Source organism: Lactuca virosa, chromosome 3, assembly GCF_052849685.1.
Source record: "Lactuca virosa cultivar CGN04683 chromosome 3, Lactuca_virosa_CGN04683_v6, whole genome shotgun sequence".
NCBI lineage: Eukaryota > Viridiplantae > Streptophyta > Magnoliopsida > Asterales > Asteraceae > Lactuca > Lactuca virosa.
In genome coordinates, this window is record NC_136428.1 from 111,419,163 (window position 1) to 111,491,251 (window position 72,089).

At 36.7% G+C, this 72,089-nt stretch overlaps 2 protein-coding genes, 1 long non-coding RNA gene and 1 pseudogene across 4 annotated transcripts; 2 read left to right on the plus strand and 2 right to left on the minus strand.

Moving 5' to 3' along the window:
* Window positions 1–3,578: 3,578 nt before the first annotated feature.
* Window positions 3,579–5,263, minus strand: LOC145162537 (uncharacterized). The gene is made up of 3 exons (XR_013739163.1): window positions 5,113–5,263; window positions 4,310–4,488; window positions 3,579–4,193 (listed from the first exon to the last, which is right to left on the minus strand). It is a non-coding gene; the product is annotated as an uncharacterized LOC145162537 (long non-coding RNA).
* A 2,750-nt stretch (window positions 5,264–8,013) lies between these two features.
* LOC145166384 (uncharacterized protein At5g01610-like) lies at window positions 8,014–9,105 on the plus strand. Of its 2 annotated transcripts, XM_079085341.1 has the most exons (4): window positions 8,014–8,170; window positions 8,278–8,421; window positions 8,542–8,596; window positions 8,686–9,105. In XM_079085341.1, exons 2-4 carry the CDS (start codon window positions 8,314–8,316, stop codon window positions 9,063–9,065), a joined length of 543 nt encoding a protein of 180 aa, XP_078941467.1. In that variant the 5' UTR covers window positions 8,014–8,170; window positions 8,278–8,313; the 3' UTR covers window positions 9,066–9,105. The 2 variants fall into 2 exon arrangements, with proteins under 2 accessions (XP_078941467.1, XP_078941468.1); XM_079085342.1 differs by lacking the exon at window positions 8,014–8,170 and having other exon boundaries at window positions 8,177–8,421.
* Window positions 9,106–9,194: 89 nt separating this feature from the next.
* RRG (sporulation protein (DUF155)) lies at window positions 9,195–11,635 on the minus strand. The gene is made up of 7 exons (XM_079085340.1): window positions 10,952–11,635; window positions 10,611–10,722; window positions 10,368–10,527; window positions 10,126–10,274; window positions 9,880–10,031; window positions 9,619–9,733; window positions 9,195–9,542 (listed from the first exon to the last, which is right to left on the minus strand). Exons 1-7 carry the CDS (start codon window positions 11,278–11,280, stop codon window positions 9,402–9,404), a joined length of 1,158 nt encoding a protein of 385 aa, XP_078941466.1. The 5' UTR covers window positions 11,281–11,635; the 3' UTR covers window positions 9,195–9,401.
* A 3,957-nt stretch (window positions 11,636–15,592) lies between these two features.
* Window positions 15,593–46,827, plus strand: LOC145163927 (inositol-pentakisphosphate 2-kinase-like; annotated as a pseudogene).
* The last annotated feature ends 25,262 nt before the right edge of the window (window positions 46,828–72,089 follow it).

Sequence of the window (72,089 nt, forward strand, 5' to 3'; positions counted from 1 at the left end):
ACAACTTCTCATTAATATTATGTCATGTGTCATGTAGATATATTAGGCAACTTATTTCAAAATTCAAATTTATATTTTCTAATTATATATTAATTTTGAAGTTATAATAACTTTAAAAATTTGATATATCTCTTAATTAATAATTTATTTAAAATAATTGATTAATAATTATAAATTTTTATTATGAAAGTTTAATTAATTTTATAACCCGTGGTTCTCACGGGTTATAACATAGTAATAATATATAACATATTCTAACGATTCTATTAGATTATTAGATTATTAGAATATTTTAACACTTCTATTTAAATATTTACGGTATAGAATATTAAAATATTCAAAAAAATCTAATTTTTTTCATACAATGTAAAAAGAAAGACTAAACTGCACAAATGGTTCTTGTGGTTTGCTCAAAATTCTCACTTTGGTTCAAAAATGTTTGGACTAGCACCACAGGTCCAAAGTTTTTATTTTGTTTCGAGTTTGGTCCAACTTTGAAATTTTTATTAATGACGATTTTGCCCTTACTTTTTATTTTTTAGTTGTTTTTTTATTTATTTAAAAACATTTCAGAATTTTCGTAATTAAAAATAAAACAAAAAAGAAAATATTACCCCTATCCCTACCCCACCCTCCCCCTACTCTTTCTCATCCCACTACCAGTTATGCTATCACCACCACCATCACTGTCAGTCACCACCACCACCACTGTCAGTCACCACCACCACCGCTACCACCACTGTTGGTCACCAACAACTGCCACTGCCACCTCCGGTCACCACCAACATAATAACAACATAATTTTTCCATATCTGAATACCAAAACACTCATATAATTCCAGATCTATAATTTCAAATTAAAACTCAAGAACTACCACCACTATCTGATGAATCCAAACATATTTTTTCCAGATCTGAAAACTCAAACATTACATTTCCCTTATCTGTAACCTCAAAATCAAGAACAATCTTTGTAAACCTATTTGTGGATGTCATCTTCTTCCTCCAAGAAACCCTTATTTCAGCGTAGATGCACCTTCTTTTTCTATGGTGGTCGTCTGGCGAGAAGAAGATAATAGAGAGAGATGGAGAACGACTCTAGGGCGGAGAAGACGTGCAAAACCTGATCGTCATCGAAGGTTGCTTCAACCTTCAGTAGGTCCGATCTGAAAACCCCAATAAACATCAAATCGTTCGTAAGCGCCTCCTCCAACCACTATTCCTTCTTCATTTGATCTATTCCGATTCTTTGTAAGTCACTGTTACAGTCAGATGATTCGAGGAGCTTCACAAATTAGGGTTTCAGCCGCCACCCTTCTAGTTTCTAGGGTTTTAGACGTCGTTTAGGGTTTCAGACAAAAATCTCATGAAGAACAGATCTGGGTAACACCTTACATCGATGCTTGAACACAATCTCTGTCACCGCTTCTTTTTTCGACCTTCCTCGATCTGTTGATACCCTATGTTTCCTTCTTCTTCGAGCTTCATCTCTGAAAATCGAGCTACTACTGTGGGATGAGTTTTTAGATATGAAGAGGAGGAGGGTTTTCAGATTGATATATCTGAAGAAAGTTTTCAGACTTCACCGACGTAGATCTGTGCTCGTCTGAGGACATCGGAGACCTGAGCTGACCTGAGCTTGTGACTGAAGACTACTGTTGGAGAGATGAGGCAAAGAGGCGGAGAAGAAACATATCTTAGATCTGGTTTTGGTTTGACGAGAGAGAGAGAGAGAGAGAGAGAGTATTTTATTTTTGTTTTATTTTTAAATGTTTTCTAATTACTGTAATAAAAGAAAAATATAAAATAAAATAATAAATGGCAAATCCGTCATTATAAAATGTTTCAAAAATTTTGGACCAAACTCGCAACAAAATGAAAAGTTTGGACCTGTGGTGCTAGTCAAAACTTTTTTGGACCAAAATGGCAATTTTGAGCTAACCACAGGGACCATTTGTGCAGTTTTGTCAAAAAGAAAAGGTAAGTTTTGAATCTATTGATGACAAACAACGACAGACAAACGGCGAATGCATTTTCAAACGTCTTTAACATAAGTAAGAAACTCTTTGTCCTTCTGAAGAATGATCATTTCTTCTTCTGGCAGTTGCACATGTGCCATAATACCATCTCCAGATGCAGTATCCATCAAAACGATAACATTATTATTCACCTTTGGAAATCGTATTCTTACTTCTACTGGTTTACCCCATCCGAAATCCACTTCATAAAATGGAACCCTACACACACTTGTAATATAATACAGATCACCATGTAAGGTTGATATTGCGTTTGCAAACTTTTGAACTAATTCTTGCTAATCTTTTATTCCTTCAAGTTCCATTTTTGCTTTCCTTATCCTAGCAATCACCTCACCCAATTTGATTTTACCGGAATCGTCCATTTTTGCTACCCCATACATAGATAAGTTACCTGCTGCTGTTTCAGGATAGTTTTCAACAAATTTGTTCCTCATGTTCACTGTTATAGTCAAGTTTGATGGCTTTAAAGAACCTGAACTTGTTGTAGCTGCACTAACTGCGTGTTTAAATAGTAGAGATGTCACCACTTCGATCAAGTAAAGAAAAGTTATGAGTTTTGACTTTTGAGGTGTAGAGGTGTTGGGGAAGATGGTTTAATGGTTTCTTGAGATATGATTGTGTGAAATTGCCTAATCCTTCCAAATCTTTGGAGCTTTGTCATCATCTTGTTTATTATTAATAATCGACAAGATTGCTAAGTAATATGGAGATGTAAACATGTATACGTCGTTATATATATATAGGGCCCTAATTAACTGAATGGCGGCAAAATGAGAAATAATGGCCATGAAAAAAGTCAAATGTTGCGTCTTGCACCACTTAATTGTTAATGCTAATTGATTTGGCTTACATAATTTCTTATATAGTTATGGGCTATATTACGTAGGATTATTAAATATTAATGACTGTTTGAATGTTTCTAAGTGATATCTTGATTCATTATTTTTATTTCATTTTGGTTATTGTTATGGTCCGAGTGATCATTAATTCAATTCTTTAGGGTTCATCATTCAAATCATCACCTGTATTAATTTGTTGAGTTTTCATTTGTTGCTATATATTTGAACGATTGATGATTTCTTAATTTGTTAACTTCTTTTTTATGCATTTAGTGGATGATTTAGGATTATATTGTTATATGATTATTTCTTTAGTGTGTAAATTGTAGTTGTAATTGTAAGCTTATAATATAATTTATCACTTTTATGTTTTCGTATTAGTAGATTGCAGGGGAGAAAAATAAAAAATTATACTTGCTGCTAGCTATAGGACTATATATATATATATATATATATATATATATATATATATATATATATATATATATATATACACACCACATTTTAATTGGGTTTTCTCCATCCAATAAGGAATGGGTTGTTCTATATTTAATTAACTAGAGAATTACAAAAACATGTCAATTGATTCATTTACTCACTTGTGATCTGAACACTAATATATTGTTGAAACAAAATTATTATAAATTAAAAAACTATAATCTAAATAAATAAATAAACTTAATTAAAAATTAAAAAATGATTAATAAATATAACCGGAATCTCTTTTAGTATAAAAAATTATGTTACTAAGGTTAACCATTACAGATCCTCTAACATCAAAGTCATCTTCCTCTCATATTCTTTAATTGCGTTTCAAAAAAGTTATACACAGTCAATACCACCCTATCACTATTCACCTTCATTCTTCTAAACATCATATATGATATAACTAAAAATATAGTATATATTTATATAGAAAGTTAGAAACCACTCTACTCTTGTTCAATACACCAAACATTCAATACCTTCTTGGAGCAAATCCCTCTTTGGGTCTAGCCCTTTTAGCTTTCTCAACTTCCTTAAGAACAGCAGCATGCTTTGTACCCCTAAGATGAGCTGCCATTACAATACCACTGGAGCAAGATGCATGACAAATCTCACATAAAAATGGAGTGGCAACATTTTCCCCCCTTTTCTGCAATTGTTGTATATTGTTTTTGTGTCTCCCACTATTCGCATGATCCTTCAATTGAACAACTGTACAAAATGTTATCTGACAAATCTTGCAAACAAGTCCGATTGTCGGTTTTTTCGGTTTTATGCCACTTGTAGATGGCTCTTTTCTCTTTAAGATTGTTTGACTCGTGGGATGAACCTATATGTATATTTGTACTTGTTAGTGTCTGATGTGACACACTCCTTTTTTTTTTTTTGTATGTAAATGTTAATCGATAAAAGAAAATGAAAAAAATTAGGCTTATAAGATCTCACTTGGGAAGGTGGCAAAGAATTAGATGTGACTCGGGATTGGGAAGGTAGCAAAGGATTTAAGTTATTGAGTTGCTGGTTTTTCAAGGCCTCCATTTTATGTCGATATTCCATTTCTCTTTTTAGAGCAAGATCCACAGGCATTACATTATGCAGTGTAACCATCTCGTCATCCATTTTTGCTACACATTTCAACATATACATATAAATTAACTACAGGTTTTTACTGGTTTATTTACAACCGGTTCCCAGTTGACTCGTTTTCAAAACACTGTGAAAACTATGTCCATCACAATATTATAATAACTTTAGCACAAACTCCAAATGAAACCAAATTAGCACCAAAAACATAAAATTCAAACAGAAACAGAAAAGCCATTGTCAAATAATCAGCATACTTGGTTTCGAAACAAAAACTGAAATAAAGCCATTTGTAGTTTTCATCGCCAAGTTATCATAATTCTATCATCAGTAGACCACAACAGAATGTAGTTTTCGTCTCTAACTTTGATCAATAAATTCATTATACAATGTATGCTTATTTTCTACGTAAAATCATATGACATTTAACCATTTGGTTGACAAAATCCTTTTAAAAGAGCAGTAGAGGTGTATCTGTGTTAAATGTGTATGAGAGTGTGATACAGGGATGTTCTGTAATGCGTAATGAACAATAATTTTAGCTCTGAAACAAAATCCACTGGAAGATTTAGAAGTTCTGAAACAAAATCATGATCGGCTAAGTTCACAAAAGAGTGGAGAAGGAGGAACCGAGTAAGGGATTTAGGGAGGATCGAGGATATTACCTGCACAGAGTCAATGAGAAGGATGAACGGAAGAGAGGCAGCAGTCGACGCGACGGTCGGACAGCTACGATGTGCGAAGAAGAAAGAACTGAATCGGGGAGCCAAGCCAAGGGGAGAGGAGAGTGTGAGATTACTAATTAGATTTAGGGATTTGGGCTAGAAGGTTCTAGAGGGCAATAACGTAATTTCATATATGAGTGATACTGACAATCACTGTATTTTTTTAAGCAAGAACCAATTCTAGTTTTTTTAATTTCAAATAACTGACTACTACATCCATCGGTCCACCATTTTGAAACCGGCTTTGAGATAGTTCCTCACGGGGATTGGATTTGTGGGTATTGTGAGTCGAAGAAATCTGGGAAGAAATTAGCATTACCACTTTACCAGCTAAAAAAAGGGAACAAGACGGTGTATAGCTACTTTCTTTCCGACTAAAGTTGTTAAAATTGAAATTTCATCTTAGATCGTTTTACGTTTTGTAAGATCGTAACCATAACATTAGATTTAACTTTTAAAGCATTAAACATAACTGTTGTTGCTACAAATTGCAAAAAATATGAAGAATTATCAAAAGCATAAAAAGAAACACGACAGTCTTGATCACATACAACTAAATAAGACCATATAAAGAATAATTCAAGATGAATAGACTTAATTGATGAAGTGATAATACTCAATGATACCTTTTACCTTTAACAATATGTGATGCTTAATTTCAAGTTGCATGGACGACTTTTTGAAGTTCGTCTATATAATAAACATTAAAGAGGTATGATTGGATTAGGTTAAGATCTTAAGATCCTAGTATCTAAGTATAAATCTTGCTTTAAATATAGATCCTACATGATTGTTTCACTTGAATGCAAAATCTAAACCAGAATGTCAAAAAAACAAAAAAACAAAAAAAAAAAAAAAATCTTTTTTATAATTAAATTGTTTCAACAAGAAATTTCTAATTAGTTAAAACTAATAATAGTCATCAATAACATAAAATCGACAAAAATAATATGTTTGCTTTGATAAAAAGTTATTGTGTGAATAACGATGGTGACAATTTTTATATAAAAAAATGTCCAAATAAGTTATTTTAAAATTAATTAATCATATATTAAAACACCCGTAAGCCGAATGTTTTAACCAACTTAAAATCATTTTTTTTAATAATCAAAACCATGGTTATGGGAAATAGGTCCCAACCAACGTCAAAGTTTAAAGTAAATTTTTTAAAGGTAAAGAGTGTAACAATCTAAAGGCCAAACATAAATTTAAAAGCAAGCCACTACATGACATTCTAAATGTCCAAGTATCATCCTTCATCCTCATCCTCAAATGATCATGAATACATATCAAAATACATAATTTAAGCTTGAAAATTCTAGCGAGTAATAACGATAGGTCAACATCTTTAAAGTTGAAGATGCCACTTAGATATTATAGATGAAATATTTAGAAATCGTCATATAGATATTATTCTCATAATAGGGAAAAACAAGAGAAAAAGTAGCATTTTGCACAACGTCATAGTCATCATCGGTGGTTCGTCGTATGTCATCATTTGTTGGTTAAGGGTATTTGTCATTCATCATTAAAGAGAAATTGTCATTCCTCATGAAGAGGGAATCATTATTTTTCATTTGTAAAACATGATTAAAACACCAACACGTCATATAATAAGTGCAATGCTTATGCTTCTAAATCTCAACCCAGATTATCTCAACTCCAACCTCACATGCAGATCAATGAAAGGAGAATTTGTCCAAACATTGATGTCACATTTGTCAAACATCACTCGTAATGAAGGCATGTTGCCAAACATCACATAAGTGGACCGTTATAACTAGGATAATGTGCCCAACCATTACACAAGATCCACATACAAGGTAGCTAGCCTCATATACAAGTGGAGGACATCTAGAACACAGCCACAACATCATTTTCTTTATTGGTTCTTGTGATCGTCGTTAATGATCCCTCAGGTCATAAACACATCCTAGATGCACACAAGTTTATAAGTGAAAATCAGGTGCAAAAGAAATTATAGTTGTCCCTTTTTATCATAACACATTTTTCAAAAATATATATACTTTTCATGCAATGCAAAGCCAATACATATAGTATTACATATTTACATGTAGTACATAAGGAACACAATGTATTACATGTAATACATAAGGAACACAACATTTAAAAATCATAAAGAAAATATGGACATGTATTTTGGTATGTACTCACCTCTAGTTTTGGTAAATATATAGCACATGACTTGTGCGCCTACTATTCACCTATAAGTAAACATAGGTCTTACTATTTACTCCCTAACCTACTTCATGGTCTAAAAGCCTTCAAGATATCATTCCATACCATACTCATAATCATCACCAACAATGGTGATGTTTATATACATCCTTACCATTCAACAACATCTTTTATCAATTTATGTGATTAATTAGGTTTTGTTGGTTATCATTCAACTTAATTTGGAAATTCCCATGAAAATACATCAAGGACAATCCCTAGATAAGTTAGAAACTCCGATGAAACTAACCTGTAGGTTGATCGTACATCAGCAAGAACAAGTTTTCCCCTTTTCTTTCTTCTCGGCATCGCACACTCCCGTCTCTCCGATCTCCCGCTCCTCTTCACTTTCTCTCTCTTGGCGGCTTAGATACTCTAGGGTTAAGATAGTGTACGTATGTATTGCGCAAAACGCGATTGCATATGGAGGCAAAGAAGGCAAACCAGAAGCTGCAAGTATGGGTTTGCGTCGCATATTGTTAAAAAAAAAAAAAAAAAAAAAAAATTACACTTATGGCCCCTGTACTATTCCCTTAGTTGCCCTACAATCGCTTTATGAAAAAAAAAATCCTTTTAAATAAAGAAACACCATTGAACATTTGATCTGAATCCAAACAAACCTACAGAACAAAGCGGCGGTTCCAAGCCAAAATTACCAAAACAACCTCACCCGTTTTGTTAAACTACACTCTCGAGAACAGTGAGCTCAAATTCTCCCCACTCATTTGAAGTACAGCTGCATGTCACTCGCATCAAATCGGTATGTTTGTCTTCACACTTCCCCTCATTTACCCTTTCTATCTACCCACTTGCAGGACGCAGAAACCCCATCTTCTTAACAGAAATTTTACACAATTTTACGTATAGTGATTGTGCGAAGGTGTGCAAGAGCATAGGGCGGAAATGGAGAAAGCATTGGTGAAAGTCGGAAGCATCAAAGCTAAAGCAGGAAGCTATTGGATTTCAAAAAAAGCTAAACAGGAGTTGTCCAACATCTCCGATGACCTAACTGTATGTTTGATTTTCCCTGTTTTCTCTTAATTTTATGTCTGATTATCGATTATCGTTAAAATGTAGCTCGATTATCAGGTTTTGTTGTTAACCTAGAGCTACAATGTTTAAATCTCGCAGACTTTATCAAGTACTGTTGAAGAGAAGGCAAAATGGATTTTTAACAAGCTCAAAGGTACAAAGTCAAAATCAAAATCCAGATTCAGATTATCAGTATTATTCGCGATTAACACCATTGACGAGATTATTCATGTTAAATCACAGGAAAACCGGAGAAGTCCTTGCCGGAGCTCCTCCGTGAGTTCAACTTACCACCGGGTCTTTTCCCTGACAACATAGTATCTTATGAATTTGATGAATCAAAGGGAAAACTAGTGGTGCATTTGCCCTCAGCTTGTGAGGTAAGCTTCAAGGACTCATCTGTCATAAGGTACGCCACTCGAGTGAAAGCCATTTTGTTGAGGGGAAAGTTGAGTAACATTGAAGGAATGAAAACGAAGGTGTTGGTATGGGTCAAAATCACAAATATTGCAGTTGAAGGTTATCGATCAGATAAGGTCTGGTTTACTGCAGGAGTTAAAAGATCTAAGCCTAAAGATGCTTATGAAATTCCTAGCGTTGCCATTCGATGTCAAGAATTTTGAAAACTGGATCAATTTGACCTTAAATTTTCTACTTTCTGTTTGGATTTGTGTTGCTTCTTACAAGTTTCATTTTATACATATTGATATTATTATTAGTAAAGAAATATAAATACATAGTTATCATTATCATGGGTAAATAATGCAAGTATGTTGTCATTTGGGATAGGGAAATATAACAACATATTGTATCAGTTTTGTCAAACATTTGCAATTCTAAATGAGCAAAATATAGACATTCTTTGGGTTTTAAATCAATACTTTCCTACTTTCCTATGTTCTAACCACAAAAACAAAACCTGTAAAATAAATAAATCTTTATCAATATATATAACTCCATCATATTGGGACTATGTTTGTTTCCCGGATGATTTCATATATTCCTATAAAGTTCTCTATGCTCAACAACACAATGATGCACCATTCCAAAAGATCCGACTTGCGGTTTTGCAGTGCTTCTTGTAGAAAATGAATATTATGCTGCAAAACAAGCAAACAAGAAAAATAAGATTCATATTCAAGATTTAATAAAACAAATTCTGATGTGAAAAGTTACCTCAACAAACTTCAATTTATAATCAAGATTTCCAAACCGTTGTGTTACTTCATATTCCTCACGAAGGTACTCGTATATTTGAGCATACTTTGCCTCTCTCCAAGCAATCTCTGATCTGAAAAATAACAACAAATCCATTCATTTTACATCACTTTCCATTTTTTAACTTCCTAGCCATTTGTATAATCTAGAATTGGACAGCACAAAACAAAACAGGTTGCACAAAAGACAAAAATACCCTCATGGAAAATTGCAATTTACCTGTCGAAAATTCCTACTCTAAGAATTACATCAGCTAGATTTGAATTAGCCTTTCCAACAAGTTGGAAGAGCTTCTTCCTATCCATGGTAAATGTGCCCGTTTTCTCCATTACCCGATTAATATATGTAAATTCTTCAATCATGCCATCAACCTTTTTAAAAACATAACATGTAAAATTGTAAGATAAAGTGCATAATTTCATATTCACACCTAAATAGAAAAAAAGTGATTGTTAGATTTGATACCTGTGAAACAAAATAATCCAATGCAATACTTTGGCCAAGAACACTACTAATAGTACGTATACTGTCAATATCAAAGTTTCTCAGAACAATGTAATCAGGACCTCCCTGCATATCCTCCATCAACAATGGCTTCTCCTTCACCACATAATCTGTTTACATAATCACACATGCTTTATTAAGGCAGGGGTATTATGGACCAAAGTGTTTGAAAAAAAAAAGATGTTAAAGTCAAGTTAACTAACCATCTTTTCTTGTTTCTTGAAGCAATCCAGAAGCATGTCTTCTTATAATGTCAAGGTAAGACTCGACCTCATGATCTTCAACATTAAACAATACAGCAGATCCGTATTGGAACACGACCATATAACTATGGGAGCTAGGGTTTTCTTCAACATCGATGTCCTGAAGTAAAAACCTTTTCTAAATTAGGCTTTTGTAAGAGATATGGTTTGTTCTAGAATGAAAAAGTGTGACAAAACCCAAACCATATGATCTGAACTGAAATTGGAAAATCTGAGAGCGATATGGTTTGTTGAGCGTGAAGTAGGAGGAACAAAATGGCTTGATATCTCAACTTGCAAGCTCTTCAAATCAACACTGCCAAAACCATATATCCGACTCTGAGAAACCAAAGCATAAAGAAGAAAACAACAAAAAGCAAATATGAGAATAGGGATTAGGATCCCAAAAGCATGGCATACAAGTTTTCAAATGATCGCCTGTTTGCGTTAGGATTCATTGGCATTTCAACAAACACTACACAGGCATGGTAATCAATAGCCTTAAAACAACAACTGCATCATAGACATGATGAAGAAAAAGGAACCTGGTGCAGAGAAAGATAGCTCTGACGGAGATTTTTCTGAGCTCATCATCATCTTCATCGTGCAAAAATAATTCTTCTGAATATTTCTGTTCGTCGTCATAACTACCAAGATCAAAAATGGGGCGTGCCACAGTCGGATAAGAAGAGAAGGCCCTAAAGCTACCATAACTATTCGAGGGAATTAAAGAATTAAGAGAGGGATCGGGATCGGGATTTAGAGGTCTAACAAGACGGCGGAAAACAAAATTAGGTCGAAAAACATGGGCTTTTCGAGAAAATGAATTGGTGGCGAATCTTGAGACAAGAAGGGAGGTTCTCCATCTCCCCATTCACTGGAACTACTACCGATAAGTAGTTCTACGATTGGATATTAATGTGAACTACTGATTAGTAGTGCTACGATTGGATATTAATGTTCTTCTGTTGCAGTTGCAGTGGTGGCGTTGATTGAATGTTTGGATATTGGATGATTTCTTCATGTCTGTTCTTGGGGGAAGGAGGCGGCTTGCGTTAGAAGAGCCACCGGACTCGGTAAAAGCTCATGGATGTATGATGAATCGACGGAGAGAGATCATCCTTTGGAAAGCAAGATCGATGGTTAGCAGGGTAATGTTGAAATGCTACGGGGAATGGGTACGAGAGCAACACGTCCAAGAAATCTTTTTCAATAGAACAGATACTTCTAAAATAAACACATTAGTGCCTTTTGCTTTTAGTTTTTGGATTTTAGAAAGAAAAAAAAAATTGAGTTAAAAAAAAAATGTTCGTCAAAACTTTTAGCTTTGAGATATTTTGATTCAATGTCCGAAAAAACAAAACATATCTCACACTATAACCACCTTTAACGAAACTATCGAAATATAACCATGGATTTCGAAATGCACATTTTTGAAAAGTGATTTACGACAAAAAGGTATTTCACTATTTCGGATATGAACTTTAACGAATATGTCGTCCTGTAAAATTCAAATATGGTTCTGGAAATAAGTTGTTGAAATGGTTTTGGTTTCGAAATATGATTTTACGACGTAAAATTATTTCGAAAATAACTTCATCAAAATTTTCGAACTTGTCTCATGGTTTTTGAATTCACCAAAGATTTCAATAATATATTTTTCTGACATAAAGTATTTTTAATAATTATTTTTTCTCACATTTTTTAACACCATTATTGTTTTCCGAATACTTTTTCTGGAAAAAGTATACCAGAAAATTCTTAAGACATAAAAATATCTAAATTGTAGGTTTTTTCAATATGTCTAAGGACGTATCAGTTTGTTTACACCTTGTATACAGTTTGTCTACACCTTGTATATTTCCAATATGAGTGAGTGGTCATAAAATTATTTTTGATATGGCTTGTGACGTACACATAAACATTTTTACAGTAATCAACTGAGGAATTGTCAAAATAAGAGAAGCCATTCGATCGAGCAGAGAGCATGGAACCTTTGGAAGCCAATGCTACTCAACATAGTTTCCTGAATAACTTCCTCACAAGCAGGTGAAACTCAGTTTTGATGAGTGAGTTGTCTGACAAACACTGAACTTTCAGGTTTCACTCGGAGCTCATTAAACTGTAACATATGGTCTGTAATGTTGAATCACAAACTTCATTGCCTGATTCATGTATTGCATAAACTCAATCATAATGAAGGAGTTATGCATAAAATATGATTTCAGGGTCATTCCTTACATATGAGTTGGGATTTGGCAAAGGCCAAGATACAACTTTTACAAAGTTGGTTGATCTAGACAGATGGTAGAGATAACAAGAAATTGTAGGGGCAATTCTTGCCTATAGTTTGGCCAACAGTTGGAATCTAGCATAAATGCCAAATATTTAGGAATTATTGTTTACTCATTAGCTCAATGGCAACTATGTGTCGAAAGTTAATCTTTCACGCGAGTTGTCATTGTCAAAGAAGTAGCTATTTATTTTCAGATTTTTGTAATAAAATGTTTCAGGATACTCTTAAGATCTACATGTTTGTTTCGATTTTGTGATATGCATGTGTGACTTATTAATTTATTATGTACACATAACTTTTATTTGAGGTATATTATTATTATTATTATTACTAAAATAAAATAACATTAGTGAGAGGAATACAATCATCATGTAATCGTGATTCACATTATAGACGATTTTTATTTATGAGAAAGTTTTCATTACATATTACATAATATTTTCGCATACAATCCATTATTGTGTACCAAAAAAACAAGTAATGAATTTTATATCTTGTTCGATAATTCTTTATGTAAAGTATTAGTCTCTGACACACATTGACCCGATGAATTATTAAAACAAGAGATAGCAAAGCATTACTTGTTTTTCAAGGGTCTTCAGGATCCTACGTATGAGTAGCCATATCTTCGTGGATGACGGTTGTAGGTCGGATAGGACGATCTCTTACCAAATGACATATAAGACCTCTAAAATCTCGTTGTTGGTGGAAGGCTGGAAGCTCGTTCGCCCATGTCTATGACCTGCTAGACATGAATACATCATATGTTGGTTTAATTTATCTTGTTTTGACAATTTCTTTAATAGAAAGAACTTGTAATTAAATTACAAAATTATAGAAGATTAGTGAAAGAAAAAGAGATTTTCAAATAAACCTAATTTTTTGAAAATACATACTATCTGCCTCCAATATTTATTGTCCACTTTTAACTCTTGAAGTCTTTATTCTTCAACTTTAACCTTAAATATATTTATTTTTGTTATATTTTACTTGATGAAACCTATAACAATGAAAATACATTTAAAACACAATTAATTCATATATTTTTCATCAAGTATTATATATGAAAAATAAAAATATTTAAGGCCAAAGTTAAAGAATAAAGACTTCAACAGTCAAAAGTGGACAACAAATATGGGACAGATGGAGTATAATTTTACGGATGATTGTATTAAACTATAAATGGTGTATGCATGATTTTTCCTTTATGCATCCCTTTAATATTTTGAAGGGGAAGCAATTTCTCTAATGACTTGGAAATGGATCGACTGAGTGCTACTAGCTTTCCAGCTAAGTCCTGGACGTATTTTAATTCAATCGAGCTAGATGTCTCTTGGATATTTTTTACTTTGATTGGCCTTGGTATTCGAAATTTGAGGAGGCTATGCAATGTTGATGTGATGGATCTGAGTTTAAGCAATATTCCTAGTCGCCCTAAGATGATATTGTATGGTAAGGGGCCATTCCCAAAAATTATCCTCTCATTTGAGAAAAGACAAGCATTTAACCCATGCTTTTGTTTGTACTTTTATAAACTTATCAAAATAGAATGATACAGTTTGATCTTATTTAACTTGTATCCTAATAGGCATAAACAATATTCACTTTGATTTTTTTTACTAGTGCTATCAATCTGACCATTGACTACTTGGTACCACTGACTATTTGGTATACCACCAACGCCAAGGGTGAGGTGATGACGTGGTGGGCATGTAGGAAAGTGAACATCACCCTTAGGGGAGTGGAAGGGACTTGGTGTGGTGTGGGTAGATGCACAACTTTCCATAAATCTTATTCATCTTCCTATATGTCTCTGGACAATTAATAGATAAGTGGTGATATCGGGTTATGAGTATTTTCTAAATATGTGATGTGGAAGTGAAGATGATGCGACATTAATGTGACAATACTTTTTGGTGTGGGTACACCTAAAAGCCTAAAAGCAAAGAAACAATGAAAACTTTATTCCTCTATTAGTTTCACACGTTAACAAACACGGATACAACATTTATTATAACGACATTTCCCATCAAATTTATTATTGCAAGATCAATTTTCTTTATTACACATATCAACGAATGGGCCACTTTACTAGTAGTCATTTTCCAAAAAAATATATATTTTTATTCGATCTAAATCATGGATGTGATCAGAGTAAATTGGTTTATAATTACTGTTCTAACTTAATTTAATTGAGAGATGCACACAACTTTTTTCCGTGTGATATTTTGTAATGGACTTGAATAAATTTGACAATGGGCTGCTATGACTTGGGCTTTAAAGCTTGGCTTCGATGAAGGACTGATTCTGTAAAGGCTTTACACGGAAGGACTAGAACTGGCATAGATAGAATCTTGAGGACTGAATTCCGCTCTATATACTACTCCCTCCGTCTCAATATTATTGTCCACAGAGAAAAAAACATACATATTAAGAAAAACATTAATTACCACTAACTTTATTTAATAAAATGACAGTTTTGTCATTACTTTGCATTTAATGTTCCATTAAATGCTTAGTTGGTTAAGTAATAATGAGGGGGTATTTTGGTAAAAATGTTATTTATTTTTAGAAGTAGACTATTATTTTGGGACAAACGAAAAAGGAAAGATGAACTATAATTTTGGGACGGAGGGAGTATATAGCGCTTAATGAAATCCCAATTTAGTTTTCTTGTGATAGATTGGAATCATTGGATTATATTTAAGAGCATACAATTCAACCACAGTACCACTTTGTCATCATATCTATAAGGCTAGCAAAAGGTGGACACAAAGTTACGATGATATGAAAAAACCCATCCATTTTAGATAAGTTTATTGGATTCTAGACAAGGATTTTGAGTTTTGAACCTAATTTTTCCAGTTTATTACCCAAGTTATGTAGGAAAATGAATAAGGTAGCCATTACTATTCGCAACACTACAATTTCTAAATTTGAGTTATTTTTTTATTCAAAATGAGTGTCTGGAATGCTATTTCAAGGGACCACTTGCCCAAATGGACAAATCGATAATGTGTCTAGAATGTCCTGTTTGGATTGCTTGTTCCTTTTTCAGTTTTTCTTCAAATGCAAGATAAATTTGTATTATTTATTACTTCATTAGTGATTACTCATTTTTGGAAGTATCACTTTATTCTATTTAAGAGATATATTAGTTAGATTAGATATTTTGATCCAAATATATTTATTGATAAGTATATTGACGCAGTCTGTTGAAATAGGGTTGTATGAAAGTTTATATGACATTCCTTGTGTGTTGCAACTGGCAACACTTGTGGCGAAGATAGGGTTTTAAGCTCTCTAGACTCCTTAGTTGTGAGTTTTTCTTTATTGTGACATTAGAATTTTTCACAATAAACGGAGAAAGAACTCGTGTATGTGATCTTATGTTTTTTGTATTTTTACATGTTTAGTAAATTGCATGTGCATGATGGTGATTGTGAATTTATGCACTGCAGTTGAGTTTGGATGCGAAACATGCGTGTGATTGGATTAAGATTAACAGAGGAGATGGAATAGCGGATCCACTTCTGATTTTGTATGCTTTATGTTTATGTTATTCATAAACAAGTATAAATCGTAGACTTAGGTGATTTTTTTTAATTTTGTTTTTTTGAAACAGATATTTTCACCACTTATGTCTGCATGCTTCTGGCAGAGGCAACATTTGTGAAAATACTATTTTTCAGGGAAAAAAAACATTTGTTTGTCCTTTTTTTTAGAAAATGAAAAAAATAGATTGTAAAGTTAGAAGAAATTCCTAGCTTTTACATTTTGTCATATTTTTTTATTTGATTTTTTTATGTAGGTTGGAAAAATGGTAAGGGTACAAAAAGTTAAAAGAAATGCAACAAACTATAAGGAAGTTCCTTCAGATTTATCTCTGCATAAAGGCCTCCTATTGAAAAGATTGCGATCATTTATTAGCTCTAACAAGGGAAATTAGGGGTGATGATGGTAAGGTTTCTGGACCAAACCGATAGGTGCGATTTTTATCTCTGTTCGGTTTTGCGGTTTCAGTTTTTAACCGAAATAAAGTGGTGGTGCGGTTTGTATTAATATGGTGCGTTTTTTTTTTCATGTTCGAAACACATTTTGTAGTTGACTTTCCTTTATTTTAATTTTTTTTTTACTTTCTTTTATTTTCAGATTTTTTTGGGCCCAACCAACGTTTTGAAAACCACCACACGGGGGGGGGGGGGGGGGGGGGGGGGGTTGTTAAACCGTTGGTATCAAAAATAATATGTATATTGTTTCAAATATGTATTTTAAAAGTAATCATAACATTAATTTCAAATAATAATAATAATAATAATAATACACAAGAGAGTATCTGATCGTATTTTAAAAGTAATCATAATATTAAATTTCAAATAATAATAATAATAATAATAATAATACACAAGAGAGTATCTGATCGTATATTTATTGAATGTTTAGAAGTTAAAAACTTCAACAGATAAATTTAAAAGTAAACTCATTTCATAAATTTTCGCTCTGCTTTAATTCGTAGGATCAATGATCCTTATATAGACATTATCTTACAGACATGAAATATGACAACTTAAAAAAGTTCAAAAGATAAGCTAGCTTTTCAGCTAGCTGTGGCGTGCCGAACATAGTCTTAGTCGACTACATTTTGTATGATATATTCTAGGTTTGACACATACCTAACAAATTTTTAATTAGTACCATACACATATATTATTTACATATTTACAAAAGCGTCACAATTATTACAATTTTACTGGTAGTGATTATGGTATCGGTAATAATGATGGTATCGTGCTTGAACAATATTATGCTCTCTCTCTCTCTCTCTCTCTCTCTCTCTCTCTCTCTCTCTCTCTCACACACACACATCAAATTTACTTACTAAGTTATAGAGCACAAAAAGTATTATATTCGGCTAAAATATTTTGCTTAGCTCCATTCCTTCGTAAAAGAAAAGGAGTTAACCGTAAGGCTTTGCAAAAATAAGCCCATATATTTCATTAACCATGTATTGCCTTCACCCTTCTTTGCTTTCTTCCCGTTTTGCGATGTAGGACTTGAAACTCGAGTTTCGCTAATACTTAATGGGCATGTTTGACACAGAGCGTTTGAGAATTCTAGGTTACAAAACGTATTGTTTTGAACAAAAATCTTCGTTTGACACTACAAGCTTTTAGTGTTTAGTTTAAACAAAACGCTTTAAGTCTAACAAAATGCTATCAGCTACCCAATATCCGTTACCAGTAGTTTTGTCGAACACACCCAATATCATAGAATCACACAGAAAGCTTTGTTCCTCTTTTTTATTTTGTTATGTCTTTCATCTTTAAATTATTAGATAAACATATATTTAAAATATAAGGAATTATTATATATTGCAGTGCGGTTTCGGTTATTTAGTGCGGTTAAACACTATAAAACTGAATCACACCAAAAAGTTGTGGTTTTTGAAATTTAAAACCCCACCATCAGTTTTTCAGTCTTGGTTTTCGGTTTTTTATAGTTTTTTTGGAATGCAGTTCGGTTTTTGCTCACCCCTAAGGGATAATTGCAGAACATCTATATGTGCAACATGTAATGTCCCTGAGATTAGGTTCCAATCATGTTGATGATGTGATAAGTATTCACACATTATGAGTTCTTTTGTTGAATTTGAGTTCAATATATTGAATTTAGTTTCAACGAACTTGCCAGGTTCATGTTTTTGTATCCCAGAATTTTCTTGAGGCAGTAGCCAAAAACGTTTTTTTTTCTCAACATCCTTCCTAGAGAGTTAGTGATGTTGATGTCAATACACAATGTGATTATGCATTACTTATATCAGATCATTCAGTTTTACCTCAAGGTATTATATAATAATTGAACAGTATTTTATAGTTTTCTAATATATGTTATCCGAGAAGTCAAAATTGACATAACAACTTCTATTGTCGGTGTGTTTGACAGCTCTTCGTGATGAAGAGTTTTCCATATCTGTAGAGATAAAGGTATGTGCTTAATTTCTGTATAGTAATATGTTTTTCTTTGAAGAAATTTCATACATGTTTTTCCCCCAAACAACGGAAGTGTGAATTTCTTCCATGTTCAAACTATATTCTAGAATAACATACAACCAAAAGATGTATGGCTCGTTTCAAACTACATCAGACCCTCGAATTGTATACAAAAATGTTTCCTATATTAATTTTTCTATGCCTATAAGTAGATTTATCTACTAAATCTACTGACTTTCTAATTTGTGATATTTACCACAGGTATCACAATTATGTCAATATGATCCACTGGATATGTTTTCTGGATCCAAGGAAAGAATATTAAAATCAAATAAAGATCTTTTTTCTACACCCACAACAATTTTTAGGTATTCTTAAATGGTTCCTAAATATTCAGATGCTTAGGTGGCGATAAATACATAACTAATGTTAGTTACCATAGAGCATTAGAAAATGATCTAAAGGATGTTATTCAAGCTGATGATGTAGCGCTTGTTATAAGTATGTTTCCTTTTGCCCGTTATATTTAATTTATTGCAATTTAGTCCTTGGAGTTAGTACGTGGGGCGTACCATTGGGTACGCTTAGTGTACTAAGGAGGGCACCTGATCGCGAAGTAGAAGCCTTGTACGTTGGTTGTACGAGGGTTACGCATAGAGTACGTGGAGGATAAGAAAACCCTATTTTGGGGTGTTGCACCCTATTTAAGGTCCTTAAGTCCCTAGGACTGGCCTCTTTACCAGCCTCCACACCTCCTAAACCCTAAATTTCAACCCTTAGCCTCCATTTATGTGTCTTTGAGATCTTGAGAAGAAGTTGGTGCTTATTTTGCTCATTTTCAAGGGATAGAAGAAGGTTGAAGGTGCATTGCTTAATGTGAAGCTTAGAGATCCAGAATCATCAATCATTTTGCAAGTCTTTTTGAGGTATAAAGTTCATACCTTGTATTCTCCTTGATTATATCTCTTCATGTCATGGTTTTTATGCTTTTGGTCTCTTCTGGGTTAGTTTGATAGGTTAAGTCGTTTGTGGGGCTTATTCTTTTAGATCAGGGCATATTATGAGTTTCTTAAGCTTAAAGGTTCAAACTTTATGGTGTTATGGTCTCATGCATGCATTAAGTCATCTATTAAGTCCTTTTGATCTTTAAGAGCTTCATTAATCCATGCATGCACGTAAAGTTAGCAACTTTACGTGATAAACTAGCCCAAGGAAGTCAGATCTAAGTTGTGGAGTGATATCTTAATCAGTTAAGCGTTGGAAATGGAAATTTGCTGAATGAGGGAGTATGTTGGGCGTACAAGCAGGTACGCTTAGCGTACAAGCCCTAAGGAGAGTATGTTTCGCGTACGAGCTGGGTACGCCCCACGTACTCAGCAGGGTGGGCCTCAGAATCTTGGGTCTTCGGTTTGGGCCATATTTTGGGCTTAGATGTTTAGGGCTTTGTTGGGCCATATAAATTCAGGTGTTTGGGGCTAGGAATATTTTTGGACCTTGGATTAAGGCCCATGAAAGGGTTTGGACCCAATTTGGAAAATTAGGCCATGATTGGGCCTTGAATGATTATTTTGGTATTTGGGCCTTTTGGATTGTAGGTTTGGGCCTTAGTCTTGGACCAAACTAGGTAAGGGGTAAAATGGTCTTTTTACCCTAACTATGGACTGATGGTTATGGATTGGTATCCAATTATTAATTAGATGCTATTTGGTATTGATAGCTCGGGGATTTGTCGAACCAGCAGTCAGAGAGTTATTCGTGTGATTCAGTAGTTCGAGGTGAGTTTCCTTATTGTGTTTAGCGGGTCGAAGGCACCAATGTTGGCCCATAGTTTTGTTATGATTAGGATTCTATATGTCTGCGTGACTCTTGCATGTTTTATGTGCCTGTATGCTTACCGGGCGGGGCCCGATGACTGACAGATCTGTATACCGAACGGGGCTCGATGCCGGGCGGGGCCCATTATGTGTTTATTATGTATGGTATGTGGTATTTTAGGGAACTCAGTAAGCTTTGTGCTTACGGTTTTCAAGTTATGTTTCAGGTACTTCCAGTTCCAAAGGGAAGAGCTCAGGATGATTGTAGAGCACACACTGTTGGAATAGGTGTCTAAGCCCATAACTATAATTGATATGTACTTGACCCGAGAGTAGCATGGTCCATTTTGGGTTGCATTCAACAGAGCAATTTGATAGGATGAATATTTGAGAAAGAGGTTATTTGTGATTTATTAATATATTATAAGTATAATATATTAATTGAGATATCATATTATTTAATTAGTATTGATCAAGAATTAATTTGGAATTAATTTAGTGATCAAAAGAGACTAATTAAATTAACAGGGACAGATTAGATAAATCAGTGATATTTATAGTTTGGGCTAATGATCCATATTGATTAGGATAGACTAATTCTACGTGGGAGTCCATGAAGAGTTAGTCCAAAGGGCTTATCATATGGATTATTGGATTAAATGCCCAAGGAAGTGAATTAGGGTTTACAAGTTAGACCCTAGGAATTCCAAACTATAAAAGTAACCCCTAGACTAAAAAAATCGGCACTTGTGATCATAGATGAAACCCTAGCCGAATTTGGAGCTTCATAACCTCTCTCTCATTATCCTCCATTTGTTTATGGTGTTTTGTGAACCATTTGAGGCAGCACACTTGGGGTGCTAAGCTCTTGAAAGGCCAAAACTCTACAAGCTACAACAAAGAGGTAATAAGTTAACTTGTTTTTATGTTGCAATATTAAATTTGTATGCTAGTTATAGGTTTCATGCTTTGGATTATTTTTTTGCATGTATAACTAGAGAAAACTTAGATCCAAAGCATTAGGGTTGTATGTGCACCATAGGAGTGTTATAATACATAAAACCCAACAGTGGTATCAGAGCCATGGGTGTTTTCTGTTATATAGATGCATTGGTTAATTGTTCAAAGTTGAAAAAAATGGAAATCTGCCCTCTGCCAGGGTGAACTCGACGAGTTCATTGCTTGAACTTGACGAGTTGGACAGTCTGTTAGCAGATTTTCGGGTTTTTTTTGGCCAGAATTGGATTAGGAACATTACCATGAACTGTTTTATATCATAAAATATGTTTTTTCTGATATGGTAGTGATTAACCTAATCTAATTAAAAGATAAATGTCAAATATTAAGATAATTACAAGTTATATGATAAGCTAATTATTTGTATTATTTGATTTATCTTGCTACATGAATTTTAATTAGGTCAAATTGGTAAAAGATAATATGATTATTTTATTGGTTAAAATTTGATCTAAATGTTTTTGAAGAGTTACAAAACTTGCCATCAAATTTTGGAACTCAAAAAGTTTTTTTAAGGAGTTACAAAACTTGTCATCAAGTTTGGAATTCAAAAGGTTTTCAAGAGTTACAAAACTTCCCTCAAGTTTTTGGAAATTGAAAAGTCTCATTTATGAAACATTGAATTCTAAAAAAACCTAGTAATTTGAAAAGGTGCAACTCTTGGGTTCATAACTTAAAAAAAATTAATTAAATAGTTTTAATTTTGAATTTTTAATTTAGAACCTTGATGTTTCCTTTGAATAGTTCAAATTACACTCTTATGGACTTTATTAAATTGATTAAATGTTTAGTTAAAAGAGAAAGTTAATGAATCCATAATCTTATGGTTTAAAGTTAATTAAATTAAAAGTTTAATTTATTAATAGATTAAACCACCTAGTATTTTAAAAGTGTAAAATACACCCTTATACTATACAAAATTAAAAGTTTAATATATTATATATGTATAAGTAAAAAGTCAGTCTTACCATTAGTAGGCCTCATTCACGAAGTTGGTCTATAAGGGGTGTTTAAGGAAGCGGCCTGTAAAATGACCGTCATTGGGTATCCACTCTTACCCATCGCACCCTTGACCAGTGGAGGGTCGTTAGCTGAACGGGTTTGATAGGACACTTAAATCCTCATTAAAAGTATAATGAAATACAAAGTAACTAAACACTTTATAAATTCCCAATCTTAATTACTTTAGGAAAAATGTGAATTTGATGTTAACCCATGAAATTGCACATTCCACCTTATTGCTCAGTCAGTGGAGCGTGTGTGGTTAACCGGCAAACTAATGTGGACTAATGAAGGATGGAAATGGGTTTCTCGTAAATTATCATTGATTAATGGAGCGTGTGTGGTTAACCGGCACATTGATTAGGTGATTAATGACATCGAGAGTACCAAGCTAATTTGCATGGTTATTCATACCTTGTTTGTGATCCTCGGTATCCCAGTCACAAACTCGGAGGGCATAATCGAGATTAAACATACCATTGAAAAGTTCAATGAATCTCAAAAGAATCTAGGAATTTTAATTCATTTAAAACCTAATATTCATTTTCGTTTTTCATGGTGGAAATTGGTAAATCGTCATTTACCTACCTTCAAATATTTTGCAATTGGATTACGGCATCCCTCTTCCGAATTGCAGAATATTGTGTGGGGTCCTAGCCTTAATATTTCATTTGGGTGTTATATTAAGGACTTAAATCAATTAACTTGAATTTCTCCCTTGTAGATGTCTAATTCTGACAACTATGGTCTTCCCGAATCTTTTGAAAATAGCTTCCCTCACGAAGATGATGTTCCACGCTTCGATCATGAAAATGGAAATCATTCTTCACTTCCTCCACCTCCTCCAAATTATTCTCCCTGACCCACATGTTCGTCGACTTGAAAAAGTTCAAGATCACTCAAGCCCTATTGGCAAGCAAACATGAAGATGGAAAGTCTATATGTGCTCACGTCTTGGACATAAAGCTGCATATTGACAGGCTGGAAATGTTGGGTGTCGTGTTCCCAAGGAAGTTGGTTGTTGACTTGGTTCTTCATTCACTTCCTAAGTCATATAGTGAGTTCATTCAAGATCACTATATGACAGACCACGACGTGACCCTTATCGATCTTACCAATTTGCTAATTGCTGCTGAATCAGAAATGATTTGGCGCACTGGTCAAGAAAACTTGATTTGAAGATCTACTTCCCAAACTTCCATGGACATTGACAATGGCGACATTGGAAGTCCAGAAAAGCTTTCTATTCCCAATGGAAAGGTATTGGCCAAGGTCAAACCGTTTGACCAAATGGTAAAGAGAAAGGCTAAGTCTCTGATTGTCCCGTGTACCATTCCGAGAGAGTCTGTTTGTTTCTATTGCCAAGAGAAGGGGCATTGGTTGCGAAGCTGCCCTGACTACCTAAGAGATCTAAGGGATGGTAAAATCAAATTGTATGGTTCTACTTCAGGTAAGATTGCATTTTGATGTTTTGTAGGATCAAAGAAGAGAAAGGAAGCTAGAAAGAAGAGTAAGCTGATTCTGATCGCGAAGAGATGGATTTCGATTGCATGGTTCGATGATCAGATTTTTGAGCTGCTGCTTAGGAGTTATGATAGATTACTTAGGAATAGATAGCAACATAGTTTTCATTTGTATTTGCATTGTAAGGACAAGTTTTTCCGCATATTTTATAAATAAAGGAAAAAAATTTGATTTTGTGTTGTTTTATATTTCCTTGCAATGGAATTTGTGAAAATTGTTGTTTATATGTTTCTATTAATAGCAATATTGAAAATGGTTTGATTATTAGTTATAGCAATTGTGGTAGTGTCGTAATTTTCTAAGTAAGGAAAGATTCTCATCGCCCAAGTTTCAATTGGATAGAAACCGGGAATCATATGATGTATGAAAATCTTGGTACTTAGGAAATTAAGACTAATTCCTTGTTTATATATGTATGTAAGTCAAGTAGAAGATGAAAGGATCTAGTACACATTGATGTGTACTGGTCAGGTCCACCACAAAGGATGATAAAGGCTATTCATCATGATTTACCAATGGTTCAGTAAATATGGTTATGCTTACAAGTTTAAGTGTAATTCTAATACCTTGAAAAGTTTCAATGTATAGCAGAACGAATAAGAAGAATCAATTAGGCAGAAAGATAAAAGTTTTTCCAATCTGAAAGGAAAGGAGAGTACTTTAGTATTATGTTTTATGACCATCCTTATGATTATGGAACTTAGGAGGGGTATCGGGAATTGTTAAAATGGTTAAAATCAAAAGGATGAGTCATACTTCGTTCCAGTATCAAGTCTTAGAGTCATACTCCAAGATTATGCCTTGAGTGACATATCTTAAGTAGGTTTATAACACATTTGTAATTGGTAGTTGTGATAAAACAAAGACCAACTAAGACCAATTGTGTGAAGTGTTTGTCTTGATAGGAATCCACACTAACTCTTGGATATTAGTTAGTCAAGAAATGTTTCTTGACAAGAGAAACTTATATGTCAAGTAGTCAGTGAGAGTCTTAAAGATCTTGAAAATTTCAGGAACTAATCAAGAATAAACCTATTGTTCATCTGTAGCACACGACTTAAGGTTTGTAACCTATCGTGTTGAAATATTCTTGTTTCTGTGCCCATTCCAGTTAAAGTTGACTATGCATGTGAGTTCTATGAGTTTTCATATGTTTGCATAAGGCAAAGCATCTTGATCAGTAAGGGTGAGTTGTTGAACAACCTGGAAGCAATGGTAGGCTCTTGGGCTCCTAAATGACAAGAAATTAAGATTGACCAAGTTCAGTCCATATGAGTTTGAATTTGTCATAGACCTTGTCTTATGATAATGGTTGGGAATGACAGATTCACATGGATAGGAACACATACACCATAAAATCTAAGTGACATAAGGTTTCTCTCCAATTCATGAAAATGATTGTGACGAAACACTTTCACTAAGTAGATTTTGAGAAGATAGCTGTTGTGTTAATTTCGTTCTCAAATTCGATTATGATTACGACATCCCTCTTCATAGTTCAAATTGTGAGAAATGGAAAATAGTTTGGACATTCGGAACTTATTGTTTTAAGTTCTGAAATAGTTTAAACACACATATGAGCTTTCTAATAAAAAAGTGTATGAGCTTAGGTAAAGGCTCATTGAAGCATCTCGTATCAAAAATCTGACATTTGGTAAGAAAGTCAATAAGGATTGATTTCTAGAAGTCCAGCTGATTTCTGGATATATGTCAAAGATAGTGGGAGCATGAGTGTTATGCTAGTAAGAATGTAATTATTATGCTAGTGGGAGCACAATTATTACGAAAAGTGTTGCGATTTAGCAATGCTAATTATAGAAAACAAAGTTTAAATTCGCAAAGTTGCAGAGTTTGAAAAGTTGTTTTGCTATAATTAAGGGAGAGGAACTCATACTTCATTTCAAATCTAAAAGCTTAGATTGAGATGTTAATAGAATTTAGTCATGAACATATTGTTGGGTTTTAAGTACTATAACACTCCTATGGTGCACATACAACCCTAATGCTTTGGATCTAAGTTTTCTCTAATTATACATGCAATAAAAAAATTATCCAAAGCATGAAGCCTATAACTAGCATACATTTGATATTTGAATCATAAAACTAGTTAGAATATTACCTCTCGTTGTAGCTTGTTGAATTTGGCCTTTCAAGAGCTTAGCACCTCAAATGTGATGCCTTAAATGGTTCACAACACACCATGAACAATTGGATGAATATGAGAGAGAGGTTTGGAGACACAAAATCGGCTAGGTCTTCCTTTGAACTCATAGGTCCGATTTTAGGCTTAGGGAAATACATATATAGTGTAGAATTCCAAGAGTCATATGCAAACCCTAATTCTTACACTTAGGCTTATGATCCATAACTCATATGGACTAACTCTTCATGGAAACCTACATAAACTTAGTCCATCATGTATCAATAGCCCAAACCATATATATCACCGATTTACATAATCAGTCCTCATTAATTTAATTAGTCTCTTTTGATCACTAAATTAATTCTTGATCAATACTAATTAAATAATATGATTTCTCAATTTAATATATTATACTTATAATACATTAATAAATCACAAATAACCTCTTTCTCAAATATCCATCCAAACAAATTACCCTGGCGAATGCAACCCGAAATGGACCATGCTACTCTCGGGTCAAGTACATACCAATTATAGTTATGGGCTTAGACACCTAATCCAACAGTCTCCCACTTGGATAAGTATAATAACTATAACTGCAAGTACGACTTAAAACCGACTAGCAATCATAGCTCTTAAAAGCCGTTGTCGAGCTCTGACGCGTCCATTAGATAAGGGATCATATATGTTGGATTAGTGTCTAAGCCCGTAACTATATTTGGTATGTACTTGACCCGGTTATGCATGGTCCTTTTGGGTTGCCTTCACCAAAGCAACTTGACAAGGTAATTTGATATGAGAGAGAGGATATTATGGTTTATTAATATATTATAAGAATAATATATTAAAGGAGAAATCATATTTATTTAATTAGTATTAGTCATAAATTAATTAGGAATTAATTTGGTGACTAAAAGAGATTAATTAAATAAAGGGGCATAAACTGTCAAATGTGTGATAGTTGAGTTTTGGGCTGGGAAACCTAATGGACTAAGGGGGAACGAAATTATGATGAAGGATCATCATATTTTCGTCCAAGGGCCTTATTCCAGAAGGTTCCTTGGGCTACTTGGTGGCTAAGGTATCCCTTAGGGTTTAGACTGAAACCCTAGCAGCCTGTACTATAAATAAGACCCCAAGGCTCCAATTTTCGGCCACTTGCTTCCAAAAGAAACCCTAGGCCCGAAAATTAGCATCCTCCCTCCTCTCTCAAAGTTGCCTTCTTACTTGAGGTTTTTGTGATCCAATAGAGGAGTTACAATTGTGACTCTAAGCTTAAGAGAAGAAGAAAAGAAGATCTAAGCCAATCTTTGAAGAGGTAAACATCTAGATCTGATGTAATAAGTTAATTTTCGAATTATGTATGCTAGATTAGGGTTTGCAAGTCTTGGATTCAATGCATGTACAATAGAGAAACCTAGATCCAAGCATTAGGGTTTGTATGAGCACATAGGATTGTTCTTATGCTTAAAACCCATCAATATATTCCTCCATTTTAGATATTGTATGAACTGAGACATGGATTATGATCATTCTCTCTGTCCATATGCTGTTTTCCGATTTCTGATTTATGATGACTGACTATTTGAACAAATCAAATCAGTCCAGGCTTGGCCAAGCGCTTAGGGTGTCATCACTAAATCATCGAGGGGCCCACATATATCGCTTTTATCCCATATTGGATAAAAGGAACGGATAAAATTCGACTTATATGCTTGCTCTATTTATTTATCAAATCACACACAATGATACATTTTATAACACCAAGTTACTGGTGCGTTTACATATCATCAATGTGCAACCGACTTGTAAACTGCAACTATATGTCTCCGTTTGAAGAATATAAGATATTATCGTCTCACAATCACTCATGATGAACTCAATGAAGTGATTCAAATGAGTGTGGGTTTAATCCAATACTCAAATCTTATTTCAGGAGTACTCATGAACACTGCAGCAAACTTGTGCTATGTCTAAAACACTTAGACTATCTACAGTCAGATTCATGACAGTCTTGCCTCAATACCTACTTCCAAAGTATGATCGACTGTGGATAGTTTGAATAATCTTATTTTTCGGAAAGTCAAAACATGCAAAGTGAAACACAAGAATAATCGAATCCAATATGGTCTCAAAACTTTTGAATATAAATAAAACACCTTTTATTTAATCACCATATTGATTACAAATTATTCATTGTATAATCTTTCGATTAATCAACTTAATACTTGAATTAAAACAATAGTTATCCCATGCTCCAAGCATGCACACTATGTTTATATATATGGTCCTTACTTTGTGAAATAGATCAATTGAAAAACATTTCCAATGAAGCTCATTTCACAAATCCAAATCCCTATTGCAAGTGTAAGAATACCAAGTTCTTGTCACTGCTAGAATGTGTTAGATTCTAAACTATCATGCAATGTAACTTTTGTAATGTCGAGGTACGAAAGTCACAGAGACTTTGCCAACGATATTACAAAACTTTCCACTGGAGATTGATAACAAAACAATTCCAAAGAAGCGAAGTCTCAAATTCAAAGTACATTCCTTTGAACATCCTTCTTGCATAAAAGTTTCTAACTTACACATAGATTCTTAATATTCATCTCCCATTATGGAAAAATTTCCATATTTTCCATATGACAATGCATTATTAATAGAATTCTGTCTATTCATAATAATGTCAATATGGTCCATCCATTACTATACTTTCAACTGTCCTTAAGCAACCAATCCTTAGCGAACCTTAGATTGTCCTTGATAGTTGTTTAACCACTTTAGTCATATCCGGTTCTAGTCCTTTTTCCCTCTTAATGCCCTAGGCATTTGGAAAATTAGAACACGTGAATATTATAGCATATGCAATCGATCCTATATCTGAAGCGTATGGGACACGATTCATAATGTCTTACATAAAGACATGATACTTGACCAGTCTTTTGCTATAATATTTCCATATATAGAATTCCCAATGTTGAAATATTTTAACATGGTATTCATATATATCCATGACTAAGTTTGATTAATACTTCAATCTAAACTTTTAGATTCGAAATAAAGTATAAGTATCCTCTCTCTTACTATAGTGAAACAACTTCTCAACCTTTGCAAATTAAAACTTTGTTTCCTATAAATAGTATTGCTAACTCGAAACACTTACCATAATAATTATGCTCCCACTAGCATTGACATGTATCCAAAATCAGCTGGACTTCTCGAAATCAATACTTTATTGACCTTCTTACCAAAGTTCAGATTTCTGATACGAGATGCTTCGATAAGCCTTTATTTAAGCTCGTACACCTTCTATTAGAAAGCTCATATGTGTGTCTAAACTATTTCAGAACTTACAACAATAAGTCTCGAATGTTCAAACTATTTCCCATTTCTCACAATTCGAACTATGAAGAGGGATGCCGTAATCATAATCGAATTTGAGAATGCAAATATCACAATTGCTAACTCTTTAAAGTCTACTTAGTGAAAGCGTTTCCTCACAATCATTTTCATGAATTGGAGAGAAACCTTACCACTTAGATTTAACGGTGTATGTGTTCCTATCCATGTGAATCTGTCATTTCCAGCTATTATCATAAGATAAGGTCTTTGACAAATTCAAACTCATATGGACTGAACTTGTTCAATCTTAATTTCTTGCCACATGGCAGCACAAGGGCCTACCATGTCTTCCAAGTTGTTAAGCAGCTCACCTATACAGATCAATGAACTTTCATTGATTAAGGTCCTTACCTTATGCAAAAAACTAAGAACTCATAGAACTCACATGCATAGTCAACTTCAACTGGAATGGGCACAGAAACAAGAATATGTCAACACGATAGGTTACAAACCTCAAGTCGTGAGCTAGTGATACACAATAGGTTTATTCTTGATTAGTTCCTGAAACTTTTCAAGATCTTTAAGACTCCCACTGACTTCTTGACATATAAGATTCTCTTGTCAAGAAACACTCCTTGACAAACAAATGTTCAAGAGTTAGTGCGGATTCTTATCAAGGAAAAACACTTCATGCAATCAGTCTTACTTGGTCTTTGTCTTAAAGACATCACAAATACCAATTTGAAATGTGCAAGAGTAAGAAAACATTTTTCTACTCCACATTTCATGATGTGTTATAAACCTTCTTAAGATTATGTCACTCAAGTCACAATCTTGGAGTATGACTCTAAGACTTGTTTTTGGAACGAAGTATCTTCTCGATTTAACCATTTCAACAATTCCCGATTCCTCTTCTTAGCCATACAAATGCACTAAGGTGTCCTTAGAGGATCAATTGTGATATGGTTCTATAATCATTAAGATGATCATAAAACACGATACTAAAGTACTCTCCTTTCCTTTCAGATTGGAGAAACTTTTTATCTTTCTGCCTAATTGATTCTTCTTATTCGTTCTGCTATACATCGAAACTTTTCAATGATTCAGAATTACACTTAACCTTGTAAGCATAACCAAATTTACTAAATTTTTAGTAAATCACAACGAATAGTCTTATCCTTATTTGTGGTGGACCTGACCAGTGCACAACAATGTGTACTAGATCCCCTAGTCCTTCACTTGACTCACATATACATGTGAACAAGGAATTAGTCTTAATTTCCCAAAGACGAAGGTTCTCATTCATCATATAATACAAGTTGCATGATTCCAAGTTTCTGTCCAATTGAAACTTGGGTGATGAGAATCTTTCCTTATTTGGTAAATTTTTTGACACTACCACAAACAAAAGAATCAAATCTATATTGCTAAAAATAGAAACATACAAACATCAATTTTCACAAATGCCATTGCAAGGAAATATAAAATAAAATAAAATCAAAATTTTCTTTATTTATTAAAAAATTGGGAAAAATCTTGTCCTTACAATGCAATTACAAATGAAAAATATGTTACTACATATTTCTAAGCAATCTATCATAACTCCAAAGTAGCAGCTCACAATTCTGATCATCGAATCATGCGATCGAAATCCATCTCTTCGCGATCAGACTCAACATGCTTTTCCTTTAAGCTTCCTTTATTTTCTTCGATCCTACAAAACATCAAAATGCAATCTTATCACATCATGTATTAAGAATCTTTAAATAGGAACTTAATTGAGTTAGATAGTGGACTTACGTAAAGCAGAGTCAACCACTTTGACTTTACCATCCTTGTGATCCTTCAGGTAAATAAGGCAGCTTCGCAACCAATGCCCCTTTTCTTGGAAGTTGGAACAAACAGACTCTTTTGGAATGACACACAGAACAATCTCAGACTTAACATTTCTCTTTACCATTTGGTCTAATGGTTCGACCATGGCCGATCCCTTTCCATTGGGAAGAGAAAGCTTTTATGTTCTTCCAATTTCGCCATTGTCAACGTCCATGGATGTTTGGGAAGTTGATCTTCCAATCAAATTTGCATTACTAGTGCGCCAAATCATTTATGATTCAACAGGAATTAGCAAATACGTAAGATCGATAAGGGTCACATTGTGGTCTGTCATATAGTAATCTTTAATGAACTCACTATATGACTTAGGAAGTGTTTGAAGAACCAAGTCAACAACCAACTTCCTCGAGACAACGACACCTAACATTCCCAGCCTGTCAATGTGTGACTTCATCTCCAAGACATGTACACACACATACCTTCCATCTTGGTGTTTGCTTGCAATAGGGTTTGAGTGACCTTGAACTTTTCAAGTCGACGAACATGTGGGTTAGGGAGAATTATTGGAGGAGGTGGAGGAAGTGAAGAATGATTTCTGGGAACATCATCTTCATGAGGAAAGCTTTTTCCATAAGATTCGGGAAGACCATAGTTGTCAGAAGTAGACATCTACAAGGGAGAAATTCAAGTTAATTGATTTAAGTCCTTAATATAACACCCAAATGAAATATTAAGGCTAGGACCCAACACAATATTCTGCAATTCGGAAGAGGGATGCCGTAATCCAATTGCAAAATATTTGAAGGTAGGTAAATGAGGATTTACCAATTTCCACCATGAAAAACGAAAATGAATATTAGGTTTTAAATGAATTGAAATTCCTAGATTCTTTTGAGATTCATTGAACTTTTCAATGACATGTTTAATCTCGATTATGCCCTTCAAGTTTGTGACCGGGATACCGAGGATCACAAAAAAGGTGTGAATAACCATGCAAATTAGCTTGGTACTCTCGATGCCATTAATCACCTAATCAATGTGCCGGTTAACTACACATGCTCCATTGATCTATGATAAACTACGAGCTACCCATTACCATCCTTTATTAGTCCCATATTAGTGTGCCGGTTAACCACACATGCTACACTAACGACCAATAAGGTGCAATGTGCTATTTCATGGACTAGCACCAAATTCACATTTTTCCTAAAGTAACTAAGATTGGGATTTTATAAAAGGTTTAGTTACTTAATATTAATGAGGATTTAAATGTCCTGTCAAACCCGTTCGGCTAACGACCCTCCACTGGTCAAGGGTACGGTGGGTAAGAGTGTATACCCAATGGCGGTCATTTTAGAGGCCGCCTCCTTAAACACCCCTTATAGACCAGCTTCGTGAATGAGGCTTACTAACGGTAAGACTGACTTTTCACTTATACATATACAGTATATTGGTCTTTTAATTTTATATAGTATAAGGGTGTATTTTAAACCTTTAAAATACTAAGTGGTTTAATCTATTAATTAAACTAGACTTTTAATATAATTAAACTCAAACCGTATAATTATGAATTTATTAATACTCTTTTAATTAATCTTTTAATTAATTATCAACAAAGTCATAATTAAACTTTTAAGTCTAAATTTAAGTTATGAAGCCAAAAGGTTTAGAATTTAATATTTCACAATTAAAACTTTTCATCAAATTTTAAATTCCAAAACTTGAGGGTAAGTTTTGAAACTCTTCAAAACCTTTTAGATTCCTAAACTTGATGACAAGTTTTGTAACCTTTCAAGACTCTTTAATTCCATAACTTAAGGAGTTAATTTGTTTCATGAATGAGACTTTTCAAGTTCCATAACTTGAAGACAAGTTATGAAACTCTTCAAGAAACATTTAGATCAAACTTTAAACTAATAAAATAATCATATCATTTTATCTTTTACTAAATTGATCTAGTTCAACTCTTGTAGCAAAATGATTCAAATTTTACAAATAATTAGTTTCTCACAAAATCAAGTAATTATCTTAAAATTTGGCAATCATCATGTTATTGGATGGGGATAATCATTACCATACCAACAAAATTAAATTTTATGAACCAAAACAGTTTGTGGTAATGATCCTAATCCAAAACAGGCCAAAAACTCGAAAAATTCTGCTAACAGACTGCCCAACTCGACGAATCAGAGCATGGACTCGACGAGTTCATCCCCAAATGATCCAACTTGGCGAGTCCACTCATGGGACTCGTCGAGTCCAGCAGTCAGACAGCTAAAATTGAATTTTTTTCAGCTTTGAAAATTAACTAATGCATCTATGTAACATAAAACAACTCATGGCTCTGATACCACTGTTGGGTTTTAAGTACTATAACACTCCTATGGTGCATATACAACCCTAATGCTTTGGATCTAAGTTTTCTCTAGTTATACATGCAATAAAAAAAATTATCCAAAGCATGAAGCCTATAACTAGCATACATTTGATATTTGAGTCATAAAACTAGTTAGAATATTACCTCTTGTTGTAGCTTGTTGAATTTGGCCTTTCAAGAGCTTAGAACCTCAAGTGTGATGCCTCAAATGGTTCACAACACACCATGAACAATTGGATGAATATGAGAGAGAGGTTTGGAGACACAAAATCGGCTAGGTCTTCCTTTGAACTCATAGGTCCGATTTTAGGCTTAGGGAAATACATATATAATGTAGAATTCCAAGAGTCATATGCAAACCCTAATACTTACACTTAGGCTTATGATCCATAACTCATATGGACTAACTCTTCATGGAAACTTACATAAGCTTAGTCCATCATGGATCAATAGCCCAAACCATATGTATCACCGATTTACATAATCAGTCCCCGTTAATTTAATTAGACTCTTTTTATCACTAAATTAATTCCAAATTAATTCTTGATCAATACTAATTAAATAATATGATTTCTCAATTTAATATATTATACTTATAATACACTAATAAATCACAAATAACCTCTTTCTTAAATATTCATCCTAACAAATTGCCCTGGCGAATGCAACATGAAATGGACCATGCTACTCTCGGGTCAAGTACATACCAATTATAGTTATGGGCTTAGACACCAAATCCAACACATATATGAATGTTATGATGAAATGATTCAACATAAGAAAATTCTATATATGGAAATGTTATAGCAAGAGACTGGTAAAATATCATGTCTTTATGTAAGACATTATGAATCGTATCCCATATGCTTCGGGTATAGGATCGACTACATATGCTATAATATTCACATGTTCTGTTTTTCCAAATGCCTAGGGAATTAAAAGGGAAAAGAGGACCCGAACCGAATATGACTAAAGTAGTTAAACAACTGTCAAGGCCGATCTAAGGTTCGCTGAAGATTGGTCGGTTGTGGGCAGTTGGAAGTATAGTAATGTATGGACCATATTGACATTATTATGAATAATGAGTTGTCACATGGTAAATATGGAAAATATTTTCATAATGGGAGTTGTATATTAAGAATCTATGTGTAAGTTAGAAACTTTCATGCAAGATGGATGTTCAATGGAATGTACTTTGAATGTGAGACTTCGTATCTGTGAAATTGTCTTGTAACAATCTCCAGTAGAGTACTTTGTAATATCATTGTACAAGTCTCTGTGACTTTGGTGCGTTGACATTACAAAAGGATCATTGCATTATAGTTTAGAATCTAACACATTCTAATAGTGGCAAGAATTGGTATTCTTACACTTGTGATAAGGATTTGGAATTGTGAAATGAGAGTCATTGGAAATGTTTACAATTGATCTATTTCACAAAGTAAGGACCATAGGTAAACATAGTGTGCATGCTTGGAGCATGGGATAACTATCATTTTAATTGAAGTATTAAGTTGATTAGTCGAAACATTATACAATGAATAATGTGTAATCAATATGGTGATTAAATAATAAGTGTGTTTTATTTATATTCAAAAGTTTTGAAACCATATTGGATTCGATTATTCTTGTGTTTTACTTTGAATGTTTTACTTCCCAAATAACTAGGTTATTCAAACATCCACAGTCATTCATATTTTGGAAGTAAGTAAAGAAGTATGACTTTCATGAATCCGTCTGTAGATTGTCTAAGTATTTAGACATAGCAAAAGTTTGTTGCAGTGTTCATGAGTACTCCTGTAATAAGATTTGAGTATTGGATTAAACCCACGCTCACGTGAATCATTTCATGGATTTTATCACGAGTGATTAGTGAGACGATAATATCTTATATTCTTCAAACGAAGACATATAGTTGCAGTTTACAAGTCGGTTGCACATTGATGATATGTAAACACACCAGTAACTTGGTGTTATAAAACGTATCATTGCGTGTGATTTGATGAGAAAATAGAGAAAGCATATAAGTCGAAGTTTATCCGTTCCTTTTACCCTAAGAGGGATAAAAGTGATATTTGTTGGCCCCTCGATGATTTAATGATGAAACCCTAAGCGCTTGGCCAAGCCTGGACTGATTTGATTTGTTCAATTAGTCTTTCATCAAAAATCGGAAATCGGGAAACAACACATGAACAGAGAGAATGATTATAATCCATGTCTCAGTTCATACGATATCTTGTAGAATAGAGGAATATATGATCCCTTATCTAATGGACGCGTCAGAGTTCGACGGCGGCTTTTGAGAGCTACGATTGGTAGTCGGTTTTTAAAGTCGGTTTTTGAAGTCGTACTTGCAGTTATAGTTATTAGAATTATCCAAGTAGGAGACTGTTGGATTAGGTGTCTAAGCCCATAACTATAATTGGTATGTACTTGACCCGAGAGTAGCATGGTCCATTTTGGGTTGCATTCACCAGAGCAATTTGATAGGCTGGATATTTGAGAAAGAGGTTATTTGTGATTTATTAATATATTATACGTATAATATATTAATTGAGAAATCATATTATTTAATTAGTTATGATCAAGAATTAATTTGGAAATAATTTAGTGATCAAAAGAGACTAATTAAATTAACGGGGACTGATTAGATAAATCAGTGATATTTATAGTTTGGGCTAATGATCCATATTTATTAGGATGGACTAATTCTATGTGGGAGTCCATGAAGAGTTAGTCCAAAGGGCTTATCATATGGATTATTGGATTGAAGGCCCAAGGAAGTGAATTAGGGTTTACAAGTTAAACCCTAGGAATTCAAACTATAAAAGTAACCCTAGACTAAAAAAATCGGCACTTGTGATCATAGATGAAACCCTAACCGAATTTGGAGCTTCATAACTCTCTCTCATTATCCTCCATATGTTCATGGTGTTTTGTGAACCATTTGAGGCATCACACTTGGGGTGCTAAGCTTTTGAAAGGATAAAACTCTACAAGCTACAACAAAGAGGTAATAACTTAACTTGTTTTTATGTTGCAATATTAAATTTGTATGCTAGTTATAGGCTTCATGCTTTGGATGATTTTGTTGCATGTATAACTAGAGAAAACTTAGATCCAAAGCATTAGGGTTGTATGTGCACCATAGGAGTGTTATAGTACATAAAACCCAACACAAATCACCTCGTTCCGCATTTTCTTGATTTACTCTGATGTGATATGTAGATTAATACATTTGTTTTATTTGGATTCTTATGATGATGTTCTTGGGATACTGGTTTTATTAATTTAAAAATGAAATTTTTTGGTCTTATTTTTGGGACGTTACAAGTTGGTATCAGAGCCTTGGTTTGAGGGATTCAGACATACTCTCGGGTGTGTCTGAGCTCAAACTGAGGATTTGGTAAAGTTTTTCAAAAAGAAATGTATTTTTAAGAAAAGAGTTTTCTAAGACAAGAAGGGGTGTGGTGCATGCAATCTGCCGAGCTCAAGTAAGATTTCCCTAAATACCCATACATGTTAGCTGATATGATTTGATCTATGAATCTGTGAATTGCATGCTAGTTAGGGATAAGGATATGCTTAATTTTGCATGATAGAATGCTAGGAGAGATGCCTTTGTATGCCTATTATATGATCTTGTAGACTTTCAAGCTAGTACCGATCAGTTAGTGATACGATGGCCTGATTAGGTTATGTTTGGTTCTGATTACTTGATGCGTGAATGTTGCTTGCTTTTTGCTTTCTAGGAGTTCTAACTAACTTTAGCTAACTAGTAAGCGAATATGCTAAGTTAAATATTATGGGAACTAAATAATTTTAGAAGGTTAGGTTTTAACGCTATTGTGCAGCTCTTGTATGGGTCCAACCGTTGTAGTGTGAGACCCATCATTCGAAGAATTATCTGGTTTTAGTAATATGTAATTGTATCCGTGAGCTAGTTAGAGGAAGTTATCAGGAGTTCCTTCTGCAGCTGATGGTAGAGAGTGGTGTGGAGTTGCCCTAGGAAAACCTAGGATGAGATATAGTGTTGGGATCCTTGTTTTGATGCGGGTTGATTGCATGGATATAAATTGACTTGTCAAATTCAAGGCAGCCCTTAAGGAAAGTACGTATAGATGTGGAAGGTAGTATGGGCTCATACTACTAGAAGCAGAGGATCCGTACTCGATTTAAGGAGAGCTGCGATGAAACCATGAAGCTTTGTAGATTTGTGATCCCTCAATATATTTTGATGTGTATTCTGATGGTTTATATGGTCTATTTTCAGTATGGTGACATTGCGAGGAAGACCTGTTGGCAGTTATGGTGCTGGAGAGAGCTTGGGCTCAGGTTTTGGAGTCGGGCAACAAGATGATCAGACTAGGGAGTTCATCTCGTCTGAGATTACGCATTGCATTCTTGAGAAGACTCTTGTGATATTTGGTATGGTCAAGGTGGACATTCTGGAGATTTTGGATGAGCGGTTGAGCACCTTTCGTTCTGAGATGGAGGCCTTGGTTGGGGCACATTCTTTGACCTTTAGGGAGTTCCGGGCATGTGGAGCTCCGGACTATCACGGGGCGAAGGACCTGATAGCGAGCAGGAGGTGGTTAGCAGATGTTGTTAACACCTTCCACACCAGCAGTTTCCCCGAGGGGGAAAATGTCAGACTTGCCTCCTGTCTTCTGAAGGACAGGGCACAGGATTGGTGGGAGGAGGTCGGGCGCACAGTGGATGATGAGGTTGTTGATTTGATGACCTGGGATGATTTTGTGACCAGGTTCAGGGCTGATTTTGCACCTGTGAGTAAGATGCAACAGCTGGCGCGAGAGTTTCAGGATCTCCGCCAGACTACTGAGACGGTGATTGAGATCATTGTGATGTTTCGGGAGAGGGCACTTTTAGTTCTACAGTATGTCGCGGATGATGAGATGAAGAAGGCTAGGTATCATGAGATATTGAGGAGTGATATTCCGCAGTTTGTGAGCCGATCCAGCTGCAGGGCGTTGGAGGATATGATAGCGAGAGCTTGGGATAGGGAGATTGATCTGGAGATGGAGAAGAAGAGGAAGACAGATTATGTGCCGAGTGCTGAGGGTTCGGGCAAGAGGCCCAAGGTATCTGATTCCTGATCGAGAGGCCATCAGGGTCGTAGCCGTTGTGGCAAGTACGACAAGATGCATGAGGGAGCGTGCAGGGTGGGTGGTTTTGGCTGCTTCAAGTGCGGTCGGACTAGTCATATTAGCAGAGATTGCACTACTACCACCACCACCACCCCGATATCTGATCTGATTTGATTTTATTGCAATAAGAGGGGCCACAAGAAGGCCCATTTTCCGAGTTTGGCTGCAGCAGGACCGGTGTCGGCACCCGCTCCTGCAACTCTTCGGATTATTAACGGCTGCCAGGGCCGGGCAGATGCACCTGTGGTGAAGAGCAGGGCTTTTCAGCTGACAGCCAAGGAGGCTCGTGCAACTCTCGATGTGGTGACGGGTATGTATCTTCTCCTTATATCTTTATTTATATTGATTTTCTTCTTATATTTATGTGTTTTATTTTAGGATTGTTCCTTGTGAACGGTATTTCTGCATTGGTACTGTTTGATTTGGTGGCTACCCGATCTTTTGTATCGCTTGCACTTAGCAAGAGGTTTGCTGGAGCTCCGGGGGAGCTGGATTGTCCTTTAGATGTCGATATCGCTGATGATAGGTCTGTTCGGGTTGCGATAATTCATTGGGGTTGTACTCCTCAGTTATTCAGTGAGCAGTATCCGGTCGATTTGGTTCTCATTCTTCTGTGTAGGAACAAGGTTATTGTGGGTATGGATTGGTTGAGCCCTAATGGGGCAGTGATCGATTGTGAGCAGCAGTTAGTTCGGGTTCAGACCCCAAGTGGGGGAGAGTTAGTGGTCCATGGGGAGAGATCTCAGCGTGGGCCGATTTTGTGTTCCACGGCGAGGGCCAGACCCTATATTCAGCGTGGTTGTTCTAGTTATGTCGCCTATGTTATGGATACATGGGATAAGGGTAAGGGTATCGTGGATGATGTGCCGATTGTGCGGGATTACCCGGATGTGTTTCCGGAGGATTTTCCTGTGGTGCCTCCGAAGAGGCAGGTTGAGTTCAGGATTGGTCTGGTTCCAGGTGCGGCTCAATAGCCAAAGCACCGTATCGGTTGGCTCCTCCCAAGATGCATGAGTTGTCTACACAGCTGCAGGAGCTGTTAGACAAGGGATTCATTCGACCGAGCAGTTCGCCTTGGGAAGCACCGATCTTGTTTGTGAAGAAGAAGGATAGGTCTCATCGCATGTGCATTAACTACTGGGAGCTAAATATGGTAACGGTGAAGAACCGTTATCCACTCCCGATGATTGATGATCTTTTCGACCAGCTTCAGGGTGCATCTTGGTTTTCCAAGATTGATTTGTGATCGAGTTATCATCGGATGAGGGTTAGGGATGAGGATGTGCAGAATACTGCTTTCCGGACTCGTTATGGTCACTACGAGTTCAAGGTGATGCCTTTGGGTCTCACCAATTCTCCAGCCGCGTTCATGGATCTCATGAACCGTGTGTGCAGGCCGATGCTAGAGCGGTCTGTGATTGTGTTTATCGATGATATATTGGTCTATTCCAAGACTTGGGAGAAAAATAAGGATCACTTGAGGGAAGTACTGGAGATGTTGAGGAGGGAGATACTTTTCGCAAAGTTCTCAAAGTGTGAGTTCTGGTTGCGTAAGGTGTAGTTTATGGGGCACCTTGTCAACCAGAAGGGTATTCTGGTCGATCCGACTAAGGTCAAGGTCGTGATGCAGTGGGACGTTCCAAGGTCTCCATCTGAGATTTGGAGTTTTCTTGGTTTGGCGGGTTATTATCGGAGATTCATCTATTACTTCTCCAAGATAGTTGTTCCATTGACCCGGTTGATAAAGAAGACGGTTACATTTCCTTGGGGGCCTGAGCAGCAGGCAACTTTTGAGACCTTGAGACAGCGGTTGTGTAAGGCACCGATTCTAACCCTAACGGAGGGTGTCGAGGATTTTATGGTTTATTTTGATGCATCGATCACAGTATTGGGGGTAGTGTTGATGCAGAGGGTTCGCGTGATCGCTTACGCTTCGAGGCAGTTGAAGCCTCATGAGGCGAATTATCTACGCATGATTTGGAGTTGGGGGCTGTGGTTTTCGCCCTCAAGATTTGGCGACATTAACACTATGGGGTTCGTTGTACTATTTACACGGATTACAAGAGCCTAAGGTATTTGATGGATCAGCCAAACTTGAATATGAGGAAGCATCGATGGTTGGATGTGGTGAAGGATTATGATTGTGAGATCCTTTATCACCCGAGGAAGGCCAATGTGGTGGTCGATGCTCTCAGCCGCAAGGCGGTCACGGCTCCGATTAAAGGCATATGTTTGAGGATGATCGTGATTAATCCGTTATTGGATCAGATTCTTGAGGCGCAGATCGAGGCTATGAAGGAAGAGCACCAAAAGAGTGAGTGTATTGTGGGTCAGGTGTCTTGCTTCGGTTATGATAGCTGGGGATTGTTGACTATGCATCGACGGCTTTGGGTTTCGTATTGGGGTGGTGTGCGTTAGGTTTTGATGGAGGAGGCGCACAAATCTAGGTTCTCCATTCATCCCGGTGCGACGAAGATGTATAGGGATCTTCGCTCTGATTATTGGTGGCCCCACATGAAGCGGAATGTGGCTTGGTATATGGAGCGGTGCTTGACTTTCAGGAAAGTTAAGGACAAGCATCAACGACCTCACAAAAAGATGCAGTCGTTGGAGATTCTCGTATGGAAATAGGAAGCTATTACCATGGATTTTATCACGAAGCTACCCAGATTGCGTGCATAGTGGATTCGATTTGGGTCATCATGGATCGTTTGACCAAAAGCACGCATTTTATCCTGATTCAGGAGAGTATTTCTGTAGAGAAGTTGGTTGAGATTTATATTAGGGAGGTTGTGGCACGTCATGGGGTGCCGATATCGGTGGTTTATGACATAGATGTCTAGTTTACTTCCAGGTTTTGGAAGAGGTTCCATGACGAGTTGGGTACTCGTTTCCATTTCAACACATCATTCCATCCACAGACTGATGGTCAGAGTGAGCGGACTATTCAGACACTAGAGGATATGTTGCGGGTGTGTGTTCTGGATTTTGGTGGGAGTTGGGATATGTATCTTCCGTTAGCGGAATTTTCGTATAACAATAGTTATCATGCCATCATTGATCGAACTCCTTTCGAGATGCTCAAGGGAGGAAGTGTAGGACCTCGATTTGTTGGGGCGAGGTTGGTCAGCGGGTTATGGGGAGTACCAAGGTGGTACTCAAGACCACTTAGCTGATTCAGCAGGTTCGGAGCTTGCTCCAGACAGCTCAGAGTCGGCAGAAGAGTTACGCTGACAAACGCCAGTCAGATTTAGAATTACATATGGGAGATATGATTCTCCTGAAGGTGTCAGCTTGGAAAGGTGTCATCCGGTTTAGGAAGTGGGGCAAGCTGGGCCCCAGGTATATTGCTCCTTTCAGGGTTTTGGCTCGGGTGGGCCGGGCTGCTTATCGTTTGGATCTTCCAGATGAGCTCAGTCAGATTCATAACACCTTCCATGTCTCTCAGTTACGGAAGTTCTTAGTGGACGATTCTATGGTGGTACCATTAGAGGATATTAAGGTGGATGAACGCTTGAATTATATTGAAAGACTGATGGTGATACTTAATCGGAAGATGAAAACCTTGAGGAACAAGGTTGTCGAGTTGGTGAAGGTGCAATGGCAGCACCGCAAGGGTTCGGGGTGGACTTGGGAGCCAGAAGATGAGATAAGGGAGCACTATCCGGAGTTATTTTGGGTCGCGGACTTTGAGGACGAAGTAGAAGCCTCGTACGTTGGGCGTACGAGGGTTACGCATGGTGTACATGGAGGATAAGAAAACCTTATTTTGGGGTGTTGCACGCTATTTAAGGTCCTTAAGTCCCTAGGGCTGGCCTCTTTACCATCCTCCATACCTCCTAACCCTAAATTTCAACCCTTAGCCTCTATATTTGTGTCTTTGATCTCTTGAGAAGAAGTTCGTGCTTATTTTGCTCATTTTGAAGGGATATAAGAAGGTAAAAGGTGCATTGCTTAGTGTGAAGCTTAGAGATCCAGAATCATCACTCATTTTGCAAGTCTTTTGAGGTATAAAGTTCATACCATGTCTTCTCCTTGATTAGATCTCTTCATGTCATGGTTTTTATGCTTTGGTCCCTTCTGGGTTAGTTTGATGGGTTAAGTCGTTTGTGGGGCTTATTCTTTTAGATTAGGGCATATTATGAGTTTCTTAAGCTTAAAGGTTCAAACTTTATGGTGTTATGGTTTCATTCATGCATTAAGTCATTTATTAATTCCTTTTGAGCTTTAAGAGCTTCATTAAGCCATGCATGCACGTAAAGTTAGCAACTTTACGTGATAAACCAGCCCAAGGAAGTCAGATCTAAGTTGTGGAGTGATGTCTTAATCAGTTAAGAGCTGGAAATAGAATTGGTTGAATGAGGGAGTACACTGGGCGTACAAGCAGGTACACTTAGCATACAAGCCCTAAGGAGTATGTTGTGCGTACGAGCTGAGTACGTCCTGCGTACTCAGCAGGGTGGGTCTCGGAATCTTGGGTCTTCGGTTTGGGCCATATTTTGGGCTTAGATGTTTAGGGCTTTGTTGGGCCATCTGAATTTAGGTGTTTTGGGCTCGTAATATTTTTGGACCTTGGATTAAGGCCCATGAAAGGGTTTGGGCCCAATTTGGAAAATTTGGCCATGATTGGGCCTTAGATGATTATTTTGGTATATGGGCCTTTTGGATTGTAGGTTTGTGCCTTAGTCTTGGACCAAACTAGGTAAGGGGTAAAATGGTCTTTTTACTTTAACTTTGGATTAATGGTTATGGATCAGAATCCAATTATTAATTAGATGTTATTTGGTATTGATAGCTCGGGCATTTGTCGGACGAGCAGCCAGAGAGTTATTCATATGATTAAGCAGTTCGAGGTGAGTTTCCTCACTGTGTTTAGCGGGTCGAATGCACCAATGTCGGCCGATGGTTTTGTTATGATTTGGATGCTAGATGTATGTGTGACTCTTGCATGTGTGATGTGCTCGTATGCTTACCGGGCAGGGCCCGATGACCATTTTGTATGTTATGTATCTTTGTGATTATTTCATGTGTTATGTGTTTATAAGTTTATATGTTTTATATGTATGTTGGGTAGGGCCTGACAACTGACATATCTGTATACCGAGCGGGGCTCGATGCCGGGCGGGCACCATTATGTGTTTATTATGTATGGTGTGTGGTATTTTGGGTAACTCACTAAGCTTTGTCCTTATGGTTTTCAGTCTATGTTTCAGGTACTTCCAGTTCCAAAGGGAATAGCTCGGGATGATTGCACAACACACACCACCCCGTTCCGCATTTTCATGATTTTATCTGATGTGATATGTTGATTATGTAACACCCCAAATCAGGTAACCATTTTTATTCCTTTAAATGAGTTAGTTTTGCAAAAATGATCCCTTCTTGTATGTTGGGCGTACTTAAGTGTACGCTTAGCGTACTATGGAGGAAAGATCATGAAGGAATATCGAGTACGCAGGGCGTACGTGAAGGTACGCTAGGCGTACGTGATGGTAGCCAAACCCTAATTTCCAGACTTGAGGCATATATAAGCATCCTTAAGTCATTGAGGCTAAACCCTAGCCAGGATCTATAGCCTCATTTTGTCCCTTATCCTCAGATTATCTTGTGAGTGTGATTCTTGAGCTTAAAAGTGTGTTGGTGGCCATTTTAGAGATCATTCAAGAAGGAGAAGGTAGTGATCAAGCTTTGTGTGACATTGAGCTTCTAGATCTTGCGTCTAGTTCATCTTGAGGAGCTTCTGGAGGTATAAAGTCTTAATCTTGCCATCTTATTCATTAGATTGAGCTAGGGTTTGCTATATTGTCCTCTTTTGAGTTCATAAGTCACCTCTTGGGAGTTTGAGCAACTCAAGAGCTTAGGAAGATTAGTTCTAAGGTCCTTTAGTGTGTTCATATCATAAAAATATAGACTTATTGGTTATTTTGACCTCATGCATGAGTTAAGACCCTTGGAAAGGTCTTAATGGGTTGTAAAGGGTTGTTAGGAGCATATGGAGCATGCAAAGGCATAAAATTGCCAACTTTATGCCTTAGGACTCTTCAAAAGACCTAAATCTGAGTTTGGGATGTAAAGTCTTCATGCATTAAGCACTTAATGAAGAATATGCATAACATGTTTGTACGCCGTGCATAACAAGTTGTACGCTGCACGTACAGGGGCATGGTCAGTACACTGAGTGTACTGGAGTGGTACGCAGGGCGTACGCACTCAAGTTGGGCTTTGGGGATTTTATGGGCTTGTAGGTTTAGTGGGCTTTAGTCAGTATTGGGCCTGGTCCCATTTTAGAGTTGTGGGCTAATATTTTGAATTGGGTCATGTGGCCCATTAATAGCTTTGGTTATGGACCTTGGGCCCATTAGCAAAGGGAAGACTAGTGGGCCATTATGGAAGGAGTTGGGCTTAGGTATATGGAATCTTTTATTAGATTGTGTTGAATCCTAGTTTAGGGTTAATTGTATTATTGTTCAGTGTGTGGTTTCGGACTGTTAGGTGAGCAGCTTTCATGTTCAGCAGACTGAGGTGAGTCTCCTCACCATACCAATGGGTCGAAGGCGCCAAGGTCGGCCCATGTTTGTTATCCAATTGTTGTGGTTATATGTGGATGTGTTAGTATGGTAATATGTATTTATGTGAAGACCATGGGGGGAGCCCATGGCAAATAGTTAAGACCTTGGGGGAGCCCATGACACATAGGTATAAGACCCTGGGGGAGCCCACGGTATCCTAGAGTAAGACCATGGAGGGAGTCCATGGCATCCCTATATGTTTGTATGCTTGGCATATGATGGCTATATGAACTTATGTGATTTTATGGATTTATGTGGGGTATGTTATGGGGAACTCACTAAGCATTAGCTTACAGTTTGTTGATTGTTTCAGGTACTTTGGGATCTAAGGGCAAGGGCCCTGCATGATGACGCTGCACACACTCTCCAGTACTTTATTATGGGCACTCTGATTTTGGAATAATTACTTGTTGTTTGGGATTTTGAGAAACATTTGTGTTTGAAATTTATAATTAATGAATATGGGTATTGTTATTTAAATGAAAAAATTTATTTGAAAAATTGGGTCGTTACAGATTAATGCATTTGTTTTATTTGGATTCTTATGATGATGTTCTTGGGATACTGGTTTTATTAATTTAAAAATGAATTTTTTTGGTCTTATTTTTGGGATGTTACAGATGATGGTATGCATACAACGTGCTTTCTAGAACTTGTTTTTGAGGTTATATTTAGATCTAGATTGTTGGATAGACTTCTAGAAGTTCAGATGCTTGATGTTTTTGATGTAGAAGGGGCCATTCATGCATACTATGATGTAGTTTCTCAGTTGTGTGTGGTTTGTAGAGAGTTAGGTCAAGATACGTTATCAGGTAGATATAGTACTTTACATATAATCTCATCGGATGAATGTTTGAAAATTGTGAAGGAGTATTTGATTGCTGCAAGTGTAAAGCATTTGAGTCTCATGATTAGTTTTAGAACAAGAGAAAAAAGGATCCAAAGTCGGCGTATAATGTCATTTTGCATGAATCAGTTGGATAGACTTTTGATTATAATGTAAGCATTTTATTGATATAAACAATGTGTTATTTTATTTTACCGATGAATAATATATTCACGTTGCTATACATGTATCTTTGATTGATTTGGATATGAAACATTTGGGAAAGATGATGCATTATTATGATTTAGACCAAAAAATAGTACGGTGTTGTATGAAAATGATGAAAAATGCAATGCAACATGAAATTTATGCAAATGTTAAACAAAAAACTTTGTATAAAGATAAGTTCGTTGTTGTTGAAGATGTTTATCCTACTCGAGAACTTGTTGGTAACCTAACAAATCTTTATCGTCTCCTACTATTGTTGTTCCTTATTTCTTTCTTCACATCTTAATTATTGGATGAATATATTGAAAGTTTGAATGAGTTGAAAACTATAACTTCATTTCTTTACAAAATACAAATGCTACAATTGAAGCTTGAAAGATGGTTGATTATTAAAATTTGTCCAAATAATGAACCATGATCACAAATAGTTATGAACAGAATTGACATGGTCAACCCAAGCGTGCCAAGTGTTCGTAGATGATGATGTGTCAGACATATGAGTAAAAAACTATAGTGTGTGGGCTGAGGTAGACTAAGGTTATAATACTAGATTGATAACAAGGATTTTTGATCCAATATTATACAATCATGCTATTTTTGGTCTAACTCATAATAATGCCTCATCTTTCACAAAGGTTTCATATCTAAATCAATAAAAGATAACTTTAATAACACGGACATGATGTTTATCAATCAAATAAAAATCAAATGTTGTTTATAACAACAAATTGCCGATATTGAGACCTGATTGAGTATTGAGGATTCAATGTATTTTGGACAAAATACCAAAAGAAAGTCAATCCAATTTTTTTTATTCCCTAGGAAGTCCACATTTTGTCTGAATCTTCTTTCATTGTGGTATGACACAATAGTACTATTAGGGTAGATATACAAATTTTATAAATATGTGTAACTTAGTGTTTTTTATTATGTACCCTTATATATGTTGGATAGTGAATAGTAGTGTTGTAGATTTGTGATGTGTCGTAAGCGGTTTGAGACAACCTAGTGTTTAGAAAAACTGGTGTTATATATATATATATATATATATATATATATATATATATATATATATATATATATATATATATGGAAAAGTGAATATACCTTACAACATGTAGTGAACCGAATTATGATGACATGTACGAAATGGTATAGATCAAGTGAATCATATAACATCAAGAGCACCAAGAGTAAGTAAAATCATTTTAAGCTCCATTAGAATAGTAAGAGAACAAGTGAGTATTGTTATTTCTCTCACTAAACTTAACTCTCCAAATGGGTCTTAGATAAAATGGGAGTCACTCACTTTGTATTTATAGGAAAGGCTAAACCCATTACACATCACAAGAGGTAAGCCACATACAAGGAGAACTTTGCACCCTAACATTCTCCCCCTCAAAGTTAGGATTGGATGTCCCGACTTCAATTTCCAAACGAGCTCACGCGATCAAGACCAACTCTCCCTCGAAGTAACACCGGTCTTCAAATCCACAAAATGAATACCCGAGAAGCTTTGAATACCCATTTCTACATTCTCCCCTTTTTATAACCAACAAATGATTATAAAATCCACAAAGGATGAGATGCGCTCGAGGAATAAACTTTACGAAACTCCCCATCGATGTGTGACAAAAATGCAACCGCGAAAATATTATACGAAAAGCAATCACGAAAGGCCGAGAAAAATTTCCAAACTTTGTGAAAATTTTCGACTTTGGGTGAGATTTGCAAGAATTTCGTAAACTGGGTAAAAACTGTCAGTTTGACAAATTCTGCATGGACCCAATGCGCCAAAACAACTTCAAATGCGAAACTTTACCCTAAATGCGAAACTGGGCATAAAGTGTCAATTCGCATCAATTGTAGGGACTGAATTTGATTTTTTTTCCATTTCTCATAATTATACCCCAATGTCGAAACTGGGTAAAATCTGTCAAAATTTTGAAACTTCAGGGATTTGAAATTAAAATTCTTCATTCTTCACAGAAAATGACTCTAATTCGAATATGGGTTGAAATTGTCAATTCGTGTAAAGTATAAGGACTCGAATCGAAATACTTGTTCTTCCCCAAACTGATCCCAGAATGCGAAGAATATGACTCAACATTCATCACAAGTCGAAATCGCAAGTCACAAGTCGAACAATATGACTCAACATTCGTGTAAAGTATTAGACTCCAACATTCATCACATGATATCAGTCGAATTTGATTTCCAAACACTTAATTCGAAATCAAACAAGTTGAAATCAATTTCGACTCCAAGCATAAGCATTCGATGTTAACCTGGTTTCTGAGAGAAACTCACACACACTTTGCACACATCAAATTATACAAGGCGAGGCAGAGAGAGGGAATCAAAAACTACTCTTGGTAGACTTAAAAGAAGAACATACGATGCCTTAAAGGCTTACACCGATTAAAAGAAAAAGAAACTGACCACTAACTGGTAACTACAGAAATCAAGGAAAAACTACCCACTAAGTGCATTACATAGATAAACAACTAAATAAACTAGTTTAAGGAAAATAAACATAAAAAGACTAAGTCAACTGGACATAAGGCACGTGTGCATCAAGATGTTTTAGGTGTTGTATTTCAATACTTCCCCTCAACACCTAGTTTCACCATTCCCATAGCTTCACAAAACTCAAATAATTTCCTGCTAGCTAAGCTCTTTGTCAGGGAATCTGCAACTTGGTCCGTAGTGTTGATGTACCTGAGATCAATCTCACCCTTCAACACCTTTTCACGGATAAAATGGTAGTGTACCTCAATGTGCTTAGTTCGAGCGTGGAATGTGGGATTCTCAGCAAGTTGGATTGAAGATAAGTTATCACAAAACAATGGTACACTATAATCTACTTCCTGATTGAGGTCTCTAAGCAATTGTATCAACCACACACTTTCTTGGGCTGCCATAGCTACAGCCCTGTATTCAGCCTCCGTAGTCGACAAGGAAACTGTGGGTTGGCGTCTACTGCACCAAGCTACAACACTTGAGCCCATCATGAACAAATAACCTGTGGTTGATCTACGTGTATCAACATCTCCAGCATAGTCTGCATCACAGAAACCTGCCAGCTTGCAATCTTCGTCTTTCTTGAAGGAAATACCCCAGTTTAGTGTCCTTTTTACATACCTCAGCAACCTTCGAACTGCATCAAGATGAGGTTTCCTTGGATTCTGCATAAAACGACTCAGAACTCCGACTGCAAATGCTAAATCAGGGCTCGTTAAAGTCAAATAGATAAGACTCCCCACAATTTTTCTGTACATAGAAGCATCTTCAAGTTCTTTTCCAACTGATGTATTGAACTTGACATTAGAATCCATGGGAGTCACAGCCGGTTTGATATCCAACATTCCAAATTTATTCAACAGGTCTGTGGAGTATTTCCTTTGGTGTAGAACAATTGTATCTTCATGATAACTCAACTCAAGGCCTAGGAAATGATTCAATTTTCCTAAGTCCTTCATGTGGAATCTTGTGCAAAGATTTTCTTTAAGTTGAGCAATCATTTCTTTGAGATCTCCTGTGATAATCAAGTCGTCTACATACACCAGTACAACAACCACTTTGTCTCCTCTGGTTTTGACGAATAAGCTAGCATCAGCATTGGTTATGAAATAACCATTATGTTCAAGAAGCTCTGCGATCTTGCCAAACCAAGCTCTTGGCGATTGCTTTAACCCATAGAGGGCCTTCTTAAGTTTGCACACATAGTTTGGATACAACTTGCTTACAAAACCCAACCCAAAGGTTGTTCCATATGAATTACCCGATCAAGGTCTCCGTATAAAAATGCATTGCTCACATCCATCTTCCACAAAGGCCACCCCTTACTCGCTGCCAAAGCTAACAGAACACGCACTGTGGTTAGCTTAGCTACAGGGCTGAAGGTCTCTTCATAGTCAAGCCCGTACTCTTGAGAGAAACCACGTGCTACAAGTCTTGCTTTAAATCTCTCTATTTGACCATCTGCTTTCTTTTTAATATTATATACCCATTTACATGATATCGGTTTCACACCGGATGGCTTTGGGACCAGCTCCCATGTTTGATTCCTCATCAATGCACCATATTCCTCTTCCATAGCACTTACCCATTCTTTGATATTACAGGCTTCATCATATGAATTCGGTTCAAAAACATTATCTTCAGTAGTGGCAGCATTCGCGTATTTGGGATTGGGTTTCTTGGGCCTTGATGACCTTCTTAAACTCGAGGTTTCCCTGATATCTTCATTATTATTGATCGGATAGAATCTGCCTGTTTGCCATGGACTTGGACTTTGCGCTTGAACATCATTATCCTCAATAATAATATCGTCTTCAAAGTTTAAGTTGATATTGGTGGATTCAAGTTTTTCCTTAAGGAGATCTGAATCTGGAAGGGCTTCACGATTTGTTGACCACCAAGATGAAGACTCATCAAATACAACATTCCTCGAAGTGTAACACTTCCCTGTGTTGGGATCACAACACCGCCAACCTTTCCTTTCTTGATTGTATCCTACAAAGATACATCGAATAGCTTTCTTCTCCATCTTTCTACGAAGATGGTTAGGTACAAAGACATAACAGATGCAACCAAATACACGAAAATGGCTTACATTTGGTTTTATGCTCCACAACTTTTCGAATGGGGATGCAAATTGAAGTCCTTGTTGAGGGATTCTGTTTATCACATAGGCTGCAGTTTTCATGCATTCCGCCCAAAAACGACCTGGTACATTTTTGTCATGCAACATGGTCCCACAGATTTCAGACAAGTGACGATTCTTCCTTTCTGAAACGCCGTTTTGCTGTGGCGTATTAGGACAAGTCAGTTGGCGCTTTATCTTGTGTTCCTTCAAGTATCTCGTGAACTCATCTGCAAGATATTCCCCACCATTATCTGAACGTAAACAGCCAATGCTACACTTTGTTTCTCTTTCAGCTTCCAATTTAAAATCTTTGAATTTGATGAAGACTTCTGACTTTTCCTTCATAAAATATACCCACACATACCGAGAAAAATTGTCAATGAAAGTTACCATATACCTCATTCCTTTGACTGAAGGTTGTTTCACAGGTCCAAAAACATCTGAGTGCACGAGTTCTCGGGGAGCTTTAGCTTGATAACTTGATTTCTCGTAGGGTAACTAATGTGCTTTACCATATTGACATCCAGCACACACGAGATCTGTTTTGACTTCGAGTTGTGGTAGCCCATTAACCAACTTCTTCTTCATCATCATGTCAAGCTTTTCATAGCTTACATGGCTCAACCGCAAATGCCACAGATCAGTATTTTGGTTCTTCTTGGTCTTCTCCACATAGGCTGACTCAGCAGACATCACATAAATTGATTCTGAGCGACGTCCTTGCAACAGGGGTGTTGATGATGTTTCAAACTGTTTGTAGATCTTAACATCATTAGGACCAAACAACACATAATGACCTGCAGAAGCTATTTGCGAGACTGAGAGTAAGTTCTTTTTCATTCCGGGAACATGGTACGCATCTTGTAAGATCAGATCTTTCTTGCTATCTTCTGGTGAAAACACAACATCACCAATGTGAGCTATATGAAGCTTCGAGTTGTCAGCAATAACCACTACACTACTGCCTTCATATTTGATTGGATCTTGAAGCTTTGTCTCTTCCCCTGTCATGTGGTTTGAACAACCAGAATCTATAATCCACTCATCAATCTTATTTTGACAAGTTTGAGATGTTGCTGTGTATGCCATAACATCTTTATCTTGAGCTACTAAAGCTTCAGCATCCCAAGGCTCTTCATCTTGTGTAGCAGCTGCATTTCCTTGATCTGTAGGTTCAAATCTGCAATTTCTGGCCAAATGACCTTTTCTATGGCAGTTATAGCACGTAAAGGACCCACGTTTATTGAATGAACGACCTTTGTGCTTACTGCCTGACTGTCCACCCTTCTCGTACTCCTTGTTCTTCTTTTCTTGATATGTATTCTTGCTTCCACCTTCATTACGTTTCGGAACTTGATTTGAATTTTGCTTGTATCTACTCCTACCTTTGTCTACGTAGAGAGCTTCTTCTTCAGTTTTTATAGTCACACCACTCATTTGTTTTGCAAGTGTCTCCTGTGCAGTTAAGAGATTTTCAAATTCTATGAGTGAAGGTTGGACTGGCCACCCTTGGATTGCAGTGACGAAGCTTCAAAATTCTGGCTTCAAGCCATGGATAATATTTCTCTTTACCATTTGGTCTAATGGTTCGACCATGGCCGATCCCTTTCCATTGGGAAGAGAAAGCTTTTATGTTCTTCCAATTTCGCCATTGTCAACGTCCATGGATGTTTGGGAAGTAGATTTTCCAATCAAATTTGCATTACTAGTGCGCCAAATCATTTATGATTCAACAGGAATTAGCAAATACGTAAGATCGATAAGGGTCACATTGTGGTCTGTCATATAGTAATCTTTAATGAACTCACTATATGACTTAGGAAGTGTTTGAAGAACCAAGTCAACAACCAACTTCCTCGAGACAACGACACCTAACATTCCCAACCTGTCAATGTGTGACTTCATCTCCAAGACATGTACACACACATACCTTCCATCTTGGTGTTTGCTTGCAATAGGGTTTGAGTGACCTTGAACTTTTCAAGTCGACGAACATGTGGGTTAGGGAGAATTATTGGAGGAGGTGGAGGAAGTGAAGAATGATTTCTGGGAACATCATCTTCATGAGGAAAGCTTTTTCCATAAGATTCGGGAAGACCATAGTTGTCAGAAGTAGACATCTACAAGGGAGAAATTCAAGTTAATTGATTTAAGTCCTTAATATAACACCCAAATGAAATATTAAGGCTAGGACCCAACACAATATTCTGCAATTCGGAAGAGGGATGCCGTAATCCAATTGCAAAATATTTGAAGGTAGGTAAATGAGGATTTACCAATTTCCACCATGAAAAACGAAAATGAATATTAGGTTTTAAATGAATTGAAATTCCTAGATTCTTTTGAGATTCATTGAACTTTTCAATGACATGTTTAATCTCGATTATGCCCTTCAAGTTTGTGACCGGGATACCGAGGATCACAAAAAAGGTGTGAATAACCATGCAAATTAGCTTGGTACTCTCGATGCCATTAATCACCTAATCAATGTGTCGGTTAACTACACATGCTCCATTGATCTATGATAAACTACGAGCTACCCATTACCATCCTTTATTAGTCCCATATTAGTGTGCCGGTTAACCACACATGCTACACTAACGACCAATAAGGTGCAATGTGCTATTTCATGGACTAGCACCAAATTCACATTTTTCCTAAAGTAACTAAGATTGGGATTTTATAAAAGGTTTAGTTACTTAATATTAATGAGGATTTAAATGTCCTGTCAAACCCGTTCGGCTAACGACCCTCCACTGGTCAAGGGTACGGTGGGTAAGAGTGTATACCCAATGGCGGTCATTTTAGAGGCCGCCTCCTTAAACACCCCTTATAGACCAGCTTCGTGAATGAGGCTTACTAACGGTAAGACTGACTTTTCACTTATACATATACAGTATATTGGTCTTTTAATTTTATATAGTATAAGGGTGTATTTTAAACCTTTAAAATACTAAGTGGTTTAATCTATTAATTAAACTAGACTTTTAATATAATTAAACTCAAACCGTATAATTATGAATTTATTAATACTCTTTTAATTAATCTTTTAATTAATTATCAACAAAGTCATAATTAAACTTTTAAGTCTAAATTTAAGTTATGAAGCCAAAAGGTTTAGAATTTAATATTTCACAATTAAAACTTTTCATCAAATTTTAAATTCCAAAACTTGAGGGTAAGTTTTGAAACTCTTCAAAACCTTTTAGATTCCTAAACTTGATGACAAGTTTTGTAACCTTTCAAGACTCTTTAATTCCATAACTTAAGGAGTTAATTTGTTTCATGAATGAGACTTTTCAAGTTCCATAACTTGAAGACAAGTTATGAAACTCTTCAAGAAACATTTAGATCAAACTTTAAACTAATAAAATAATCATATCATTTTATCTTTTACTAAATTGATCTAGTTCAACTCTTGTAGCAAAATGATTCAAATTTTACAAATAATTAGTTTCTCACAAAATCAAGTAATTATCTTAAAATTTGGCAATCATCATGTTATTGGATGGGGATAATCATTACCATACCAACAAAATTAAATTTTATGAACCAAAACAGTTTGTGGTAATGATCCTAATCCAAAACAGGCCAAAAACTCGAAAAATTCTGCTAACAGACTGCCCAACTCGACGAATCAGAGCATGGACTCGACGAGTTCATCCCCAAATGATCCAACTTGGCGAGTCCACTCATGGGACTCGTCGAGTCCAGCAGTCAGACAGCTAAAATTGAATTTTTTTCAGCTTTGAAAATTAACTAATGCATCTATGTAACATAAAACAACTCATGGCTCTGATACCACTGTTGGGTTTTAAGTACTATAACACTCCTATGGTGCATATACAACCCTAATGCTTTGGATCTAAGTTTTCTCTAGTTATACATGCAATAAAAAAAATTATCCAAAGCATGAAGCCTATAACTAGCATACATTTGATATTTGAGTCATAAAACTAGTTAGAATATTACCTCTTGTTGTAGCTTGTTGAATTTGGCCTTTCAAGAGCTTAGAACCTCAAGTGTGATGCCTCAAATGGTTCACAACACACCATGAACAATTGGATGAATATGAGAGAGAGGTTTGGAGACACAAAATCGGCTAGGTCTTCCTTTGAACTCATAGGTCCGATTTTAGGCTTAGGGAAATACATATATAATGTAGAATTCCAAGAGTCATATGCAAACCCTAATACTTACACTTAGGCTTATGATCCATAACTCATATGGACTAACTCTTCATGGAAACTTACATAAGCTTAGTCCATCATGGATCAATAGCCCAAACCATATGTATCACCGATTTACATAATCAGTCCCCGTTAATTTAATTAGACTCTTTTTATCACTAAATTAATTCCAGATTAATTCTTGATCAATACTAATTAAATAATATGATTTCTCAATTTAATATATTATACTTATAATACACTAATAAATCACAAATAACCTCTTTCTTAAATATTCATCCTAACAAATTGCCCTGGCGAATGCAACATGAAATGGACCATGCTACTCTCGGGTCAAGTACATACCAATTATAGTTATGGGCTTAGACACCAAATCCAACACATATATGAATGTTATGATGAAATGATTCAACATAAGGAAATTCTATATATGGAAATGTTATAGCAAGAGACTGGTAAAATATCATGTCTTTATGTAAGACATTGTGAATCGTATCCCATATGCTTCGGGTATAGGATCGACTACATATGCTATAATATTCACATGTTCTGTTTTTCCAAATGCCTAGGGAATTAAAAGGGAAAAGAGGACCCGAACCGAATATGACTAAAGTAGTTAAACAACTGTCAAGGCCGATCTAAGGTTCGCTGAAGATTGGTCGGTTGTGGGCAGTTGGAAGTATAGTAATGTATGGACCATATTGACATTATTATGAATAATGAGTTGTCACATGGTAAATATGGAAAATATTTTCATAATGGGAGTTGTATATTAAGAATCTATGTGTAAGTTAGAAACTTTCATGCAAGATGGATGTTCAATGGAATGTACTTTGAATGTGAGACTTCGTATCTGTGAAATTGTCTTGTAACAATCTCCAGTAGAGTACTTTGTAATATCATTGTACAAGTCTCTGTGACTTTGGTGCGTTGACATTACAAAAGGATCATTGCATTATAGTTTAGAATCTAACACATTCTAATAGTGGCAAGAATTGGTATTCTTACACTTGTGATAAGGATTTGGAATTGTGAAATGAGAGTCATTGGAAATGTTTACAATTGATCTATTTCACAAAGTAAGGACCATAGGTAAACATAGTGTGCATGCTTGGAGCATGGGATAACTATCATTTTAATTGAAGTATTAAGTTGATTAGTCGAAACATTATACAATGAATAATGTGTAATCAATATGGTGATTAAATAATAAGTGTGTTTTATTTATATTCAAAAGTTTTGAAACCATATTGGATTCGATTATTCTTGTGTTTTACTTTGAATGTTTTACTTCCCAAATAACTAGGTTATTCAAACATCCACAGTCATTCATATTTTGGAAGTAAGTAATGAAGTAAGACTTTCATGAATCCGTCTGTAGATTGTCTAAGTATTTAGACATAGCAAAAGTTTGTTGCAGTGTTCATGAGTACTCCTGTAATAAGATTTGAGTATTGGATTAAACCCACGCTCACGTGAATCATTTCATGGATTTTATCACGAGTGATTAGTGAGACGATAATATCTTATATTCTTCAAACGGAGACATATAGTTGCAGTTTACAAGTCGGTTGCACATTGATGATATGTAAACGCACCAGTAACTTGGTGTTATAAAACGTATCATTGCGTGTGATTTGATGAGCAAATAGAGCAAGCATATAAGTCGAAGTTTATCCGTTCCTTTTACCCTAAGAGGGATAAAAGTGATATCTGTGGGCCCCTCGATGATTTAATGATGAAACCCTAAGCGCTTGGCCAAGCCTGGACTGATTTGATTTGTTCAATTAGTCTTTCATCAAAATCGGAAATCGGGAAACAACACATGAACAGAGAGAATGATTATAATCCATGTCCCAGTTCATACGATATCTTGTAGAATAGAGGAATATATGATCCCTTATCTAATGGACGCGTCAGAGTTCGACGGCGGCTTTTGAGAGCTACGATTGGTAGTCGGTTTTTGAAGTCGTACTTGCAGTTATAGTTATTAGAATTATCCAAGTAGGAGACTGTTGGATTAGGTGTCTAAGCCCATAACTATAATTGGTATGTACTTGACCCGAGAGTAGCATGGTCCATTTTGGGTTGCATTCACCAGAGCAATTTGATAGGCTGGATATTTGAGAAAGAGGTTATTTGTGATTTATTAATATATTATACGTATAATATATTAATTGAGAAATCATATTATTTAATTAGTTATGATCAAGAATTAATTTGGAAATAATTTAGTGATCAAAAGAGACTAATTAAATTAACGGGGACTGATTAGATAAATCAGTGATATTTATAGTTTGGGCTAATGATCCATATTTATTAGGATGGACTAATTCTATGTGGGAGTCCATGAAGAGTTAGTCCAAAGGGCTTATCATATGGATTATTGGATTGAAGGCCCAAGGAAGTGAATTAGGGTTTACAAGTTAAACCCTAGGAATTCAAACTATAAAAGTAACCCTAGACTAAAAAAATCGGCACTTGTGATCATAGATGAAACCCTAACCGAATTTGGAGCTTCATAACTCTCTCTCATTATCCTCCATATGTTCATGGTGTTTTGTGAACCATTTGAGGCATCACACTTGGGGTGCTAAGCTCTTGAAAGGATAAAACTCTACAAGCTACAACAAAGAGGTAATAACTTAACTTGTTTTTATGTTGCAATATTAAATTTGTATGCTAGTTATAGGTTTCATGCTTTGGATGATTTTGTTGCATGTATAACTAGAGAAAACTTAGATCCAAAGCATTAGGGTTGTATGTGCACCATAGGAGTGTTATAGTACATAAAACCCAACACAAATCACCTCGTTCCGCATTTTCTTGATTTACTCTGATGTGATATGTAGATTAATACATTTGTTTTATTTGGATTCTTATGATGATGTTCTTGGGATACTGGTTTTATTAATTTAAAAATGAAATTTTTTGGTCTTATTTTTGGGACGTTACAAGTTGGTATCAGAGCCTTGGTTTGAGGGATTCAGACATACTCTCGGGTGTGTCTGAGCTCAAACTGAGGATTTGGTAAAGTTTTTCAAAAAGAAATGTATTTTTAAGAATAGAGTTTTCTAAGACAAGAAGGGGTGTGGTGCATGCAATCTGCCGAGCTCAAGTAAGATTTCCCTAAATACCCATACATGTTAGCTGATATGATTTGATCTGTGAATCTGTGAATTGCATGCTAGTTAGGGATAAGGATATGCTTAATTTTGCATGATAGAATGCTAGGAGAGATGCCTTTGTATGCCTATTATATGATCTTGTAGACTTTCAAGCTAGTACCGATCAGTTAGTGATAGGATGGCCTGATTAGGTTATGTTTGGTTCTGATTACTTGATGCGTGAATGTTGCTTGCTTTTTGCTTTCTAGGAGTTCTAACTAACTTTAGCTAACTAGTAAGCGAATATGCTAAGTTAAATATTATGGGAACTAAATAATTTTAGAAGGTTAGGTTTTAACGCTATTGTGCAGCTCTTGTATGGGTCCAACCGTTGTAGTGTGAGACCCATCATTCGAAGAATTATCTGGTTTTAGTAATATGTAATTGTATCCGTGAGCTAGTTAGAGGAAGTTATCAGGAGTTCCTTCTGCAGCTGATGGTAGAGAGTGGTGTGGAGTTGCCCTAGGAAAACCTAGGATGAGATATAGTGTTGGGATCCTTGTTTTGATGCGGGTTGATTGCATGGATATAAATTGACTTGTCAAATTCAAGGCAGCCCTTAAGGAAAGTACGTATAGATGTGGAAGGTAGTATGGGCTCATACTACTAGAAGCAGAGGATCCGTACTCGATTTAAGGAGAGCTGCGATGAAACCATGAAGCTTTGTAGATTTGTGATCCCTCAATATATTTTGATGTGTATTCTGATGGTTTATATGGTCTATTTTCAGTATGGTGACATTGCGAGGAAGACCTGTTGGCAGTTATGGTGCTGGAGAGAGCTTGGGCTCAGGTTTTGGAGTCGGGCAACAAGATGATCAGACTAGGGAGTACATCTCGTCTGAGATTACACATTGCATTCTTGAGAAGACTCTTGTGATATTTGGTATGGTCAAGGTGGACATTCTGGAGATTTTGGATGAGCGGTTGAGCACCTTTCGTTCTGAGATGGAGGCCTTGGTTGGGGCACATTCTTTGACCTTTAGGGAGTTCCGGGCATGTGGAGCTCCGGACTATCACGGGGCGAAGGACCTGATAGCGAGCAGGAGGTGGTTAGTAGATGTTGTTAACGCCTTCCACACCAGCAGTTTCCCCGAGGGGGAAAATGTCAGACTTGCCTCCTGTCTTCTGAAGGACAGGGCACAGGATTGGTGGGAGGAGGTCGGGCGCACAGTGGATGATGAGGTTGTTGATTTGATGACCTGGGATGATTTTGTGACCAGGTTCAGAGCTGATTTTGCACCTGTGAATAAGATGCAACAGCTGGCGCGAGAGTTTCAGGATCTCCGCCAGACTACTGAGACGGTGATTGAGATCATTGTGATGTTTCGGGAGAGGGCACTTTTAGTTCTACAGTATGTCGCGGATGATGAGATGAAGAAGGCTAGGTATCATGAGATATTGAGGAGTGATATTCCGCAGTTTGTGAGCCGATCCAGCTGCAGGGCGTTGGAGGATATGATAGCGAGAGCTTGGGATAGGGAGATTGATCTGGAGATGGAGAAGAAGAGGAAGACAGATTATGTGCCGAGTGCTGAGGGTTCGGGCAAGAGGCCCAAGGTATCTGATTCCTGATCGAGAGGCCATCAGGGTCGTAGCCGTTGTGGCAAGTACGACAAGATGCATGAGGGAGCGTGCAGGGTGGGTGGTTTTGGCTGCTTCAAGTGCGGTCGGACTGGTCATATTAGCAGAGATTGCACTACTACCACCACCACCACCCCGATATCTGATCTGATTTGATTTTATTGCAATAAGAGGGGCCACAAGAAGGCCCATTTTCCGAGTTTGGCTGCAACAGGACCGGTGTCGGCACCCGCTCCTGCAACTCTTCGGATTATTAACGGCTGCCAGGGCCGGGCAGATGCACCTGTGGTGAAGAGCAGGGCTTTTCAGCTGACAGCCAAGGAGGCTCGTGCAACTCTCGATGTGGTGACGGGTATGTATCTTCTCCTTATATCTTTATTTATATTGATTTTCTTCTTATATTTATGTGTTTTATTTTAGGATTGTTCCTTGTGAACGGTATTTCTGCATTGGTACTGTTTGATTCGGTGGCTACCCGATCTTTTGTATCGCTTGCACTTAGCAAGAGGTTTGCTGGAGCTCCGGGGGAGCTGGATTGTCCTTTAGATGTCGATATCGCTGATGATATGTCTGTTCGGGTTGCGATAATTCATTGGGGTTGTACTCCTCAGTTATTCAGTGAGCAGTATCCGGTCGATTTGGTTCTCATTCTTCTGTGTAGGAACAAGGTTATTGTGGGTATGGATTGGTTGAGCCCTAATGGGGCAGTGATCGATTGTGAGCAACAGTTAGTTCGGGTTCAGACCCCAAGTGGGGGAGAGTTAGTGGTCCATGGGGAGAGATCTCAGCGTGGGCCGATTTTGTGTTCTACGGCGAGGGCCAGACCCTATATTCAGCGAGGTTGTTCTAGTTATGTCGCCTATGTTATGGATACATGGGATAAGGGTAAGGGTATCGTGGATGATGTGCCGATTGTGCGGGATTACCCGGATGTGTTTCCGGAGGATTTTCCTGTGGTGCCTCCGAAGAGGCAGGTTGAGTTCAGGATTGGTCTGGTTCCAGGTGCGGCTCAATAGCCAAAGCACCGTATCGGTTGGCTCCTCCCAAGATGCATGAGTTGTCTACACAGCTGCAGGAGCTGTTAGACAAGGGATTCATTCGACCGAGCAGTTCGCCTTGGGAAGCACCGATCTTGTTTGTGAAGAAGAAGGATAGGTCTCATCGCATGTGCATTAACTACTGGGAGCTAAATATGGTAACGGTGAAGAACCGTTATCCACTCCCGAGGATTGATGATCTTTTCGACCAGCTTCAGGGTGCATCTTGGTTTTCCAAGATTGATTTGTGATCGAGTTATCATCGGATGAGGGTTAGGGATGAGGATATGCAGAATACTGCTTTCCGGACTCGTTATGGTCACTACGGGTTCAAGGTGATGCCTTTGGGTCTCACCAATTCTCCAGCCGCGTTCATGGATCTCATGAACCGTGTGTGCAGGCCGATGCTAGAGCGGTCTGTGATTGTGTTTATCGATGATATATTGGTCTATTCCAAGACTCGGGAGAAAAATAAGGATCACTTGAGGGAAGTGCTGGAGATGTTGAGGAGGGAGATACTTTTCGCAAAGTTCTCAAAGTGTGAGTTCTGGTTGCGTAAGGTGTAGTTTATGGGGCACCTTGTCAACCAGAAGGGTATTCTGGTCGATCCGACTAAGGTCAAGGTCGTGATGCAGTGGGACGTTCCAAGGTCTCCATCTGAGATTTGGAGTTTTCTTGGTTTGGCGGGTTATTATCGGAGATTCATCTATTACTTCTCCAAGATAGTTGTTCCATTGACCCGGTTGATAAAGAAGACGGTTACATTTCCTTGGGGGCCTGAGCAGTAGGCAACTTTTGAGACCTTGAGACAGCGGTTGTGTAAGGCACCGATTCTAACCCTAACGGAGGGTGTCGAGGATTTTATGGTTTATTTTGATGCATCGATCACAGGATTGGGGGTAGTGTTGATGCAGAGGGTTCGCGTGATCGCTTACGCTTCGAGGCAGTTGAAGCCTCATGAGGCGAATTATCTGACGCATGATTTGGAGTTGGGGGCTGTGGTTTTCGCCCTCAAGATTTGGCGACATTAACACTATGGGGTTCGTTGTACTATTTACACGGATTACAAGAGCCTGAGGTATTTGATGGATCAGCCAAACTTGAATATGAGGAAGCATCGATGGTTGGATGTGGTGAAGGATTATGATTGTGAGATCCTTTATCACCCGAGGAAGGCCAATGTGGTGGTCGATGCTCTCAGCCGCAAGGCGGTCGCGGCTCCGATTAAAGGCATATGTTTGAGGATGATCGTGATCCGTTATTGGATCAGATTCTTGAGGCGCAGATCGAGGCTATGAAGGAAGAGCACCAAAAGAGTGAGTGTATTGTGGGTCAGGTGGCCTGCTTCGGTTATGATAGCTGGGGATTGTTTACTATGCATCGACGGCTTTAGGTTTCGTATTGGGGTGGTGTGCGTTAGGTTTTGATGGAGGAGGCGCACAAATCTAGGTTCTCCATTCATCCCGGTGCGACGAAGATGTATAGGGATCTTCGCCCGGATTATTGGTGGCCCCACATGAAGCGGAATGTGGCTTGGTATGTGGAGCGGTGCTTGACTTTCAGGAAAGTTAAGGACAAGCATCAACGACCTCACAAAAAGATGCAGTCGTTAGAGATTCTCGTATGGAAATAGGAAGCTATTACCATGGATTTTATCACGAAGCTACCCAGATTGCGTGCATAGTGGATTCGATTTGGGTCATCATGGATCGTTTGACCAAAAGCACGCATTTTATCCTGATTCAGGAGAGTATTTCTGTAGAGAAGTTGGTTGAGATTTATATTAGGGAGGTTGTGGCACGTCATGGGGTGCCGATATCGGTGGTTTATGACATAGATGTCTAGTTTACTTCCAGGTTTTGGAAGAGGTTCCATGACGAGTTGGGTACTCGTTTCCATTTCAACACATCATTCCATCCACAGACTGATGGTCAGAGTGAGCGGACTATTCAGACACTAGAGGATATGTTGCGGGTGTGTGTTCTGGATTTTGGTGGGAGTTGGGATATGTATCTTCCGTTAGCGGAATTTTCGTATAACAATAGTTATCATGCCATCATTGATCGAACTCCTTTCGAGATGCTCAAGGGAGGAAGTGTAGGACCTCGATTTGTTGGGGCGAGGTTGGTCAGCGGGTTATGGGGAGTACCAAGGTGGTACTCAAGACCACTTAGCTGATTCAGCAGGTTCGGAGCTTGCTCCAGACAGCTCAGAGTCGGCAGAAGAGTTACGCTGACAAACGCCAGTCAGATTTAGAATTACATATGGGAGATATGATTCTCCTGAAGGTGTCAGCTTGGAAAGGTGTCATCCGGTTTAGGAAGTGGGGCAAGCTGGGCCCCAGGTATATTGCTCCTTTCAGGGTTTTGGCTCGGGTGGGCCGGGCTGCTTATCGTTTGGATCTTCCAAATGAGCTCAGTCAGATTCATAACACCTTCCATGTCTCTCAGTTACGGAAGTTCTTAGTGGACGATTCTATGGTGGTACCATTAGAGGATATTAAGGTGGATGAACGCTTGAATTATATTGAAAGACTGATGGTGATACTTAATCGGAAGATGAAAACCTTGAGGAACAAGGTTGTCGAGTTGGTGAAGGTGCAATGGCAGCACCGCAAGGGTTCAGGGTGGACTTGGGAGCCAGAAGATGAGATAAGGGAGCACTATCCGCAGTTATTTTGGGTCGCGGACTTTGAGGACGAAGTAGAAGCCTCGTACGTTGGGCGTACGAGGGTTACGCATGGTGTACATGGAGGATAAGAAAACCTTATTTTGGGGTGTTGCACGCTATTTAAGGTCCTTAAGTCCCTAGGGCTGGCCTCTTTACCATCCTCCATACCTCCTAAACCCTAAATTTCAACCCTTAGCCTCTATATTTGTGTCTTTGATCTCTTGAGAAGAAGTTCGTGCTTATTTTGCTCATTTTGAAGGGATATAAGAAGGTTAAAGGTGCATTGCTTAGTGTGAAGCTTAGAGATCCAGAATCATCACTCATTTTGCAAGTCTTTTGAGGTATAAAGTTCATACCATGTCTTCTCCTTGATTAGATCTCTTCATGTCATGGTTTTTATGCTTTGGTCCCTTCTGGGTTAGTTTGATGGGTTAAGTCGTTTGTGGGGCTTATTCTTTTAGATTAGGGCATATTATGAGTTTCTTAAGCTTAAAGGTTCAAACTTTATGGTGTTATGGTTTCATTCATGCATTAAGTCATTTATTAATTCCTTTTGAGCTTTAAGAGCTTCATTAAGCCATGCATGCACGTAAAGTTAGCAACTTTACGTGATAAACCAGCCCAAGGAAGTCAGATCTAAGTTGTGGAGTGATGTCTTAATCAGTTAAGAGCTGGAAATAGAATTGGTTGAATGAGGGAGTACACTGGGCGTACAAGCAGGTACACTTAGCATACAAGCCCTAAGGAGTATGTTGCGTGTACGAGCTGAGTACGTCATGCGTACTCAGCAGGGTGGGTCTCGGAATCTTGGGTCTTCGGTTTGGGCCATATTTTGGGCTTAGATGTTTAGGGCTTTGTTGGGCCATCTGAATTTAGGTGTTTTGGGCTCGTAATATTTTTGGACCTTGGATTAAGGCCCATGAAAGGGTTTGGGCCCAATTTGGAAAATTTGGCCATGATTGGGCCTTAGATGATTATTTTGGTATATGGGCCTTTTGGATTGTAGGTGTGTGCCTTAGTCTTGGACCAAACTAGGGAAGGGCTAAAATGGTCTTTTTACTTTAACTTTGGATTAATGGTTATGGATCAGAATCCAATTATTAATTAGATGTTATTTGGTATTGATAGCTCGGGCATTTGTCGGACGAGCAGCCAGAGAGTTATTCATATGATTCAGCAGTTCGAGGTGAGTTTCCTCACTGTGTTTAGCGGGTCGAATGCACCAATGTCGGCCGATGGTTTTGTTATGATTTGGATGCTAGATGTATGTGTGACTCTTGCATGTGTGATGTGCTCGTATGCTTACCGGGCAGGGCCCGATGACCATTTTGTATGTTATGTATCTTTGTGATTATTTCATTTGTTATGTGTTTATAAGTTTATGTGTTTTATATGTATGTTGGGCAGGGCCTGACAACTGACATATCTGTATACCGAGCGGGGCTCGATGCCGGGCGGGCACCATTATGTGTTTATTATGTATGGTGTGTGGTATTTTGGGTAACTCACTAAGCTTTGTCCTTATGGTTTTCAGTCTATGTTTCAGGTACTTCCAGTTCCAAAGGAAATAGCTCGGGATGATTGCACAACACACACCACCCCGTTCCGCATTTTCATGATTTTATCTGATGTGATATGTTGATTATGTAACACTCCAAATCAGGTAACCATTTTTATTCCTTTAAATGAGTTAGTTTTGCAAAAATGATCCCTTCTTTTATGTTGGGCGTACTTAAGTGTACGCTTAGCGTACTATGGAGGAAAGATCGCGAAGGAATATCGAGTACGCAGGGCGTACGTGAAGGTACGCTAGGCGTACGCGATGGTAGCCAAACCCTAATTTCCAGACTTGAGGCATATATAAGCATCCTTAAGTCATTGAGGCTAAACCCTAGCCAGGATCTATAGCCTCATTTTGTCCCTTAACCTCAGATTATCTTGTGAGTGTGATTCTTGAGCTTAAAAGTGTGTTGGTGGCCATTTTAGAGATCATTCAAGAAGGAGAAGGTAGTGATCAAGCTTTGTGTGACATTGAGCTTCTAGATCTTGCGTCTAGTTCATCTTGAGGAGCTTCTGGAGGTATAAAGTCTTAATCTTGCCATCTTATTCATTAGATTGAGCTAGGGTTTGCTATATTGTCCTCTTTTGAGTTCATAAGTCACCTCTTGGGAGTTTGAGCAACTCAAGAGCTTAGGAAGACTAGTTCTAAGGTCCTTTAGTGTGTTCATATCATAAAAATATAGACTTATTGGTTATTTTGACCTCATGCATGAGTTAAGACCCTTGGAAAGGTCTTAATGGGTTGTAAAGGGTTGTTAGGAGCATATGGAGCATGCAAAGGCATAAAATTGCCAACTTTATGCCTTAGGACTCTTCAAAAGACCTAAATATGAGTTTGGGATGTAAAGTCTTCATGCATTAAGCACTTAATGAAGAATATGCATAACCTGTTTGTACGCCGTGCATAACAAGTTGTACGTTGCACGTACAGGGGCATGGTCAGTACACTGAGTGTACTGGAGTGGTACGCAGGGCGTACGCACTCAAGTTGGGCTTTGGGGATTTTTATGGGCTTGTAGGTTTAGTGGGCTTTAGTCAGTATTGGGCCTGGTCCCATTTTAGAGTTGTGGGCTAATATTTTGAATTGGGTCATGTGGCCCATTAATAGCTTTAGTTATGGACCTTGGGCCCATTAGCAAAGGGAAGACTAGTGGGCCATTATGGAAGGAGTTGGGCTTAGGTATATGGAATCTTTAATTAGATTGTGTTGAATCCTAGTTTAGGGTTAATTGTATTATTGTTCAGTGTGTGGTTTCGGACTGTTAGGCGAGCAGCTTTCATGTTCAGCAGACTGAGGTGAGTCTCCTCACCATACCAATGGGTCGAAGGCGCCAAGGTCGGCCCATGTTTGTTATCCAATTGTTGTGGTTATATGTGGATGTGTTAGTATGGTAATATGTATTTATGTGAAGACCATGGGGGGAGCCCATGGCAAATAGTTAAGACCTTAGGGGAGCCCATGACACATAGGTATAAGACCCTGGGGGAGCCCACGGTATCCTGGAGTAAGACCATGGAGGGAGTCCATGGCATCCCTATATGTTTGTATGCTTGGCATATGATGGCTATATGAACTTATGTGATTTTGTGGATTTATGTGGGGTATGTTATGGGGAACTCACTAAGCATTAGCTTACAGTTTGTTGATTGTTTCAGGTACTTCGGGATCTAAGGGCAAGGGCCCTGCATGATGACGCTGCACACACTCTCCAGTACTTTATTATGGGCACTCTGATTTTGGAATAATTACTTGTTGTTTGGGATTTTGAGAAACATTTGTGTTTGAAATTTATAATTAATGAATATGGGTATTGTTATTTAAATGAAAAATTTTATTTGAAAAATTGGGTCGTTACCGATTAATGCATTTGTTTTATTTGGATTCTTATGATGATGTTCTTGGGATACTGGTTTTATTAATTTAAAAATGAATTTTTTTGGTCTTATTTTTGGGATGTTACAGATGATGGTATGCATACAACGTGCTTTCTAGAACTTGTTTTTGAGGTTATATTTAGATCTAGATTGTTGGATAGACTTCTAGAAGTTCAGAAACTTGATGTTTTTGATGTAGAAGGGGCCATTCATGCATACTATGATGTAGTTTCTCAGTTGTGTGTGGTTTGTAGAGAGTTAGGTCAAGATACGTTATCAGGTAGATATAGTACTTTGCATATAATCTCATCGGATGAATGTTTGAAAATTGTGAAGGAGTATTTGATTGCTGCAAGTGTAAAGCATTTGAGTCTCATGATTAGTTTTAGAACAAGAGAAAAAAGGATCCAAAGTCGGCGTATAATTGCATTTTGCATGAATCAGTTGGATAGACTTTTGATTATAATGTAAGCATTTTATTGATATAAACAATGTGTTATTTTATTTTACCGATGAATAATATATTCACGTTGCTATACATGTATCTTTGATTGATTTGGATATGAAACATTTGGGAAAGATGATGCATTATTATGATTTAGACCAAAAAATAGTACGGTGTTGTATGAAAATGATGAAAAATGCAATGCAACATGAAATTTATGCAAATGTTAAACAAAAAACTTTGTATAAAGATAAGTTCGTTGTTGTTGAAGATGTTTATCCTACTCGAGAACTTGTTGGTAACCTAACAAATCTTTATCGTCTCCTACTATTGTTGTTCCTTATTTCTTTCTTCACATCTTAATTATTGGATGAATATATTGAAAGTTTGAATGAGTTGAAAACTATAACTTCATTTCTTTACAAAATACAAATGCTACAATTGAAGCTTGAAAGATGGTTGATTATTAAAATTTGTCCAAATAATGAACCATGATCACAAATAGTTATGAACAGAATTGACATGGTCAACCCAAGCGTGCCAAGTGTTCGTAGATGATGATGTGTCAGACATATGAGTAAAAAACTATAGTGTGTGGGCTGAGGTAGACTAAGGTTATAATACTAGATTGATAACAAGGATTTTTGATCCAATATTATACAATCATGCTATTTTTGGTCTAACTCATAATAATGCCTCATCTTTCACAAAGGTTTCATATCTAAATCAATAAAAGATAACTTTAATAACACGGACATGATGTTTATCAATCAAATAAAAATCAAATGTTGTTTATAACAACAAATTGCCGATATTGAGACCTGATTGAGTATTGAGGATTCAATGTATTTTGGACAAAATACCAAAAGAAAGTCAATCCAATTTTTTTTATTCCCTAGGAAGTCCACATTTTGTCTGAATCTTCTTTCATTGTGGTATGACACAATAGTACTATTAGGGTAGATATACAAATTTTATAAATATGTGTAACTTAGTGTTTTTTATTATGTACCCTTATATATGTTGGATAGTGAATAGTAGTGTTGTAGATTTGTGATGTGTCGTAAGCGGTTTGAGACAACCTAGTGTTTAGAAAAACTGGTGTTATATATATATATATATATATATATATATATATATATATATATATATATATATATATATGGAAAAGTGAATATACCTTACAACATGTAGTGAACCGAATTATGATGACATGTACGAAATGGTATAGATCAAGTGAATCATATAACATCAAGAGCACCAAGAGTAAGTAAAATCATTTTAAGCTCCATTAGAATAGTAAGAGAACAAGTGAGTATTGTTATTTCTCTCACTAAACTTAACTCTCCAAATGGGTCTTAGATAAAATGGGAGTCACTCACTTTGTATTTATAGGAAAGGCTAAACCCATTACACATCACAAGAGGTAAGCCACATACAAGGAGAACTTTGCACCCTAACATTCTCCCCCTCAAAGTTAGGATTGGATGTCCCGACTTCAATTTCCAAACGAGCTCACGCGATCAAGACCAACTCTCCCTCGAAGTAACACCGGTCTTCAAATCCACAAAATGAATACCCGAGAAGCTTTGAATACCCATTTCTACATTCTCCCCTTTTTATAACCAACAAATGATTATAAAATCCACAAAGGATGAGATGCGCTCGAGGAATAAACTTTACGAAACTCCCCATCGATGTGTGACAAAAATGCAACCGCGAAAATATTATACGAAAAGCAATCACGAAAGGCCGAGAAAAATTTCCAAACTTTGTGAAAATTTTCGACTTTGGGTGAGATTTGCAAGAATTTCGTAAACTGGGTAAAAACTGTCAGTTTGACAAATTCTGCATGGACCCAATGCGCCAAAACAACTTCAAATGCGAAACTTTACCCTAAATGCGAAACTGGGCATAAAGTGTCAATTCGCATCAATTGTAGGGACTGAATTTGATTTTTTTTCCATTTCTCATAATTATACCCCAATGTCGAAACTGGGTAAAATCTGTCAAAATTTTGAAACTTCAGGGATTTGAAATTAAAATTCTTCATTCTTCACAGAAAATACTCTAATTCGAATATGGGTTGAAATTGTCAATTCGTGTAAAGTATAAGGACTCGAATCGAAATACTTGTTCTTCCCCAAACTGATCCCAGAATGCGAAGAATATGACTCAACATTCATCACAAGTCGAAATCGCAAGTCACAAGTCGAACAATATGACTCAACATTCGTGTAAAGTATTAGACTCCAACATTCATCACATGATATCAGTCGAATTTGATTTCCAAACACTTAATTCGAAATCAAACAAGTTGAAATCAATTTCGACTCCAAGCATAAGCATTCGATGTTAACCTGGTTTCTGAGAGAAACTCACACACACTTTGCACACATCAAATTATACAAGGCGATTGATAACAAGGATTTTTGATCCAATATTATAATACTAGATTGATAACAAGGATTTTTGATCCAATATTATACAATCATGCTATTTTTGGTCTAACTCATAATAATGCCTCATCTTTCACAAAGGTTTCATATCTAAATCAATAAAAGATAACTTTAATAACACGGACATGATGTTTATCAATCAAATAAAAATCAAATGTTGTTTATAACAACAAATTGCCGATATTGAGACCTGATTGAGTATTGAGGATTCAATGTATTTTGGACAAAATACCAAAAGAAAGTCAATCCAATTTTTTTTATTCCCTAGGAAGTCCACATTTTGTCTGAATCTTCTTTCATTGTGGTATGACACAATAGTACTATTAGGGTAGATATACAAATTTTATAAATATGTGTAACTTAGTGTTTTTTATTATGTACCCTTATATATGTTGGATAGTGAATAGTAGTGTTGTAGATTTGTGATGTGTCGTAAGCGGTTTGAGACAACCTAGTGTTTAGAAAAACTGGTGTTTTATCTATATATATATATATATATATATATATATATATATATATATATGGAAAAGTGAATATACCTTACAACATGTAGTGAACCGGATTATGATGACATGTACGAAATGGTATAGATCAAGTGAATCATATAACATCAAGAGCACCAAGAGTAAGTAAAATCATTTTAAGCTCCATTAGAATAGTAAGAGAACAAGTGAGTATTGTTATTTCTCTCACTAAACTTAACTCTCCAAATGGGTCTTACATAAAATGGGAGTCACTCACTTTGTATTTATAACTCACATTGGTGATGAGAGAAACTCACACACACTTTGCACACATCAAATTATACAAGGCGAGGCAGAGAGAGGGAATCAAAAACTACTCTTGATAGACTTAAAAGAAGAACATACGATGCCTTAAAGGCTTACACCGATTAAAAGAAAAAGAAACTGACCACTAACTGGTAACTACAGAAATCAAGGAAAAACTACCCACTAAGTGCATTACATAGATAAACAACTAAATAAACTAGTTTAAGGAAAATAAACATAAAAAGACTAAGTCAACTGGACATAAGGCACGTGTGCATCAAGATGTTTTAGGTGTTGTATTTCAATACTTCCCCTCAACACCTAGTTTCACCATTCCCATAGCTTCACAAAACTCAAATAATTTCCTGCTAGCTAAGCTCTTTGTCAGGGAATCTGCAACTTGGTCCGTAGTGTTGATGTACCTGAGATCAATCTCACCCTTCAACACCTTTTCACGGATAAAATGGTAGTGTACCTCAATGTGCTTAGTTCGAGCATGGAATGTGGGATTCTCAGCAAGTTGGATTGAAGATAAGTTATCACAAAACAATGGTACACTATAATCTACTTCCTGATTGAGGTCTCTAAGCAATTGTATCAACCACACACTTTCTTGGGCTGCCATAGCTACAACCCTGTATTCAGCCTCCGTAGTCGACAAGGAAACTGTGGGTTGGCGTCTACTGCACCAAGCTACAACACTTGAGCCCATCATGAACAAATAACCTGTGGTTGATCTATGTGTATCAACATCTCCAGCATAGTCTGCATCACAGAAACCTGCCAGCTTGCAATCTTCGTCTTTCTTGAAGGAAATACCCCAGTTTAGTGTCCTTTTTACATACCTCAGCAACCTTCGAACTGCATCAAGATGAGGTTTCCTTAGATTCTGCATAAAACGACTCAGAACTCCGACTGCAAATGCTAAATCAGGGCTCGTTAAAGTCAAATAGATAAGACTCCCCACAATTTTTCTGTACATAGAAGCATCTTCAAGTTCTTTTCCAACTGATGTATTGAACTTGACATTAGAATCCATGGGAGTCACAGCTGGTTTGATATCCAACATTCCAAATTTATTCAACAGGTCTGTGGAGTATTTCCTTTGGTGTAGAACAATTGTATCTTCATGATAACTCAA

Coding starts and splice junctions, on each gene's coding strand:
- LOC145166384 (XM_079085341.1), top strand. CDS start 8,314: ATGGAGAAAGCATTGGTGAAAGTCGGAAGCATCAAAGCTAAAGCAGGA. Junction 8,422..8,541: donor ACATCTCCGATGACCTAACT/GTATGTTTGATT, acceptor TAAATCTCGCAG/ACTTTATCAAGTACTGTTGA. Junction 8,597..8,685: donor GATTTTTAACAAGCTCAAAG/GTACAAAGTCAA, acceptor GTTAAATCACAG/GAAAACCGGAGAAGTCCTTG.
- RRG (XM_079085340.1), bottom strand. CDS start 11,280: ATGGGGAGATGGAGAACCTCCCTTCTTGTCTCAAGATTCGCCACCAAT. Junction 10,275..10,367: donor TCAAGAAACAAGAAAAGATG/GTTAGTTAACTT, acceptor TTATGTAAACAG/ATTATGTGGTGAAGGAGAAG. Junction 9,734..9,879: donor AGAGTAGGAATTTTCGACAG/GTAAATTGCAAT, acceptor GTTATTTTTCAG/ATCAGAGATTGCTTGGAGAG.